Source organism: Megascapheus bottae, chromosome X, assembly GCF_031878675.1.
Source record: "Megascapheus bottae isolate mThoBot1 chromosome X, mThoBot2.hap1, whole genome shotgun sequence".
NCBI lineage: Eukaryota > Metazoa > Chordata > Mammalia > Rodentia > Geomyidae > Megascapheus > Megascapheus bottae.
The window spans coordinates 60,308,710-60,380,798 of record NC_143547.1 but is presented as its reverse complement, the minus strand read 5'-3'; the positions used below and the strand labels follow the sequence as shown (position 1 = coordinate 60,380,798).

The following is a 72,089-nucleotide window of genomic DNA, read 5'->3' as shown; positions in this document are numbered from 1 at the left end:
TGTCATTGTTTCTGGATGATTGGGTAAATGCCTAGTAGTGGAATTGCTGGGTCATAGGGTAGCTCTATGTTTAGTCTTTTGAGGAACTGCCATACTGCTTTCCATAGTGGTTGAACGAATTTGCACTCCCACCAACAGTGTAGGAGTGATCCCTCTTGGCTACATCCCCTCCAGCATCTGTTGTTATTAGATTTCTTGATCCTGGACATTCTAACTGGAGTGAGGTGGATTCTTAGAGTTGTTTTGATTTGCATTTCTTTTATGGCTAGAGATGTCGAGCATTTCTACATGTGTCTATAGGCCATTTTTTTCTTCTTCAGAGAAGACTCTCTTTAAGTCTTTGGCCCATCTTTTAATGGGATGGTTGTTTCTTTGGAGATTAGTTTTGGAGTGATTCAATTTTTTGAGTTGTTGATATATTGTAGATATGAGGCCTTTGTCTGTTGTATGGTTGGTGAAGATCTTCTCCCATTCTGTAGGCTTCCTAATTAATTTACTAGCTATGTCCTTTGCATACAAAAGCTCTGCAGTTTAATGCAGTCCCACTTATCCAGCCTTTCTCTGATTTGTTGTGATTCTTGGTCCATATCAAGAAAATTTCGACTTCTACCAAGGAGGCCTAGTGTATCTCCTATTCCTTCTTGTAAAGTTTTCAGTGTGTCGGCTTTTACCTCAAGGTCTGATCCATTTGGAGTTAATTCTAATGCAGGGTTACAAAGAAGGATCCAACTTTAGTTTCCTGCAGGTGCTTAACCAGTTCTGCCAGCACCACTTGTTGAAGAGGCTGTCTTTCTTCCATTCTATTTTTGTGGCTCCCTTTTTAAAGATTAGGTGGCCATAGGTCTGTGGTTTAATATCTGGTTCGTCAGTTCTGTTCCATTTTGTTCCAACAATTTTGCCTCAGTTAAATGTGAAGTGATTAGAAAACTTCCTTTTCCTCTTTACTAGGAATATGTGCTCTTTTACACATAGAAATATTAACAAAAACCTTAAGAATGATTTTCATTTGAGCAAGGAACTGGAGGTAAATATATGCATATGTAATAATAGTTTCCCATACCCATTTAATCAAGAACAGATACTGTCTGGTCTTAAAGAAAGTTGGTTACTGTGACTGTAAGCCAAAGCGAAGGTCACAAGTGCATCAGGAAAATAAATTGAAGAAGCTTTAGAACTGGCTATGGATAAAAATACAAATTATAAGGAAGTCACCTTTGATGCAGCTTATCTTACTATCTTCAAAATGGTTTGCTAGATTTTCCACTTGTCTTATCTTTTTCATATTAAGTACCTTCCTATTGCACAGGATATCTTCTATTGCAGAAAACGCATCAGATGAAGAAATAATTACCAAACAATACATTCCATATATCAGGTACTCTGAGTAGTCTACTTTGAATACTGCATCTCAGAAGAAGATTTTTGAAGAAGACAATAATTAGGGTGCTTTCCTGCTAGTACCTATCTGGCCATTTGTCATTAGGTTTAAGTTTAATCCTTATAATCCCGTTAGCTCTGGGATATTTTTTAAGTGGCAGAAATATGGACACGCTAAAGCCTTTACTGGTTGCTGAGCAAATCTGTCCAGCAGATATGGCCCCTATGGAAAAATAGTTACTCAAGACAAAGTGAAGTCAAGAGAGACAAGAAGGAGCATGTCAGAAAGATCCTACCATAACCAAAGCAATGTCAAATACTTTATTTACTGAGTAATTGGTATGCTTCATGACATTAATAGCCAAGCCAACTAAGACAGAGAAAATATTTTGGCCACATTACTATTTTTCATGGTCATCTGATGAGCTAAAGGTCAATATCTTGTTACTGCCCTTGGGCCTGTGCTTTATCTATATTTTGTGTGTATTAATACACATATATTCATCATATTTATACTTTCCAGACGTTTACCTGGGTTGAGACATCCCACACATACCCCAAGCAGCTTTTCTGCAGATGGTTTATATTCATACTATTTACATCCAATTCTGCTTTCCCAAGCCAGCTCCTACAGGTTCTTGTTGAGCTAGCCTCCTGAAGCATACAAATAAGTCAGTTGTATACGATTTTTTTTCTTATCTCACTAGTACCTCATAGAAGGTCACCATTTATTGGATAGGCATACAAAAAAAAGATCTGGCCACATCTGAAATGGAGGCCCTGTCAAAAAAAAGCACTGACATCCTATCTTTTCAATAGTGTGTGTGTGTGTGTGTGTGTGTGTGTGTGTGTGTGTTGTGTGTTGTGTGTGTTGTTCCCAAGACTTGAAATATAGGCCTGGATACTATCCCTGAGGATCTTTTTGTTCAAGATTAGCACTCTATTACTTGAGCCTGAGCTCAACTTGTGTTTGTTTGTTTGTTTGTTGTTTTTGTTTTTGACCGTCCTTGGGCTTGAACACAGGGCCTGAGCACTGTCCTTGGGCTTTCTCATGGCTAGAACTCTACCTCTTGAGCCACACCACTGCTTTCAGCTTTTTCTACATATGTTGTACCAAGGAATTAGCCCCGGTTTTCATGGATGCTAGTCAAGCACTCTACCACTAGGCAAAACAACAAGGGTGGTATTTATTGGTAAAAGTGTCACATTAGCTTTCCTACCTGGAGTTGCTTTGAACCATGATCCTTAGATCTCAAACTCCTGAGTATATAGAATTACAGGTGTGAGTCACCAGTTCAGCATTGTTGACTACAGTATATATTAAGAAATAGATTTTATATCATGATACATTAAATATATACACATAAAACAAATACATATTTGAACTGTAATCATGACATATACGATGTACAATTTTGATAGATCAGTCCTTCTTTTTACACATGACACATGCCCTCATATTTCTAATTTCATTCACTATATTTATAAAGTTAAAAATTTATCATGATGTTCTAATTTGATTCTCATCCTAATAACCTCAACCTATGTTTGCAAAAGAACTGACAGTACAGTAATACTAAGGTAATTCTATGCCATACTCCTTGCTTTTATTTACTGAGTCCCTGGACTTAGAGAAGGCCTGCCTTTGCCTACCAAATAAGTTGAATAGAAATTGAATGCTCCACCTTAGTATTGATGTATTTTTTGCATATTTCCTGTGAATTAGGAAAACAAAGTATAAACAGAATTGATAACAATAATGCAAGTTGTCATGGGATTACTTCATCAAAATTTCTGAGTTATTATTTGGGATGAAGGCTAATTATCATTTTGTTGGTTGTAGGAATTGAACTCAGGTCCTAGGTGCTGCACCTCAGGCTTTTGTGCTCATGGTTAGTGCTCTACCACTTTGAGCCACAGTTCTACTTTTGGTTTTCTGGTGGTTGAGTAGACTAGGGTCTTACAAACTTTCTTGCCTATGCTGGCTTTTAACTGCAATCCTCAGATCTCAGCCTCCTGAGGAGATAGGATTACAGACCTGAGCCACTAGCGTCTGATATAATAATTTATTCTGTTGTCCTGGATTCTGTCCTTGAGCATTTTTGCTCAGGGCTAGTTCTCTACCAATTTGATCCACAGTGCCACTTTTCAAAACTAATTTTTGCAGACATTCTTATAGAAGGAGAAAGCAGAAACTTCAGAACTCTTGGCTTTTAAAAAAAATCCTAAGGTATAATTCACGTAAAATAAAAATGGCTTTTTTTTAAAGATGCAAAGCTTTTAGAAATGTAAACAGCACCCTAGTGGAGATATCAACTGTTTCATTACCCACCCCAGAAAATTCCCTTTTATTCTTCTGCAGTAAACTCTTTTCAAATTCCAGACACTGAACCATATGTTTCAATTTATTATTTATTTATTTTACTTATTTATTTATATATTCATTGATTGACTGATTGATTGTAGGTTCTGAGGCTTGAATTCTGGGCCTGGGTGTTGTCCTTGAGCTCTTCAAGTCTACCACCCTACCCCTTGAGCCACAGTATTACTTTCGGTTTTCTGGTGTTTAATGGGAGATTAAGAAGCTCATGGTATTGCAGTCAGAGGACAGAGTTGTCTGAGTGGTCATGTTTAGTGCTATACTTAACCAGTTACACTGTTTATGATGTAGTGCTGCATGTAATCTGCTATGATAGGGAAATGAGTCTATCTTCATCAAAGGCTTAATCCAAAAATCATGATTGGTTAATAATAGAAAAAAAAAGAATCTCATGGACTTTGTGCTAGGGCTGCCTTTGAACCACAATCCTCAGGTCTCAGCCTCCAGAGTAGCTAGGATTACAGGTGTGAGCCTCTGGCTCCCAGCTGTTTTCAATCTTTTCGACTGGGCTTTACTAGGATTTCATAAAATTGGTACATTGTCTTTGGTTTTTCTCTTTTAACATACTTTGAAAACTCATTTATGCTGTCTGAAGTTAATTCACACAATGAGACTATATGAATAAAGGTCAATTATTTTAATACATATTAATTTCCTATTGATAAGAATTGGGTATTTGCAGTTTGTGATTATAACAAATAATACTGCTATGAGTGTTTACATCTAGCCATCTTCATGACAATGAATCATTCTGTCTTCACACTGAACACATTTTCATCCAATATATTGCTATTTAAAGTGTTTAATATGTATTTATAATGTAATTTACTTGTCTCAGAAAAAGTGACATGTGAAACTAAGCATTCTTTAAGGCTGACATTAAGTATTATTAAAGCACCTAGAAAATCTTTTTTTGGATAAATCTTTGTTTCCTTTATATTCAAATATATCCCCATGTGCTGCTATGTTTGGATATATTGGTCATTTTTTTTTCTCTAAATCAATTTTACCTCTGCAATAGGTTGTCTCCTCATCTTAATCAGCAGCTTCATGGGGCTGAACATAAAAAACATGAATACATTTTTTTGTATTTTCTTTTATATTCTTATGTCTGAATATTCAAATGGACAAATATTTTTCATTTTGTTTCAGTGCTCTTTTCATTTGGATAGAAATGTCTTTCCTTATGTAACTGGGTATTGAGCTATGGTAATCCTGTGCTAGGAGAGTCCTAGATGTGTACTAATTATGAATGAGGGTCCTCATGGAGCCCATATTTCTTTGGGTCTGGATTACTTTACTTAAAAATGAATTTTTCCAAATCTTTCCATTTGCTTACAAATGGGATGGTGTCATTCTTTCAGGTCATATCGGATGACACTAAATGAAATGAACTCTAGGATACGGAAACAAGAGCTTTATCTTGTGAGATTGTTTTTCTTAAGGTACTATGTTATTTCTCTTCTCTTTGTTGTCCTTATGGTTATTCTTATGTTGTTAATGTATTTGATTTTGTTACCTGGTATATTGTATATACATTTATTTGTTTATTTGAAATAGAGCAGGGAAGGGGGAAACAAGATAATTGGTAGGTGGTGGGGGGAAATGGAACGGGACAAAAACATAAGAAGGGGTAAAATGTGTGAGAAGTAATACACCTACTACCTGATGAATGTAACTGTAACCACTCTATACACTATCCCGACAATAAAGATATTTAAAAAATTAAAGAAATGTCTTTCCTTCTCTATGTTCTCCTGGCCCAAATGACTGTCAAAATAAGTACAATTTTGAAATTGACAAAATTGAGATAAATATGGTAATACAAACGGTAAACAAATGAAAGATAAGCCAAAACCTGACACTCATATAATCGAAAGGAACTTTAAGAAAACTAATTATTTGTGTATGTATGTCAGTCCTGGGGCTTGAGTTCAGGACCTAGGCACTGTCTTTATTCTTTTCTATTTTTTTACAGTCTAACACTTCACTACTTAAGTAACATCTCCACTTCCACCTTTTTTGGTGTTTAATTAGCGATAAGAATCTTACAGACTTTGCTGGTTTGACTGGCTTTGTACTGTGACACTCAGAACTCAGCCTCCTCAGTAGCTAGAATTTAGAGGTGTGAGCCGCCAAAAGCTGGCTAATTTTCTTCTTATGTTATGAAAGAATATTATTGTCATGATTCAGGGAACTGACATAATAACTGATTAGAAAAAAGTATGAATTCAAGCCTCAGGTTGCATTTTAATAAAAATATAAGAAAACAGCGATGCTCAGGGGCTCATGCCTATAATCCTTGCTACTCTGAAAGCTGAGAACTGAGAATCATGATTCAAAGCCAGCCTGGGAACTAAAGACCATGAGACTCTTATTTCCAATTAATCACTAGAAAAACAAAAGTGGCTCTGTGGCTCAAGGGGTGGGGTGGCCCAAGCCCAGGGGTACAGTAGTAGACTTGAGCTGAAGAGCTCAGGGGCAGCGCCCAGGGCCAGAGTCCAAGCCCCACGACAGACAATAATAATAATAATAATATTGCTAAGCTAAAGAAAAATTACAATAAAGCAATTATTTCAACAATATTTTCATGAAAAAAATGTTACGGAAGAATAAACAAAAGAATAAATATTCCAGTGGCAAGCTATATTGAAAAACTAGAAAAAAATGATTCTAATAGAGTAAAAGATGCACATACGTGCGAAATGACAAGAAAGGAACAAAGTTAAAGAAATCTCATATCTTGGGGTTATAGGAAGCATCCTAAAAACAAACTTCAGATTCAGAGAATCAGGCAATAGAACTTGGACTGAGAAAACGATTAATGGATCCCAATCTTATCAATACAAAATGTGACTTTTGAGCAAAATCCTGTAGGAGGAAAACATAATTAGAATGTATCCTTTTATTTTGTTCAATTACAGATTTGTTATTACTGCACAGAACATGTTAAATATGGAAACTAATCATGATAAAGAATATGGGAGCATGACAAAATACTTGGAACATAAAAAGTATGTATTTTTTCCTGTAGCTCCTTTCGAAATATTATTTTATATGATCAGATGTACTGAAGTTAAGTATTTCAAGTTTGTATTCCTTTCCTAAGAATATTCTCCAGTAGAACTGGTTAATTGTAGAATGGTTTAAGGAATTACTTGTTTCCTCCTTGGTTTCCCTTCATTAAGTTATCTACTTGGATGTCATTCCACACAGCTCATCCCAAGCATCCATTCTCTAAAATCATCACTCATTTTCTACACTCTCACCTTGCACTTTTCATCCATCCTTCACGGTGCCTTTCATATCTGATAGCAGATCTTGGCCTACTTTCTCAAATACATCATAAATTCCTTGAGGACACATAGCTTATTTTTATTTACATTGTATCCCCAACACCTTCTGACATCCTGTCAGTTATACCTGATATATATTTGGCACTCAACTTTTTTGTTATATCAGTGATATCCAAAGAGTGGACTCAAGTGTCCCCAGTAACAGTGGCAGCATGCCCCTGGAACTTGTTAAAATGCAAATTAGTAGGCCCTATCTAAGACCAACAATCTGTATTTTAATATGCCTTACAGAAGAATCTGATGCATGCTTAAAGTTAAAATATATAGAAAAAGTCAAGTAATTAATGAATTCAAGGTCTGATTACTTTGAATGGGCAGACATGGGATAATGATTTTCTCTTTTTTTCTTCAATTCACAGTAAATTAAGTTAGAATGTCATTCACATTCTAAAAGAGCTATGTATTAGTATGTACAGTCATGAACTGCTTAGAATATCAAAGGAGAAGAGAAAGCCTTTAGATAAAATAAGATTTGATATCTCATAGGAAAATGGAGAAGTGTTACCAATTGATTATCTTCACTTACAGTAAGTCCTTCTACTCTCCAGCTTTAGGGCTGAGACCTCAAGGTCCTGTAAAGAGTTTGATATGTTAAGGAGTGGTAATATTAAGATGATACATGAAAGTGCTAATTATATTCATTATTAAATTTTTAGTGTCTATTGTATATAAGCACTCTTCTAGGAGCTTGTGATACATAAATGAACAACCAAAAGCAAAACATGAGTAATTTCTACCTTCATGAATCTTGGTTAAAAGTGGTTTATTCCTTTCCCTTCTTTTTCCCTTCCCCTTCCCTTTCTACAATTCTTTGCATCCCTCCTTCTTCATTCAGACTTGAACTGGTAATGCCATACTCCCAAACTTCTGCAAAAGCCTATGTCCTAAAGACCCATACAGGATTACCATTCTGCTTGTAATTTTTGCTTTATAGTACTATCAGGAGTTGCTGTAAGTAATTTCTATTTTAAAATTCATTTAATCATCCCAGTAACCCTATGAGGAAGATAACCTTTTCATTCTAGAGATTGGGAAAGTTAGACCTAGAGGTGTTAATTATCCTATTTAAATTCAGACTACCTCTAGAAACCATGCTCTTAAGTAGTGTGGTAGTGTTTCATTGTGATAAGGGGCACTTTTTCCTAACAAGTTAGGAGCAGAGAAACCTTTCTGAAGCATACAAAACAAAAGCAGTTTTCTCATACAATACTGAAGGTAGAAAAGCAATTTTGTGGACTGTCACAAATAGTAACATTATCTTTTATAAAACGTTTGGAAACACGAGCTATTTTATTTTACTTTTTTTTCTCCTTTGTCATTCTTTTTTATTCTGTATTTTTGTCCTGTATGTAAGTTTATCTATTTGGGGGAGGGTAAAGGGGAGCACAGAAATGGTCGGACAAAGGGTGAACAAACGCAGCAGTGATATTCACTGTGCCAATATGTTGAAAATGAACTATACATGTTTTAGGGGAGTAGGGTCAGGAGGTAAAAACTAAGAGAAAGCAAGGGAAGAAGCGACATTGCTTTAAAAGGAACAATCATTTCCTGACTTATGTAACTGTAACCTCTCTGTACATCACCTTTTCAATAACAATTAAAAAAGGAAAACCATTAACCTCAACCTTGGATAAATTCATATTCATAATCATTTGATTTCTCATTCTTTCATTTCCATTTAATTCATTCTTTTATAACAAATTATAAATTATTCTTTGTGTGTATATATGTGTACTGTTTTCCTTTCTATTCTTTTCATGTACTTGTACTGTTCCTGGGCCTCAGTCTCAGTGCTGTCCTTGAGATTTCTGTGTTTAAGGGGAAAGAGGTAAGAAAGTGAAGTAAAAACTGGACAAACAACTCAATGTTGTGGGTGAGAAATGAAGATTCTGGGAAAATAAGCTTAAAACCAGTGAAAATTGAAAAAAAAAAAACAGGAATTAGAAAACTAAAAAAACAAAATCACTTTGGAAGTTACCATAATAAAAGCCTTGATATACCTTAACAGGTAAGCAATGATACTGCAATTACCACTCAACTTCATAAACCACTTTTCAAGTAGCTGTCCTCCCCAGGAAATAGAATCAAGATTTTTTTTTCTTTTTTTGCCGCTTTTGTTCTTTCCCTTTCATCTTTTTTGTTCCTTTATCTGTCTTTGGAAGAATAACTGGAGGCACAAAATGAAGGGACAAAGAATGAACAAATGCAAAAGTGGTACTCACTAGACACTATGTTGAAATGGACTATATAACTTGTGGGTGGAAGAGAGAGGGGAGAGGAAAACAGAGAGAAACAGAGAAAGGGTGACATTGTCAAAAAAGAAATGCATTTCTTACCTGACTTAGGTGACATGGGAAGTGGTAACAAGGTTCAAAAAGTAATGTACTCACTACCTCATGAATGTAACTGGAACTCCTCTATGCATCACCCTGATAATAAGATAAATGCATAAATAAAATTACAACCATGTATCACTTTCAAAAATAATATTTTCTGAGTAGTTATAAATCTAAGTTGAATATAGGATGATATTTACATACTATATGTTGTACAAATAGGAAAGATAATTATACCCATAATTCAAAACAAGAGTCCACAGGTAAGAGGGTGAGGGGAGGGAAATGGGGACAAAGACATGAGAAAGGGTATCAATGTATATGAAGTAATGCACCTTCTATCTAGTGAATATAATGTAACCCTTCTATAAATTACAATAAAAATATGTGAAAAAAAAGAGTCCACAGGAGTAGATTTTGATTTTTTTCATTAGCTTTATGGAAATGTTAGTAGTGGAAAAACAGCAAAATTACTAGGCAGCAGAATATCAGAAAACATTGTTATTACTTCATACAGACTAGTATATACTTGATTAAATAAAAAAGAAAGGGATTCTGCTATTTTTGTTTCCTTTTCTTATATTATACTTTTAATACCCAAGGACTGGTATTTAGTGCCATGTCTTGTAATGGGACCAGTGAAGAACACTTTTCATATTTTATGCATGAAGTATACTAGGTACTACTTGTACTTGGTTTTGTCTTGAAACTATAGTTCTATTTTAGATACAAATAAGTGATAAACTGAAATATAAAGCTCTGATTTTACCCTGCATATATGATGATAAGTATACAAGACAAACTCAGTGTCATAAAATCTACTTTTGAGGAACAGTTCACTTAGCAGATTAGGAAATATTTTGACTTACACTTTTGTACGGATAAACTTGGACTGAAATGCTAGGTATATGTATTGATTTCAGTAGAAGATTATTCATTGTTAAGCAATATAATTAAAAATTGTATTTAACTAGCAATCAGGAAAGGAAAACATTATTCATACTGAAGTGTTGGTTTGTGTACTAATTTGTATTTAGTAGATTCATTATGATGTCTTTACTTTCTGTTCCCTCAACTATCACTTAAAGGTATCACAAACATAATTTAGTCTGTGATACACATGTTAGAATTAATATTTTAAAGATATTTATCATAATATATTGCTATTTAAGGGCTTGTATTTCTATAATTGTACTTTCTTATGCTGCTTTATCCCTTAAGATATGTTATATGTACATATGTGCGGGTTTTTTTGGTTACATTCTTTTAACTTTTCTTTAGATTCCCAGTACAGAATAACTAGAAATAGACATGAAGAGATCTGCACATGGTTAAATAATTTATGTGTTAATAGGCATGTTACAATATGTTGCAGCCTTACTTATATGTAACATGATCCAATGTAACAATATAACTGTAATTTAATATCGGTAATAAAGCATCATGCATAGCTTTAATTGCAAGTTTAAATTATATGTTAGCATGCTTAAATCTGGGTATCAAAATTAGAGTAACCTTTGAAATATGTGAATTAATATATTGATTACATAGCAAAAAGATCCCTATTTAACATTAAACATGTAGTTAAATTTTTATTATATTATTTCAAAATATGCTTGCATTACAATCTATCTCTCCTTTCTAATGATAATATTGCAGGTCTTAGTTATCAGGCACAAATTTTTCTAATTTTCTCTTGCTATGACCAATTTTCTTAGTTCTTCCTAAATCCCAATTTAGATGAAGTATTTTGAAATAAAAATGAGAATTTAATATGAACACAAAAATAATTTTTCTGTACTTAGAAATGGGGATTATTATTTATTTTTATGACAACTTTACTATGTAAAAAGCACTGAGTACCATAGAAGGGAAATGTATTAGGCAGCTTATAGAATAAACCTAGAATCAGTCAAGCTGTGAACTGATAAAGTTTTAAGTGGGATTCCGAATGTGCAAAACAAGTCAGAGATGATTTGCACCTGAACAAGATAAAGCTTTCCACAGAGGAACACTGATCACCAGTAGATGGGACTCTATCTCTGTCTCTGTGTCTGTCTGTCACCCTGTTTCTGCCCTGCAGAAATGAGTGCTAATGATCTCTGATTTTTAGTTGGGTTTAACCCCTAAAAATAGATAAAAGAGAGAGAACACAATAAGTCCAGAATATTTAATCTTCTGGCATTCCCAGAGAGAAATCAGTTTATTTATCTCCTGTCCCTTAATCTGTCCTTTTGTGAGAGGTTATAAGTCTAAGTAAGACTTTTCAATAGTAGCACCAGGAGTGCTTAGCTCTCAAACTGAGATGATTGCTTTTACGAACCATCTCCATTCATTGTCAATAGGCTCATAAAAAGGTGTCACAGTCATACATGTGAGTGGATTTTAAAGATCTTAAGCTGAGGGGATATTTAATACTCAAAGTATGTAATCAATTGACATGGGTTTATTCAGTTACATTCAGTAGAGATACACTGGCTCAAGAACCTGGCAAGAGCATTAAACAATCTGCTAGATCTGCTAATTGAAATCTAGATTCAATAATGGCCTGAAGTTAATGTTGTTAAAATGCTTATATATTCTCTGCATAAATTGGGACTATTGTTCTTAAAATTTAATCACTACACCAGCATCATCAGCTTAACCCGGAGATTTATTATAATTGCAAATTCTTGCAGACTAACCCAGATCTACTTTAATTAGAAACTCTGGGATAAATAAGTCTATTCAAAGCCTTTCAACTAAGGGGCAAACTGTAAACCTCTGGAAATGAGACCACACCATAAACCCTCATCAATATTTCTTCAGTGAAGCCTGGAGCCATTAAACCCAATAACTATGCACTGGGGATTAATAGTTACTTACCTGGAATTTTGGCTGTTGCCTGGAAACATGAAAGTGTCACTTCAGTCTACTGATCAAAGTAGAAGCTTAGTGAAATCAGTGAGATAAAGTCTTAGATGATACTCACTTTAAAAGACATTCTCCTGGATTGTGAAGCCTGTAAGTGGTTATTTCTCTGGCAGTAGGGTATATAATAAGAAATATGTGAAGTGATTGTCAAGCTCAGCATAATGGCTCCTTGTCTCATGGAGTAAGAGTTTTTTTTAGAAAAACATAAAATAAGAACTCCCTTAAGAATAGTAAACCAAGTGTCCTAGAGGATGTTTCAGAGTAGTACTGCCACCAATAACTAGAAATGTAGGTAAATAATTTCCATAGCATTCCCATTAATTGCATTTCTTCTGGTAGTACAAAAACCAAATGAGTTAAACAAAATAATAATGGTTTATTAGAAATAATAAGGAGATGATGCCAGTTACAGTTGTGACTGTAAATCTGGTATCATTAGTAGAAAAAAATACAGATTCTGGAATCTAGTATATAGCTATGGACCTGCAAAAATGTTGAGTCTCTTCTTTCTTGCTTGCTTGCTTTCTCTTTTTCTTCCTTTCTTCCTTCCTTCCTTTCTTTTTTCCTTCCTTCCTTTCTTCCTTCCTTCTTTCTTTCTTTCTTTCTTTCTTTCTTTCTTTCTTTCTTTTTCTCTCTCTCTTTCCTTCCTTCCTTCCTTCCTTCCTTCCTTCCTTCCTTCTTTTCTTTCTTTCTTTCTTTCTTTCTTTCTTTCTTTCTTTCTTTTGCTCTCTCTCTTTCCTTCCTTCCTTCCTTCCTTCCTTCCTTCCTTCCTTCCTTCCTTCCTTCCTTCCTTCTTCCTTCCTTCCTTCCTTCCTTCCTTCCTTCCTTCCTTCTTTTCTTTCTTTCTCTCTCTTTCTTTCTTTTTTTCGCTCTCTCTCTTTCCTTCCTTCCTTTCTTTCTTCCTTCCTTCCTTCCTTCCTTCCTTCCTTCCTTCCTTCCTTCCTTCTTTCTTTCTCTCTCTCTCTTTCTTTCTTTCTTTCTTTTTTTGCTCTCTCTCTTTCCTTCCTTCCTTCCTTCCTTCCTTCCTTCCTTCCTTCCTTCCTTCCTTCCTTCTCTCTCTCTCTCTCTCTCTCTCTCTCTCTCTCTCTCTCTCTCTCTCTCTCTCTCTCTCTCTCTCTCTCTTTCCTTCTAATATGTGATGGCAACCATGCAGAATCACGTTTCCCGCCTACTAGCTTCCTACCTCTCCTTCATGGCACAACACCATGCTAAAGCAATACCGTCAAGATTAGCCCCTCCCCTCCATCCTTTAATATCTCTTAAGACCCTTAGGAATAAGGCTTGTCCTTTTCCTCTGAGTCCATCCCTGAGCTTCTCCTACCTAGATGTATGCAGCCCTAAACAGCAACCCCTAAAGTGCTGTTCTTAACCTTCAGCACTATCAGAAACAGTCTGTATTTGTATGAACAATCATATATTATTTACCATATTACCTCAAGACAGCAAGCTCTGTTCTCAGACAAATTTAGTCCAAGAAGTTTTTGATCATCTTATATTGGACAGATTGTTACTTTAGCCATTTAAAATGAAACTTAATTGAACATACTAAGTAGGCATTAGCAACACTGTAGATTATCTTTTATCAAATTTCACTAGCAAAATATCACTTCTTTCAAATTTCCAATTTAATCTTTTACATATATTTTTACATTTCATGAATAACTGATATTTGTCTAAAAGTACAATAAGCAAAATATTTTGCAAGAATGGTTATATATGTGGATATTAGAAGATGTCAAATATAGTGTTAAACATTTAAGTTTTCTGCATTTTTCTTGTGATAACAATGATGGATAGTTCAAAAAGTGGCATGAGTTCATGAACAAATCTCAGTGGCACTCCCATGGACAGATGAGTGCAACATAGAAATAGACTTTTTGTAAGGAATGGGTCCCTCCATGTTTTGCTAAATGGATTATGCTACTTGTTAAATAATTGGATTTCTGACATAATCTCTATAAGAGCTCACTTTAATATAGCCTACTCACTAGCTCAGAAGATATATATATATATATATACATATATATGGATAAAAATAAAAACCCTGTCCTCTTCATTAATTACTAAGTACTTTTACATTTTAACTTTCAAAATATAAGTACATTATATATATATGTATATGTATATATTTACATATATATAAATTACTTTGTAAAATGGTAAAAAATAATTCAACATAAAGCATAAAATTTGAAAAACGTGAGGGAAGGGGTGAAGATGGGAGAATTAGATCAGAATGTTAAAATGTATTCCTAAACTTGTCTACTGAATGGAAACTTCTTTAAACAACTACCTAAAGAAAATATAAACTGTATTAAAATATATATTCAATAGTGCAAAGAAACATTGGATTTTCAAAAATCCAAAAAATGTAAGGGACAGTTATATCTAGAAAAACAGGGCCATCGATAGAAGTAGTTACTGGTTAATAACCATAGTATCTTTAAATAGGTTTTAAGTTTTAGTTAATATTTATTTTTATTTTTTCATCTTACTTTTATGTGCTAGGAAATTATAGATACTATTTTGTTATACTAGGCCATTGATTTTTGTCCACTTACATAACTTCTGGACACATATATATATATATATATATATATGTATGTATGTATAGTGGAGTTTTAACTATTGTTTCTTACTGTTCCTTAAGTTTGTTGCACTGGCAAGATCTTTATCACAGGAAACAGGAAAAAAGAAAAGAAAAAGGTTCATCTGCATTGTATTAGAAGGATATTTAGATAAATTAATCCTGCAGAGACTGAGATATTGGATAAAACTATTAACACTTTAAAAGTATTCATTTAAACTAAATAAAGACTGGAATATGGGTATTAATCATGAAATGAGAGAATATTCACAATTAAGCTATTTTGTTTGGTGCTTTAAGGAAAAAGACAACAGGCTGTATCATGAGACAAGAGAAAATGATTTGTTTTGCAGAACTACGATTTTTAACTCATGGTGTAGTACTTGCTTGCAAGGGCTTTACCACTGGAACTGTGCCCCCAGACTGCAAAAATGAAATTCTAAAGTATTCATGGAGTCTGGTTGTAGGAGATTGGGCTTATAATCCTATCTACTTGTGAAATTGAGGTTGAAACTTTAGCAGTTCAAAACCAACTCAGAAAAAAATGTTTGAAAGACCTAAATTCAATCAATAAAACTATCCGTAAATAATTGAAATTGTTTATGTCCAGATAAGGTTTGATAATAACCTCTGAAAAGTGATTCTAAAAAAGTACATTGATAATTATGTAAATGTATTATTTTTTGTCAGTCTGATGAATAAAATGAAAACTGAAAATATAAAACAACAATTCTGTCATGAAATTTGGGAGCCAATAATACAAATACTTTTTTTTTGCCAGTCCTGGGCTTGAGCTCAGGTTCTGAGCACTGTCCTTGGACTTTCTCAAAGCTAGAGCTCTACCATTTGAGCCTCAGCACCACTTCAGGCTTTTTCCTATGTATATGGTACTGAGGAATCGAACCTGGGTCTTCATGCATGTTAGGCAAGCACTCTACCACTAGGCCAAACTCTTGGCCCTACAAATACTTTTTTAGTGTAATACTTGATTAGAAATTATAGCTCTGAGATTGGGAGTTGACTTTGAGCAACACAGCGAGTCTACATCATGTAACTTCCTATAATGCTGCCAAAAGAAAATGCATGGAGCAAAGATGCAAATCCCTTCAGTTGTAATATGAAGCAAAAGCTTTTAGCTATGGCTTCTATAATTGTATTAGTGAAAGTTCTTTCTTATGAAAGAATTGCATGGGTACACTCCTCAAGTCATAAAATAAAAGTTTCCCCAAGTTGTCAGCATTGTTGTATAAAATTCTTTAATTCAATTCCCCAGAGCCTAACACTGCCAAGGGAAGTCGTGTGAATATTGTGAACACAAATCTGATAGTCTGTTGGCTTGTCACACAGCAGGATATACAAACTAAATGCAGAAGCTATAAAACTACTTCTTTTTCTATTTGTGTGACTTTGTAAGTTAATTTTTCACTGACTTTTTGATGGAGATTTGTTTTAAATGATAAAACAGTGCACATATTTGATCTTTTAATACAGCCTCTTTAAGTAATATAATTTGCTTTAATAGTTAATAGATTGCACTTATCCAAGAGTTATGAATGTTTTTGTTCTCATAATATGAGTAATAATTTCTCACTTTATAAAGTAATTCTACATACTACTTATCAGAACAATGTCAAGATAAAACTAGTTTCTTCTCTCACATGGGCAAATATATGATAACTATAACTAGCAATAAGAGCATTTATAATAACAACACTAATAATGATAATCATTTGATTTTCATGGTTTTTCTTGGAAACGATATCTCAAAACATCAGATAGAATTCTTGATTAAACCATTCAAATCTGTAGATTATTGCAAGGAAAATTATCATATCCATGATTTCCTTTAAACTAGTTCTCTACTTGTTAAATTCCTGAATACAAGTCATACACATGCTGTGCTAATGTTATTAAGTGCCATCATAAAAGTTGATCTAAATTTCTCTGTAGGAATCCTTATTTGGACAGTTTTACATCTGGGGAGCATAATTTCTCAATAACTTTTTGTATAATCAGGAATTTTTAAAGTAGCATAACTCAAAACTATGCCTAAATATGTAAGCATGGAGCACTGTTTCTCTTGGTTCAGTAAGAAATAGATTTTTTTTGCCAGTCCTGGGCTTGAGCTCAGGGCCTGAGCACTGTCCTTAGACTTTCTCAAGGCTAGAGCTCTACCACTTGAGCCTCAACACCACTTTTGGCTTTTTTCTATGTATGTGGTACCAAGGAATCAAACCCGGATCTTTGTGCATGCTAGGCAAACACTCTACCACTAGGCCAAACTCCCAGCTCAGAAATAGATTTTTATTTCACTTTTATTTGAAAATTTTAAAGAACACTGCAAAACAGATGGATCTTGGACATATTAGGCTAAGTGAAAATGTTATGAGAACAAATATATGATTTATATGAAATGTCTAGACCAGGAAAAACTATAGAAACAAGACTTGCATCAGTAGACAATCGGGGCTGGAAAAGCTATAGAAATTAGAGAAGAGAGGAAATAGACAATTATGTTTCTGAGGTGATTTAAATTAATATTTATGATTGTTATATTTGTATATATTTTAAATATACTGAAATCATTGGCCTCTATGAAGAGGGTAGACAGCGTATATGTGATAGTATGACTTTTTCTCAGTGTGACAATATATCTGACATAAACAATTTAAGGGAAAATAATTTATTTAAATTCACAGTTTCAGAGATGCCAGTCCATAGTTCTTGGCTCTACTGATTCTAGGCCTATGCTAACGAAAATCATCATGGTGATAGAAACACTGTCAAGACTACTCACCTCAAGATAGGAGAGAAGTATGGAGTGACCAATGGAAGATAAACCCCTGAGGACATGCCCCCAGTGGCCTACTTCTTTCACCTTGATCCACCTCCAAATTTTCATTCTCTCCCAATAATATCATCATATTATGAACCTATCATATAATGAATCTAATCCATTAATTAGGTGTGAACCTTCAGGATCCAATCCTTGTACCAAAGCCTATCAGCAAGCAACCAAAGCCAAAGTACATTTTCCAATATGGCAGTTTCCTATTAAGCCCTGGGCATATATGAATTACAATTCATATTATTGTCAGAAGTTTGGGGCCGGGGTTTTGGCCTACTGGTAGAGTGCTTGCCTAGCATGCATAAAGACCCATGTTGGATTCCTCAGTACCACATATACAATAGAAAAATCCAGAAATGCTGCTGTGGCTCAAGTGGTAGAGCTCTAGCCTTGAGAAAGCCCAAGATAGTACTCAGGCCTTGAGTTCAAGGTCCAGGACTGGCAAAAAAAGACAGAAATTTGTATATAATATCTACTATATCACATTCACTCTGTGTCTTTATCCCAGAGCATTATCAACTATTTCATTTAAATAAAAATAAGAAGTAACCCATTTCATATCAAACAAACCATTCTGCTCAAATATTATAGCTAAGAGATGAATGAGCCTCTAACTTAAGGAAGAGAAAAATACGATGTGAAGGAGATGATGATATCACAATGCTAATGGTAACAATGACAGTGGTTATAACAGGAAAAGTAGAAAAGGGAAAATCACATCACTGAGCATCTGCTAATAAGTGCCAGAAATGCACACAGTACATGAGTTAAATGCTTTAAGTGTTATTTTGTCTTCTTGGTCTAACATCCCTAAAGATATATAACTTTTCTTCTTTTTGTATATGAGGACATTGGGTCACATATAGGTGAAACTATCAAAAAATGGTAGAGTAAGAATTTCAATTAGTAAAGATTAAAAGCCTTTTCCTAACAACTGTAGCCTGAAAGCACACAAATTATATATTGCAAACTATTTTATACACCATTAAAAAAATCAAGAAAAAGGTAGACCCGTTTTAGTAAAGAAAAAATACTTGTTTGCATACCAAGAATGAATGAAAATAATCAATTAAAGTCTGAAACATGTAGGTATTTATTACCAGCTAACTTCAATTTTCACAAGGGCTGAATTAGGCACAGTGTCTTAAATTGAGTTATTTTATCAAAATATAGCCAAACAGGAAAAGACTACAGTTGTACATTTCACATGTACAACTTCCTGAAAATAAACTTAACCAAGTTACCATTTGATATATAACCATAGCCCTGAAGTTTAGTTATCTGATCTCCCAAATAAACTTTCATCTTCAACTTGAATATTTTGAATTTTTTTGTGTGTCTTGTGGCTTGAACTCCACCTGGATGCTGTCCCTGAGCTCTTCAGCTCAAGGTTACCGCCCTACCCCTGGGCCTGGGCGATGTCTTTGAGCTCTGCAGCTCCAGGCTACTGCCCTACCCTTGAGGAAAGCCCCACTTCCTGTTTTCTCGAGGTTAATTGGAGATAAGTCTCAGGTTCTTTTGTGCCCCGGCTGGCTTTCAACCTTAATCCTCAGATCTTCAGCCTCCTAAGTAGCTAGGATTACAGGTGTGATCCACCAATCTGGGCTGAATTCTTTTTGTGCTTGAAATTACACATGTAATGAAGATTATATTGAAATTTTCCATCTCGCTTCTTTATTGATTTTCAGTATTACTTCGCATAGTCAAATATAGCTGCATGAAATGATTAAAATTATTCTTCTTACTAGTCGCAAAATACAAATTACTAAGAATAACTTCAATTCTTTTTACCTAGGGGAAGAATTATATGGATTCAAACTGGAGATTACATCTTTAGTGTTCACTTAAATATTACTACTTTTACATTATAGTACTGTACATAATTTCTATATTTACATCTAAACATCTTCCTCATTAAAATGTTTTTGAGTGTTTTAAAATTTCCATCCAATTTCTTTGCTAGCCTATTGTGATTTGAAGTAATGAAATATGTTACTAAACTACCTTCTTCAATCATTATGTGAAAAAATGCACGTAAAATTAACATTTTCTTCTACTGTGACAAAAACTGATCTTCTCTCGGTCAATCTGCAGACTTCAAGAAGATGTAACATAAGATAGATTAATTAATTTTGTAAATATTGAAAGAGATTATCTAGTATTCTATGAAAATGCAGATGAAGTTAGGTGGCACTCCAGTAATAAAAATATCTCAAAGTCTCAGTGGCTTAAAACATGACAATTTATTTTGCACTTTCGATATAAAGTCCACTGAATGTCCATCCACTTTCTGTGACAAGATTCTTCTAAATGCTGACTTGAAGTACAGAGTTAGAGGTACACTCAGGACTTTAATGGATCCAAGATGGAAACAACCTTTCACTTCTTTCATTCTGTCTTCTAAGTGTAGTCAAATGATATCACCTAACTACAAAGTTTTGAGGATGCAACTAGGAATACAGAAATATATGACAAGCTGTATAGGTTTATTTTGCCATATTCTACAAATAATACAACTTTTTAAAGCATTTTAATGAACAATAATATTTTAAAACTCTATATGGATACAAAATATACTTTAAATGTAGTAGTTTGAACAGCATGTACATATGCACATATATATGTAGTGAGATTCTTTTTTAAAGAAACAGTTACATTTATGAAGCTCCAAGGAGATCTAACATGGCATTACTACATTGCACCCTCCCCAAACCTTACTGAACAATTTCAGTATTCTCACTGCAAAAACTTGAGGAGACATCAGGCTATTTTTCTCTACTAAATGTTTTCAATATTTATAATTTTACTGGAGATTCAAGGAAATTGAGATGAAATCCACTGTTATAGAGTCATTAGCCATTGAACTTCAGATCAAGTCAAAATAACTTGTACTATGATTTTACAATTAGCATATTCTTTGCAATAGTATTTTGTTAAGACATATACGTTATGTTACTCAAATATGTTAATTATAGAATCAAAATAATTTTAACCCATTTTAACATTAATGGTGAACATGAATCAACAATAGCCACAAGGCACCAAATCTTAGAAAAATATGGATACAAGATGATAAATAATTGCATTCTCACATAAAACTAACTCTTATTTTGATTCTTATGCTTGAGACAACAAACTTTTAACAATACGTTCTACTATTTTGGCAGTTGTTTATATAACAAGATACATAAAATACTAGAGGTCTGGAACTCAATTTCTTCACAGTAAACCAGCTTCAATATGAAGGCATTAAAAATTTTAAAAACCTTCCCTTTACATGCTAAATATTTTGACAAGTGTGCAATTAAAGACAATAATGAAATTAATATAGCAAGATTTAAAGGCAACCAATATGAATTTATATCATAAGCATAAATCATATTAAAAGGAATACTAGTTATAAAGAATATGCTCGATAATTAAAGTAATGATATTAAAAGGTGCACACCATTCAGAATCTTTATGAATGAATGAATACTAAAAATCATTTAAAATGATTCTCCCTTAAAGGCTATCATTTAATTTAAACTATATAATGTTCTAATGCTAAGTATTCTCCATTTTGTAGTAGTGAATAATTTTCAAGAAACAGTCATCAATATTGAGAGCTTGTGTTAAAAACTGCTCTTTTTTTGTTCATTTGAAGCAACTTACACTGTCCTAAAATTTCTTTAAGAAAAAAATTGCTACTGCATTGGCAAAAATAGAATGTATAAGGATCAAAGGCACACAATTTAGCTATCCAGAGTCACAAATACTCACTGCCATCTCCCTGATGCGAGCCCTTTCCCCATGTAAACAAAAACTTACTGAAGGCAAAGCTAAAATAAATTAATCTATAGAAGTAAATATTTTGGAACATCAGTGTTGAGTTCCTGCTTTAAAAATGTCAACTATGTTATCAGGATATTTCTGCTTATACTCTAAATATGTCTATAAATTAAATACATTGAAATTTAGCTGCATTTTGATCAAAATTATTATATAAAATACTTGTGTTTTACTCAAAACTTTTAAACTACTAGTATGACAAATAGAATTCTAGTTCCTCGAGGAAGGTCTATTGGAAGAAAAGACAAACAAATCGGTAGGTAAAAGAATTCATACATTCAAGATACAAGCAAAAATACGTTCCTTTTGGCACAGTATCAGACTGGCAACTAGAAACAATTACTAACACAGGAAAACTCATGCATTTTGGTAAATAGGCCCTAGTTTTCACAGTTGAAGTTTATTTTAGACTTTGTTTTTCATATATAGAAAACTTCCTTATTTTTTCTCCTTTAGGTTATCCCTAGTTTTAACCAGACTTCTTTTTCTTCTTTTTACTATGCGACTTATGCTTCTTCTTCTTCCTCTTCTTCTTCTTCTTCTTCTTCTTTTTTGCTTTTTCCATTGCCTTTTCTTCCTCTTCATGTCTTCTCTTCTTTTTAGTTTTCATCTCTTCATAATCTGAGTCTGTTGAAGACTCCACTGATGTAATATCATCCTCAGGGTAAGCTTTCTTTCTTTTTTTGCTGAAGCTTCTCATATTCTTTTCCTCATCAGTTTCATCCTTGGACTTCCTTTTCTTCTTTAGATAATGCTTCCTTTCTGAGTCTGAGTCATAAGTAGAAGCTTCTAATGATTTGTACAATTGGCTCTTCTTTTTTTTCCTCTTTTTTATGTGTTTCTTTAGTTCCTCCTCAGAATCTGAGGAGCTGCTTGATGTATCAGAACTGGAAGAAGTTGAAGGTGATGATTGAGATGTCTTCCTTTTCTTTTTCTTTTGTTCTTTCTTAGGTGTGCTATCATTTCCTTTTAATATTTTTTCTCTACTCTTTTCAAGCTCTTTCCTCCAAGTTTCATTCATTTTTTCTTCAAATTCTGCTAATGCCTTAGAGCCTTTCCTTTTGTTTTCTAACTGCTTCTTCACTTCTTCCCAAGTTGGCCTTGGTCTGTTCAAATAGTCTTGAATTGTTGGGCCCGAAGATTGAGTTGTGCCCCTCAATCTGGCCATGGCTATAGGGTTCATGTAGGCCACCCGGTTATCCCTCTTCCCCATGATGCCTGATAGTTCTCAGAACAAATTCCTACTTGCAGATGAGAACCGAAATGAGACCTGTTGGAACACCAGGCAAGAGTCCATTCTATGAGAGAAGCAGACAGAAAGATTACACAATACTTTCATTGTACAATGCTTTTATTGTACAATGCTTATAAAGTATAGTATAAATTTCCAAAATCTTACAACTTGGAAGAAAGTATGTACATGGATTGATACCTATTCTTCCTTAAATCTTGTCTTACATGGTATACACAGAATAATCTATACAAAACAGTATTTCTATACATGTGGAACATAGAGCACAATCTAATTACTCTTTTTGATATAAATTTTGGAAGTATCCCTGAAAAATCCTTGTCTCACATGCAAAATCTTACAAAATTGTTCCTTTTAAACTTTTGTGATAGTTTTTATATTCAGTCCCCTATTTACATTATATTGTTTTCAATTTGCTTCAGGCATTGATGATTTTCACTTGTACTACTAATTATTAGTAGTTATTAAGTATTTATTAACAACAAGTTTAGTACTTCCAAGCAATTATCACGCTGAGTCACTAGAGTAAAAGTTAGGATGTTAATTCTAATTGGCCCTATTTCACAGATGGGGAAACTAAGGTCTAGAGAACTTGAGAATAACTTACATGAAGTAAGAAGGTTAATAAATGGTAGGACTTGAACTTAAAGCAACTGCATCCCAAACTCCGCACACATATCATTATTCTATACTGCTTACTTATGTTAAAATTTTAATTACCAGCCTGCGTTTTTGTACTGATACAGAAACTTGAATCCAGAGTTTGGAGTTCTTGTTTAGAACTGGCTCTATATTACTTGAGTCATCCCTCTAATCTGCCATTTTTGCTGGTTTATTGGAGATGGGTATTGGAGAGGATATTTTTCCCAGGCTGACTTTGAACACTGATCATCATTTTCTCAGCTTCAAGCAGCTAAGATTACAAGCATGAGCTACTATTGGTCCCTAATAGCCCTATTTTCCACCAATAATATTTTCCATCCAGGCCTACACTACAACCAGATAGCAATTTTGTCATATTCATCTTGGTATTTAGAATTTTATAATAGTATTTGCTTAGTGATTCTTAACAATGATTCTTTTTTATCATTAATTATGTGCCAGACAGAATATGTCATAAAAAGTTATAGTCTAAGCTTTTGTTTATTTCGATATGCTCTCTTCTTTTTTTGGTAAGATTTGCTAAGGGTTTGTCAATTTTCTTAATTCTTTCAAAGAACCAACTCCTTGTTTTGTTGATTCTTTCTATAGTTTTTTGGATTCCAAATCATTTAATTCTGCTTTGACTTTAATAATTTGCTTTCTTCTACTGGGATTAGGGTTGGTTTGTTGCTCTTTTTCCAGGAGCTTAAGGTGAGACATCCCTCATTTGTCATAATCAGTAGAAACGTTGGGCTCTACTAGCAGAGATCTGAATAGAGCAAAACCTTGATACACAAGGCCATATAGTATGAAGCTAATTGAAAGGACCTCCAGGATATTGAAACAAAAGCCATTTAACGAATGACTGTTGTCCTTAATGTACTATGTTATCTCTCATCTCCTTTGCTGTCCCTTGGGTATCTCATATTGTTACAGTATCTCACTTTGTTATCTGATATATTGAATTTATTTGTATTTGGTTATTTGAAATTTGATAGGGAAGGGGGGAAAACCAAGACGGGGGGTAGGGTGGGGAGGGGAGGGTAATGGGTTCCAAGACATGTGAAAGGGTATCAATGTATGTGAATTAATGCACCTTCTATCTTGCAAATATCATATAACCCTTTTATTAATTACAATAAAAATATATAGAAAAGAAAAAAGTTATAGTCTAATAAAGATAATTGTCATTGCACAAATATCAAACAAATGAAGATGCAATTGTGTTTGGAGACAGGAAATAAAAATACATGATATGAATAAAGGTGCAATGAGATACCTAATTCAGCGAAGTTAAGTCTAAGATATTCATATATAATTTTAAGACCTGATAGATAAGCTGGAAGTAGGCAGAAAAAGCAGCTAATCAGGATGTAGCAATAAAAGGACTAGAATGGAATGAATATTCTAAGCAGATGGAATATTTTATAAGGTCTTAGGTTGCAAAAGGAAAAGCCAAAAGGAGATTATATACTGAAGTAAATTATTTATTGTCAATTTATCATTCTTAAAAGTGCTGATGCCAGTGGTCCATGGACAAGATCAAATAAAATCAACTGGAATATAATCTTATTAAAAACATACTATAAGCAAGGTGCCAGTAGGCTCAGAGCTGTAATCCAATCTACTGTGGAGGCTGAGATCTGAGAAACATGGCTGAACACCAGCCCAGATAAGAAAATCCATGAGACTTTTATCTCCAGTTAACCACCAGGCAACAGGAAGTGATGCTATAGCTCAAAGCAGTATGTGCTAGCCTTGAGCAAAAAAAGGCTTAAGGACAATACTCAAACCCTTAGTTGAAGCCCCACAACAGACCAAGAAAATAATATTAACAAAAAACAAAAACAAAATATACTTTAATGCTTCACGGTGTAGTTTCTTAAGTTGAAAATCTTTCCCAGGATAATTAGCAGTCTTTCTAACACTTACTTTAAACACAAAGCTCTTCTGCAAAAGTTCTGAACCATTGGATGAGGATGTTATTAACAAAATACTATGTTTTTTCTTCACACTGGCTTCTGCTACAGAAAGAAATGCCTTTTGGGAAGGCTACTTGTAGGATTTATGATAGCAGTGTATCTACTACGCTATGAACTTATATAAACCAATTATATATATAAAACAGTATCTTTACCACAACATATTTTGCCATGTCATACTCTCAGAAGAAATAAGAAACAAAGGGGGCATGTGGAGAAATTCAAACATACTTCATAATTTCCTAACAATATTAACTCTAGCAAGAATGTAACATTTATCTTATTTTCTATACAATAAAACTCCAGCATGAACATGGATCAAAGACGTCAAGGTAAAGGCCAACACACTGAAAACTTTACAAGAAGGAATAGGAAATACACTAGGCCTCCTTGGCACAGGTCGAAACGTTCTTAATAAGGACCAAGAATCACAACAAATCAGAGAAAGGCTGGATAAGTGGGACTGCATTAAACTGCAGAGCTTTCGTATGGCAAAGGACATAGCTAGTAAATTAATTAGGAAGCCTACAGAATGGGAGAAGATCTTCACCAACCATACAACAGACAAAGGCCTCATATCTAAAATATATCAACAGCTCAAAACTTGAATCACTCCAAAACTAATCTCCAAAGAAACAACCATCCCATTAAAAAATGGGCCAAAGACTTAAAGAGAGTCTTCTCTGAAGAAGAAATAACAATGGCTCATAGACACATGTAGAAATGCTCGACATCTCTAGCCATAAAAGAAATGCAAAGGAAAACAACTCTAAGATTCCACCTCACTCCATTTAGAATGGCCAGGATCAAGAAAACTAATAACAACAGGTGCTGGAGGGGATGTGGCCAGGAGGGATCACTACTACACTGTTGGTGGGAGTGCAAACTCATTCAACCACTATTGAAAGCAGTATGGAAGTTCCTCAGAAGATTGAACATTGAGCTCCCCTACAACCCAGCAATTCCACTACTAGGCATTTACGCAATTGTCCAGAAGCAGGGACATACTAAATCCACTAGCACAGCGATGTTCATTGCAGCACTATTTACCATAGTAAAGACATGGAACCAACCTAGATGTCCCTCAGTTCATGAGTGGATCAACAAGATGTGGTATTTATAAACAATGCAATTCTATGCTGCTGTCAGAAAGAATGGCATTGCCCCATTTGTTAAGAAATGGAAAGACTTAGAAAAAATCTTATTAAGTGAAGTAATCCAGACTCAAAGGAACATAGGCTCAATGGTTTCCCTCATTTGTCATAATCAGTAGAAACCTTGGATCTCCTAGTAGAGATTTGCAGTAGAGCAAAACCTAGATACATAAGGCCATATAGTATGACGCTAAATGAAAGGACCTGTAGGATATAGAAACAAAAGCCATATAATGAGTGATTGTTGTCCTTAATGTACTATGTTATCTCTCATCTCTTTTGCTGTCCCTTGGTTATCTCATATTATAAGAGTATCTCACTTTGTTATCTGATATATTGCATATATTTGTATTTGGTTATTTGAAATTTGATAGGGAAGGGGGGAAAACAAGATGAGGGGTGGGGGTAGGGGGTGGAAATGGGGACCAAGACATGAGAAAGGGTATCAATGTGCGTGAATTAATGCACCTTCTATCTGGCACATATAATGTAACCCTTCTATTAATTATAATACAAATAGGTGAATTACTTCACATCAATTGATACCCTTTCTCATGTCATGGTCCCCATTTCCCTCCCCCCCACCCATCACTCATGTTGTTTTCCTCCCTTCCCTAGCCAATTTCAAATAACCAATCAATACATCAGATAACAAGGTAAAATATTGTAACAATATGAGATAACCAAGGGACAGCAAAAGAGATGAGAGATAACATAGTACATTAAGGACTACAATCACTCATTATATGGCTTTTGTTTCTATATCCTGGAGGTCCTTTCATTTAGCATCATACTGTATGGCCTTATGCATCTAGGTTTTGTTCTATTATAAACCTTTGCTGTGAAAGCCCAAGGTTTCTACTGATTATGATGAATCAGGGAAACCATTGAGCCTATGTTCCTTTGAGTCTGGCTTACTTTACTTAATATGACTGTTTCTATGTCTTTCCATTTCCTTACAAATGAGGCGATGTCGTTCTTTCTGATGGCAGTATAGAATTCCATTGTGCATAAATACCACATCTTGTTGATCCACTCATCAACTGAGGGACATCTGCATTGGTTCCATATCTTTGTTATGGCAAATAGTGCTGCAATGATCATCGTTGTGCTAGTGGATTTAGTATGTCCTTGTTTATGGACAATTGGGTAAATGCCAAATAGTGGAATGGCTGAGGTATAGGGGAGTTCTATGTTTAGTCTTTTGAGGAACTGCCATACTGCTTTCCATAGTGGTTGAATGAGTTTGCACTCCCAACAACAGTGTAGTAGTGATCCCTCCTGGCCACATCCTCTCCAGCATCTCTTATTATTAGTTTTCTTGATCCCGGCCATTCTGACTCGAGTGAGGTGGACTCTTAGAGTTGTTTTGATTTGCATTTCTTTTATGACCAGAGATATTGAGCATTTCTTCATGTGTCTATAGGCCATTCTTATTTCTTCTTCAGGGAGGTCTCTGTAAGACTTTGGCCCATTTTTTAATAGGATGGTTGTTTCTTTGGAGATTAGTTTTAGAGTGATTCAATTTTTTAAGCTGTTGATATATTTTAGATATGAGGACTTTGTCCATTGTATGGTTAATGTACACCTTCTCCCACAGTGTAGGCTTACGAGTTAATCTCCTAGCTGTGTTCTTTGCCATACAGAAGCTCTGCAGTTTAATGCAGTCGCACTTATCCAGACTTTATCTGATTTGTTGTGATTCTTGGTCCATATTAAGAAAGTTCTGCTTCAGCCCTTATTTTACATTTCTATATCACTTAAATATATTAAAAATTAACAAAAATGACATGACAATATGTTAAGCTATGCATATAGCAAATGTGTTTCTACATTTTGATGGGCAACATAGACTGATCAATATATATGCATTTCAAATTACAATACTTTAAAAAGGAATAAAAATGTGGTTGTGGGTCCTATGGGGACCCACAAGGATTTTCTTTAATTATATTGTTCGCATGTGATAAGTTTCTTTATATACTTTAATCAAAATAAAACTTCATGACAGATAAAATATGTAAGCAAATATGAATATTATAAAAACAAATAAATTATAAATTTAAATATAATTTTTCCCATTTTTTCTTTGGAAAATACAGTGTTTAAATAAGACAGTATCTAGTTAATAGCCAATGAGTTTATTTTTGTCATATTCAAAGAAAGTAATCTGTATTTTAAACATTTATCAATCTTACTTTTTTTTCACTTTAAGTAGAACTTTTAGAACCAGGAGTGGTGGCTCATGCCTGTAATCCTAGCTATACAGGACTGAGAGATCTGAGGATCGCACTTCCAAGCCAACCCAGGCAGTAAAGTCAGTACGTCTTTTATCTGGCCAATATAATACAACTCTTCTATTAATTACAATAACAATATATTAAAAAAGAAAAATTAAAGCAAAAAAAGGAAAAAGAGAATAGAAATATTTACCCATTCTCATCTAGTCCTTTTTACTGCATACAAATGAAAAATGATATCACCTAAATGATCTTTCATGCTTTCATGTAAGCATTTTCCTCCCATAAGGACTCTAGCATTCTCTCAACATTTTAGTAGTAAGAGGCTAATCCATAGTAGCTAAAGTCATGATATCATACTGTAAACTGGAATGTTATATCTGTTAGCCTAGGAAGTATGAAACACTGAGTTCAAATCCTAGTATTACCAAAAAATATAAAGATAGATAGATAGATAGATGGATAGACAGATAATTAAAATCAAGTCATACATTTGGAGAAAAAAGCTGACAAAAAGGTTGGATCTATAATATCTGAAAGTCTCTTTGTAACTTACTGTATGACTGAATATTATCATCATACTCACTAAATGTTGGTCATTGCTGATAGGTAATGTTCTTTTGTGTATCTTTAGTTTATTTTCATTTTTTATTATTTTTATTTGCCAAAATGTATTAAAAATTAAATATTGCTATTCCCTATTGCATTAAATGCAAATTCGTAACATTGTTTTTCAAAATATTTTCAAAGCTTTTTGTCTCCAGTACCATTTAATTTTGCTCCAATTTTTACATTTTATGTTGGAAAAGGGAATAAATCTATTTGTATCTCAAAAATATCTGGTTAAATCCTGTTTTATCAGTGACCTATAAAATTTAATATCAGTATCTCTATATTTATATAATTGTTCCTTGGATTCTTCCTATTTTCTTCATATTATTTCCTTTAGTTAATTGGAAACAAATCCTAAGGCAACTTTCGAGTGTGTAGGATTTTTCTTCTTTTCTTTGTTGTAATTAGTAAAAGGGTTACATGATATTAGCCAGATAAAAGGTGCATTAATTCACATACATTGATACCCTTTCACATGTCTTGGTACCCGTTTCCCTCCTCCCCCCACACCCCGCACCCGTCTTGGTTTTCCCCCTTCCCTATCAAATTTCAAATATCCAAATACAAATAAATTCAATATATCAGATAACAAAGTGAGATACTATAACAATATGAGATAACCAAGGGACAGCAAAGGAGATGAGAGAACATAGTACATTAAGGACAACAATCATTCATTATATGGCTTTTGTTTCAATATCCTGGAGGTCCTTTCAATTAGCTTCACATTATATGGCCTTATGTATCAACATTTTGCTCTATTGCAGATCTCTGCTAGGAGAGCCCAAGGTTTCTACTGATTATGACGAATGAGGGAAACCACTGAGCCTAAGTTCCCTTGAGTCTGGCTTACTTCACTTAATATGATTTTTTTCTAAGTCTTTCCATTTCCTAACAAATGGGGCGATGTCATTCTTTCTGACAGCAGCATAGAATTCCATTGTGTACAAATACCACAACTTGTTGATCCACTCATCAACTGAGGGACATCTAGGTTGGTTCCATATCTTTGCTATGGTGAATAGTGCTCCAAAGAACATTGTTGTGGTAGTGGATTTAGTATGTCCTTGTTTCTGGATGGTTGGGTAAATGCCAAGTAGTGGAATTGCTGGGTCACAGGGGAGTTCTATGTTTAGCCTTTTGAGGAACTGCCACACTGCTTTCCATAGTGGTTGAACGAGTTTGCACTCCCACCAACAGTGTAGTAGTGATCCCTCCTGGCCACATCCCCTCCAGCATCTGTTATTATTCGTTTTCCTGATCCCGGCCATTCTAACTGGAGTGAGGTGGAATCTTAGAGTTGTTTAGATTTGCATTTCTTTTCTGACCAGAGATGTTGAGCATTTCTTCATGTGTCTAAAGGCTATTTTTGTTTCTTCTTCAGAGAAGACTCTCTTTAAGTCTTTGGCCCATTTTTTAATGGGATAGTTGTTACTTTGGAGGTTAGTTTTGGAATGATTCAATTTTCTGAGTTGTTGATATATTTTAGATATGAGGCCTTTGTCCGTTGTTTGGTTGGTGAAGATTTTCTCACACTCTGTAGGCTTCCTAATTAATTTACTAGCTATGTCCTTTGCCATACAAAAGCTCTGCAGTTTAATGCAGTCCCACTTATCCAGCCTTTCTCTGATTTGTTGCGATTCTTGGTCCTTATTAAGAAAGTTTCGACCTGTGCCAAGGAGGCCTAGTTTATCTCCTATTCCTTACTGTAAAGTTTTCAGTGTGTCAGCTTTTACCTCCAGGTCTTTGATCCATTTGGAGTTAATTCTAGTGCAAGGTGACAAAGAAGGATCTAACTTTAGTTTTCTGCAGGTGCTTAACCAGTTCTGCCAGCACAACTTGTTGAAGAGGCTATCTTTCTTCCATTCTATTTTTTTGGCTCCCTTGTCAAAGATTAGGTGGCCATAGGTCTATGGTTTAATATCTGGGTCCTCAGTTCTATTCCATTGGTCTTCAGGCCTGTTCCTGTGCCAGTACCAAGCTGTTTTGAGAATTATAGCTCTGTAATAGAGTCTAAAGTTTGGAATTGAAATTCCTCCTGTGCTGTTCTTTCTGCTAAAAAGTGTTTTTGCTATACGGGGTCTTTTATTATTCCATATGAAATTTTGGATTTCCTCTTCTATTTTTTTAAAGAATGACATTGGGATATTGATGGGTATTGCGTTGAATTTGTAGATAGCTCTTGGCAAGATTGTCATTTTCACAATGTTGATTCTTCCAATCCAGGAGCATGGGAAGTTTTTCCATTTCCTTAGTTCTGCTTTAATTTCCTTTTTTAGGGTTTTAAAGTTTTCATTAAAAAGGTCCTTTACATTCTTAGGTAAGCTAATTCCTAGGTACTTTATTTTCTTCGAGGCTATTGTGAAAGGAGTTTCTTTTCTGATTATTGCCTTGTTCCTCTCACTGTTGGCGTAAAAGAAGGCAGTTGATTTTTGAGGGTTAAGTTTATACCCTGCTACTCTTCCAAAGTTTTGAATCAGCTCAAGGAGCTTGGGAGTAGAGTCTGTAAGATTCTTTAAATACAGAATCATATCATTTGCAAAGAGGGATAATTTTATTTCCTCTTTCCCTACTCGAATCCCCTTTATGCTTGCTTCTTGCCTTATTGCACTGGCTAGGAATTCTAGTACTATGTTAAAGAGTAGTGGAGAGAGTGGGCATCCTTGTCTCGTTCCTGATTTTAGAGGGAATGGCTTTAGATTTTCACCATTAAGTGTAATACTTGCAGTGGGTTTCTCATACACAGCCTTTGCTACATTGAGGAATGTTCCATGGATTCCTAGTTTCTCCATAGCTTTTAACATAAAGGGTTGTTGGATCTTGTCAAATGCCTTTTCTGTGTCTATTGAGACAATCATGATTTTTGTCCTTGCTCCTGTTGATGTGTTGAATTATATTAATTGATTTGCGTATGTTGAACCAGCTTTGCCTCCACGTGATGAGTCCAGTTTGATCATAGTGTATAATTTTTTTGATGAGTTGTTGTAGACGGTTGGCCCGTATTTTGTTGAGAAGTTTTGCATCGATGTTCATTAAAGATATAGGTCTATAGCTCTCTTTCTTTGATGAATCTCTGTCTGGTTTGTGGATGAGGGTTACACTGGCTTCATAGAATGAGTTTGGTAAAGAACCTTCATTTTCAATTTCGTTGAAGAGCTTGAGGAGTATTGGTGTGAGCTCTGCTTTGAAGACCTTATAGAATTCAGCTGTGAATCCATCTGGCCCTGGGCTTTTCTTAGGTGGAAGTTCTCTAATAGCCATTTCTATTTCAGAGCTTGAAATAGGCCTGTTGAGTTGGCTTAATTCTTCTTGTTTTATCAGTGACCTATAAATTTTTAATATCAGTATCTCTATATTTATATAATTGTTCCTTGGATTCTTCCTATTTTCTTCATATTATTTCCTTTAGTTAATTGGAAACAAATCCTAAGGCAACTTTCAAGTGTGTAGGATTTTTCTTCTTCTTTTTTTAAAATATATTTTTATTGTAATTAATAGAAGGGTTATAGTAAATTCACCAGATAGAATATGCATTACTTCACAAACATTGCTACCTTTTCTCATGATTTTGTCCCCATTTCCCCACCTTCTCCCCTCAGCTTGTTTTCCCCCTTCCCTATCCAATTTCAAATAAACAAATTAACATATATACAACATATTGGAAACAAGTTAAGATACTGTAACAATATGAGATAACCAAGGGACAGAAAAAGAGATGAGAAATAACATAGTACATGAAGAACAACAATCACTCATTTATGCCTCTTCTTTCCATATCCTGGAGCTCCTTTCATTTAGCCTCATCCTACGTGGCCTTGTGGACCAAGTTTTGTTGTACTGCAAACCCCTGTTAGAAGTGTGTGGGATTTTCTGTGTATTCAAAGTAATGATTACATTGCTGAGTGCAGAGTAATGTGTCATTAAAGAACTGATAATTTAAATTAATTATTCACATTCATATATTCAATATCTGAAGATCATGCACACTCATTGCATTCTTAAAACTGAGATAAATGTTGTCAAGGGGATAAGGAGCAAATAGTATGTGATCTTTCATATCACGGGGCTTAGTATATACACAGAAAGTGGTTAAACCATACATGACTATATTCAAAACAGTAACAAGAAGCAATATATGATCAAGAGAAAAGGAAAAGGAAAATTCAGTGATTAAAATATCAGAAAAATGGAGAACTACATTGAGTCTTAAAAGTGATATTAAATGCATTTTTGTTAGGTAGCTATGTTTACTGAGAAGAGCATACATAAGAATTGAAAGATTAGCCAGGTGCGTTGTCTCATGCCTGTAATCCTAGCTACTCAGGAGGATAAGATGTGAGGATCAAGGTTCAAAGCCAGCCCAGGCACAAAAATCCTTGAGACTCTTATCTCCAATTAATCACTAGAAAACAGGAAGTGGGGTTTGACTCAAGAGTAAGGCAGTAGCCTTTAGATGAAGAGCTCAGGGACAGTCCCAGGCCCAGGGATAGGGCAGTGGCCTTGACCTGAATAGTTCAGGGACAGTGCCTAGGCCAGTTTCAAGCCCCATGACCCACAAGAAAAGAATTCAAAAATTATGTACAGGGTTTTGGAGAAAGTGAAATTCAAAAAAAAACCTGAGACACTGAAGAGAATAGGTAGAAATTCCTTATGAAGAAGTAGTCAAAATAACCAATTGCTGAACATTAATGTGAATGGTGTTCCATAGACACAGTGTATATCTGTTGTATTCTAAACCACTAAACATTCATTTTCTGTTTCTTAACACTCATTTTCTATTTAAAATAGTCCGGTAGGAATATCAGCAGAGATGCTAATTTTCTTTTCTTTCTTTTTTTTTTGCCAGTCCTGGGCTTGAGCTCAGGGCCTTGAGCAATGTCCTTGGACTTTCTCAAGGCTAGAGCTCTACCACTTGAGCCTCAGCACCACTATCGGCTTTTTTCTATGTATGTGGTACCAAGGAATCGAACCCAGGTCTTCATGCATTCTATGCAAGCACTTTAACCACTAGGCCAAACTCCCGGCCCAGTGCTAATTTTCTTGTAGCAAGTAGCAAATAATTAGGTTGAAAATATATAAAGCTCCAGCATATCTGATTTGACATTGTGATTAGATTGTTCAAGCTATATTCTATTTTCTAGAGATATGAAGCAATCCCGATGCTTTTCCAATGAATTACATATTGTGTAAATTAATCATAATTTGTTTCTGTGTCTTACAAACAACTAAGAAGAAGTAATCAATACAGTTAATTGTTCTTTACAATATTATGTTGAAGAGGATACTGTGGATATGTTACAATAATTTCCAACGGCACACAGATATAAGATGGAAATTATAGGTATTTCTAACATTGGAAACTGAGTTCTAGAAAATTACTCACTAGATGTTTTGTGACTTGGCCGAGATTTAAACTCTTTAATTTCAAGCAAGAATCCTTTTCCGTATAATTGCTGAATGACTGTCATTCGCTGAATTGTCACTATAGATTTTCAAGAACGATAAACAGGGAATAATGAAAATGGCATTTTAGAAAGGTAAATTTTTACAGCATTATGTACGTAGAAGGGAAGGAAGAGAGTCTCAGTTATAAAGATAAGTGAAGATATGTTAAATAGTCTAGATGGAAATGACGAATATCTGAATAGTAAAATGACAGTTGGAAATATACAGAAAGGAACAGTAACTGAAATACTCACTCATCATAGCTCTCTTCCTGCAATATTGGTCCAATTAATAACTTTTTATACTACTTTGTAAGAACTTTTGTTTCAGTAAGCATGAGCCTTACTGAATTAAATAGAATCTCCTAGTAAGCATATCATATCTTATATGCAAGCAAACATCATTTGCAGATAAATTAAGTGCACATAATTTGGAAAAAAGTGTGATTTTTCTAGTGATTTTATGATCAAATATAATTGTCTTCAGATCATTACAAAATCTCAGGAAAAGGGGACTTCACAAACTCTTGATAGGCCTTAGTAGGACTGGGCTTTAATTTCTCCAAAAAGGTAAAGATAAACTTTTCAGAAGAATGCTTCTCTCAGTAATGATGTTCATTTACCAAGAAACAAAAATCCTACCAAGAAAAGTGATCTTCTATATGCAGAGTAGTAAATCATCTCAATAGGAATCATCTCAATAAAGTAAAATGAAATAAACAACTCAAATGAAAGTAATTTTACTTTACTTTGACTATGTATGTAATGGACATGCTGGTGTTCATCTATTATCTCAGCTACACAGGAAAGGTAAATTCAAGGATCACAGTCTGGGTAAAGCAGGAGAAAGGTGAGACATTCAAGCAATTAAAAAAAAAGGACTGTAAGCATCACTCAAATGTTAGAGCACCTGCCTAGAAAGCACAAGATCCTCACTACTGTAAAACTAACTAAATAAATAAATAAATACTTCATAGTAGTAAATACAAAGTAACCGGTCTTCATTTCTTCTAATTACATAAAGTTTGCTGCATATGTTGTTAGATATTATACTACCTATATGGAAACAAGAACACTTAATTTGTATAAATAACGTTATATAGATGGAAGCACATTTCAACATGTCTTCTCAAATGATATTCTACTCTATTATGCACGTACTTTGATAATATATATATATAAGTACATATGTTATTTATGCTCTAAGTTAGGAAAATATGTCCTCCACTTCTAGTTTTATACATGTTGTCAAGTAATTAAATCTTCAGAAGCTTCTTTCTGAGTAAAAGAATTGTTTTGAAAGGGTATGGTTGTCCATATCTGTAATCTTAGTTATGTAGAAGTGGAGAAGGTAGGAGGGTAGTGAACTATGTCCAAACCAGAAAATACATGAGATTCCATCTGAAAAATATCTTAAAGAAAAACTATTTTAAAATGTTTATGCTGTAGAGTACTTGCTTAGCAAGTACAAAGCTCAGTTTCCAAAATCCAAGTGCCATCAAAATAAAGTATTTATTAAACAATAATGAAACTGGTGAAAAGGTAGGTGCAAGTGACTCACACCTATAATCCTAATTGATATCAGTAAGACTGCAAATCCAGGAAGAAAAGCTCATAAGAATCCTTCACAAATAGTAGCTTGATGCATTGATGAGCATCTGTTATCCCAAGCTAAGTGAAAGACAAATGACTGGGAGTGTGACGGTTCCAAAGGAATCCAAAGAGAGGAGTACCTAAGACTCTCCGTGTTCGGAAGTTGAGTGCTGTGTTATTGAGCTGTGATTTTCACATAGTTGATACAATTGAGGTCAATGATCTGAGCAATAGGACAAGAGACAATATGAAGTGAGCATTTAAATTTTTATCACAACATATAGTATTCTAAATTTATTTATTTATAACATTATAAATTTATTTATTTCAGAATGTTCAAAGTAAAAAATCATAGCTATAAATATTATGAAGAAAAGCTATAATGTAACTGATTTAGGGTTGTTATATTTTATAATATAGATAGTTTGAAAGAGTTCTATATTTTTATTTTATAATTGAATAAAAGTGTAAATGAGAGGACAGACAAAGATTAATGGAAGGAGTATGTAACATGCATGTATAGAAATACCATATATATAATTTGTTATTCAGAGGTTCTGCAATTTAATGAAATCCATTTCTCTATCATTTATGTGATTTATTGTTTCTAGTTCTTTATTAAGAAAGTTTCTACCTGTGCCAAGGAGCCATAGTGTTTCTAATACTCCAGTAATATTTTCAGGGCATGTTTATGGCCACAAACAAGGCCATATTAAACTTACCAACACAATCAAGTTAATTGCAGCATCGTTTACCATACCTAAGATTTGGAACCAACCCAGATGCCCCTCAGTAAGTGACTGCATCAAGAAAATGTGGTGTATCTATTATATATTATAATATTATATATATTATGTATTATATATAATGGAGTTCAATGCTTTCATCAGAAAAAAATGGCATTACCCCACGAAGCAATCCAGCTCAAAGAAATATAGGTTGTATGTTTTTTCTCATTTGTAATAATTAGAATATTTCTATTACATTCTTACAAAAGACCAAAATGGCCCAATCACAAGGTTCATATGACCATACATAATGACGTGTATAAAGATAATTTTAAACAATAGGTTTCTAAAACATACTGTTTTGCAATTATTTCATTTTTGTTTCTTTTTGTTTGTGTTTTTGTTTGCTGTACCCTTTGTCTTGTGTATAAGTTTATATGATCTATGGAAAGAAAGGGAATCACAGAAACAGCAGGAACAAGAATGAACTAATGCAATAGTGACACTCATTAGACTTTAAGTTGTAAACGAACTTTAGAACATGAGGTGAAACGGAGTGTGGAGGGGATATCAGGATAAACTTAGGGGGGTGGGTAACAGTGTCCAAAGAAATCTCATCATCGTATGTATCTGTAAACCCCTGTAAATCACTTTCAAAATAAGTTTAAAAAAAGAGAGTTGAATTCAGAAGATTTGTCAATTTCTTAAAGGCTAATTAAAAACCTCTTTCTGCATATGTCCTATGTGATTACTTTTTGTAAACTTTAATTATACTCAAATGTGTATTGTGCTTGTATGAATACCATGTAATAGCAGAGGGCAGCCATTGTTTAGAGTTTTTCCCTGTGAATGATCACTATATGATAATAAAGCAGCAATATATATATATATATAGTAGGTTAATATATAAAAGAATATATTAAATTTCTTGATTATGGCCATTCTAACTGGAGTGAGGTGGAATTTCAAAGTTGTTTTGATTTTCATTTCTTTATGACCAGAGATGTTGAGCATTTCTTCATGTGTCTATAGGCCATTCTTATTTCTTCTTCAGAGAAGACTCTCTAAGTCTTTGGCCCGTCTTATAGTGGGATGGATGTTTCTTTGGAGATTACTTTTGAAGTGATTCAATTTTTTGAGCTGTTGATATATTTTAGATATGAGGCCTTTGTCCATTGTAGATCTTTGTCCAGTGAAGATGTTCTCCACTCTTTAGGCTTTCTAGTTAATTTCCTAGCTATGTCCTTTGCCATACAGAAGCTCTGCAGTTTAATGCAGTCCCACTTATCCAGTCTTTCTCTGAATTGTTGTATTTCTTGGTCCTTATTAAGAAAGTTTCGACCTGTGCCAATGAGACCTAGAGTATCTCCAAATCCTTCTTGTAAAGTTTTCAGTGTATGGGCTTTTACTTCGAGGTGTTTGATCCATTTGGAGTTAATCCAAGTGCAGGGTGACTAAGAAAGATACAACTTTAGCTTTCTGCAAGTGCTTAACAAGTTCTGCCAGCAACATTTGTTGAAAAGTCTGTCTTTTTTCCATTCAATTTTTTTGGCTCCCTTATCAAAGTTTAGGTGACCATAGGTCTGTGGGTTAATGTCTGGGTCTTCAGTTCTATTCCATTGGTCTTCAGGCCTGTTCTTGTGCCAGTAGCAAGCTCATTACAGTTAGAATGGCCAGGATCAAGAAAACTATGTTCATCTCTGCACTATTCACAATAGCCAGGCGATGGAAACAATCCAGATGCCCTACTGCAAATGAATGGATACAGGAAATGTGGTATATATACACAATAGAATTCTACATAGACAAAATAAAATAATGGCATTCACAGGGAAGTGGATGAATCTAGAGCGAATCATGTTGAGTGAGACAAGTCAAGTCCTAAGGATCAAGAGGCGCATGGTATCCTTAATATGTGGCTAATAAATTCAAAGAGAACAAGAGCAAGTATCAAGAACTGCATACCCAAAGCTATGGACATGGTAATGGAAATATAAACCTAACTATATAGACATAAAAACCTATGACTCTCTAGACATAATGTTTTATTTCATAAATTAATGTTTCCATGACATACAAACCCTTAGCCTAATTGTGATTAAGTTCTAAATACTAAGTCCCAGTGATTGTAAATAGAGATTCCCTCCTTGAACACTTGTATGTTAAACTTGTCGTTTAAAATATGATGTAAAAATCAACGTTAATAAATTCTTTAAAAAAATAGTTGGAAAGAAAAAAAGAAAACTAATAACAACAGATGCTGGAGGTGATGTGGCCAGGAGGGATCACTACTACACTGTTGGTGGGAGTGCGAACTCGTTCAATCACTATGGAAAGCAGTATGGCAGTTCCTCAAAAGACTAAACATAGAGCTACCCTATGACCCAGCAATTCCACTATTTGGCATTTACCCAATTGTCCATAAACAAGGACATACTAAATCCAGTAGCACTAGTTCATTGCAGCACTAGTTACCATAGCAAAGATATGGAGCCAACCCAGATGCCCCTCAGTTGATGAGTGGATCAACAAGATGTGGTATTTGTACATAACGGAATTCTACGCGGTTGTCAAAAAGAATGACATTGCCCCATTTGTTAGGAAATGGAAAGACTTAGAAAAAAATCATATTAAGTGAAGTAATCCAGACTCAAAGGAACTTAGGCTCAATGGTTTCCCTCATTTGTCATAATCAGTAGAAACCTTGGGCTCTCCTAGAAGAGATTTGCAATAGAGCAAAACCTTGATACAAAAGGCCATTACTATATGGCCTTTTGATGCTAAATGAAAGGATCTCCAGGATATAGAAACAAAAGCCGTATAATGAGTGATTGTTGCCCTTAATGTACTATGCTATCTCTCATCTCTTTTGCTGTCCCTTTGTTATCTCATATTGTTACAATATTTCACCTTGTTATCTGATATATTTTATATATTTTTAATTGGTTATTTGAAATAGGAGAGGGAAGTGCGGAAATCAAGATATGCGGAGGGAGAAGGGAAGGGAAATGGGGACCAAGACATGAAAAAGGATATCAACATTTGTGAAGTAATGCACCTTATATCTGGTGAATATAATGTAACCCTTCTATTAATTACAATAAAACTATGAAAAAAGAAAACATTAAGAAAATAATTGGAATATAAAGTAGGCAAAGACAAAAATGGACATGTCTCAAAGAAAAGATTCAACTAGTTATCAGATATATAAAAAAGTGATAAATTTTAAACCATAAAGACAAAGCAAATTGAAAGCCATTATATATTATGTCACACTTGTAAAATGACTATCATGAAAAAAGGTGAATATTGGTTGGTAAGCAAATAAGACAATGTACCTCTTGTATACTGTTGCTGGGAATGTAAACAATTACAGATACGTCTGTAATTAGTATTTTGAATAAATAAAAATACTCCCATCTTCATTACATCATTATTCATGATAGGCAATGCATGGAAATCAATTTAAGTGTCCACAAACGCATGAGTAAATGAAGAATATTATATATATATATATGTAGTTGAATAGTATTCAGCTTAAAAATAAAGAAAATGTCACATGAGCTAACTTGGATGAGATAAGGTGAAGTAAGGCAAGAACAGGAAGACAGCTGATTTCACCTTTATGTGGAGTATAAGAGAAGCTCAGAAATAGCTAATTGGTGGACACTAGTGGATGAAGCACAAAAATAGAGGAGAAATTATTTCAGTTGGACAAGAAGAATAAAATTTAGTGGCTACACTTAATAACAATATGTTGCTACTAATATGTTCTATATTAAAAACTGCCAGAAGGATACATGTGCTCACCCTAAAATAAAATAAGGGAATGTATAGGATGCAAAACAACAAGAAAACTTTTTGATATGTGCATATATATGTATGTTAGTGTACATATATGTACTTGTCCATACATATATAGGCATATAGATGTGTCCGTGCAAGTATCCAATAAAGATATAAATTATATATGTGTATAGCTAAATAGGTATATATGCACATATATTTATAAATATATGAAATTATATGTATAATACATGCATATGCATATTTTTGTTTATGTGTATATAGGGAAATTAGTATATGCTTAGACATGTATAGGTAAATACAAGGTAATATGCTGTAAATATACACCATTATTCAAAAATTTAAATGTTCATCAAATATTCAATTAACTAAACTGATTTTGCTTATGTTTTATTGTTTTAATCGTAACTGCCCTTTTAATTTAATGGAGTTGAAGATATATGTCTAGAAAGATAATTTACAAACTTTTTTCGTGTATGCATGAGAGTACTAGGTCTTGAACTCAGGGTCTGAGGATTGTCACTGAGTTTTTTTTTCTAGTGTTCTACCATTTCAACCACAGTTCCCCTTTCCTTAATTAATTAGATATAAGAATTTCATGGACTTTCCCACTATGGCTGATTTTGAACCATGATCTTCAATTTTCATCCTCCTGAGTAGCTAGGATTACAGGTGTTGGTCATCTGAGCCTGGCCCGTAAAACAATTTTAATATATATATACATATGTATATAAGCATATATATGTCTATTTGTATGGTTCTGATCAAAGAAATGCATATCATTTTGAATATCACAGTGTAGAATTATAAACGCGATAGGTTGTTGCTAGTCCTTATTCAACCACAATTTACTTTCAGTTTAATAATACATTGTGTCTCCATTCCAGCAAAAATATTTCTAATAGATTCTAGACAAAGAAATTATTTGTGCTGCTAAATACTATTAATTATGGGCAGGAGTTTAGCCTAGTGCTAGAGTGCTTGACTAGCATGCATGAAGATACAGGGTTCAGTTCTTTTGTACCACTTATATAGAAAAAGCTGGAAGTGGTGCAGTGGCTCAGGTGGTAGAATGGTAGCCTTGAGAAAGCCCAAGGATAGTTCTCAGGCCCTGAGTTCAAACACTAGTACTGGCAAAAAAATATATTAAATACTATTCCTGAAGCTTTGATGTAGGGAGTTATAATATAAAATGGAACTTTTTTGTTCTTGTTTTGATTTGTTTTCTAGGGTTTTAGTTGCTGTCATTCTCCTGCCTCTCATACAATTGGGAGTAGACGTGAAAGATAAATGATCAAGATTGAGTTGCTGTAACAATTAGTATGTGTCTAGAATTCCCCTAGCAGAGGAGCACAATCACTCAAAAGTAACCTACATATGACCATATAAGATTAGCCTAAGCAAAGTGAACTCCAGGATTTATTCTGTGCTTGTTGTTTTTAACATACTATGTGAAGCTATTCTTTACTTGTTTGGCTTTTTTCTTTTCTTTTCCCCCCTTATGGTTTATTCCCTGTTGTTGTTATATTTGACTTTGGTGCCTAGTGTACTGTATATACATCCATTTGGTTGTTTGAATCAGGGAAAGGAAGGGGAAAATTTAGTTGATGTGACAAAAAACAAAGGGTGAACCAGTGTAACATCGATATTCACGGGACAATGTGCTGAAAACAAACTTTACAACTTGGGAGGAGGTGGGGGAGGAAGAGGGGGAGAAAAAAATGGGAAGAGGTAACAATGTTCAACAAGTAATATACCCACTATCTCACAAACGTAATGTTAACTCCTCTATACGTAACCCTCACAATTAAAAAAAAAGATTCAGTTACTATGACTATCCTAAATATGTTGGAAATGTGTTATTCCATTTGGTTCTTATGTTCTTCCAAATGCAGCAAATAAATGTATGCCTACCAATTAGCTCAGTAAAATCTGTAGAGGGTAAAACAGAATGAGTCAAAACATAGATCTACACATATTCATACAAATATATATATATATATATATGAACCATACAAGAACTTTCTCCATGTCACATGCAAAGCTATATGAAATTCAAGTTTAAAGCTTAAAAGTATGAAATTTCTAGAAAATAATCTTTATAGCTTTGATAGAACAAGGATTTTTTTATAGATAATACAAAGTTCACAATGCATAGAAAGAAAAGAAAATATTATGAACTTTATACAACTGTAAACTTCTGAATTTTGAAAATAATGAAAGGTAATATTAAGGAAATATAAAGAAAATCCAGACAGGAATGAAATATTTGCAGAAGATATGTTTGATAAAAGAATTATATCTGTGGTGTATGGAAAACTCTTAAATTTTAATAGGAAGATAAATATTCTTAAATGGCTAGTCTTCTCTGAAGAACATATAAAGATACTTGCATGGTAAATTATCAACACACAAAAATGATGATCAACCTAATTACTCATTAAAGAAATGCACATCAAAGCCTCAATGAGTTACTTGTGCAAGCATCTTCACTGCTTGTAAATTGAATAATCACATTGTGAAGCACTTAATTTCTTAGGCATTTAGCAATTCTATTTGTAGGTATTTTGTTCTAAAAAATAGAACATATGCCCATACAAAGACTTCTATACAAAGATGATAGCAACTTATTTTCACACTAACCTAAATCTCTGAAGGATGATCACTCAGCAACTAATAGGAATGAGAACTTCTTGATATACACAAGAACATAAATTAATCATAAAGAAGGCAGGAAAAAGTGAGTCATACTCCATGAGTACATTTACATAAAATTGTAGAACATGCTCCTTAATCTGTAAGAAAAAGAACTGGTGGGTGAGTACCAGGGTCCAAGGGTGGTATTTAAAATGACATAAGGAAACTTTGATATGATAAATATTTTGATTATCTACATTGTGATGATGCTTTTATAGATAGAAATTTTTATCAAAATTAATATCTTACATTATAGGTAGTTACGTATGTTATACTTTAACAAAAATATTTTCACATGAATTAATTGGTTTAGTTTAATAAAGTATGGATGTTTTGTGCCAAAATAATTTAAAAACAAATGAACTTTAATTCTTAGCTTCTTATGTATCTACAAAAGGAGATAATATTGCCATATTTTTTATTTGTATGTGTGTTTGTGTGTTAGGATAGGTAATGGAAGGGAATGTGCATGTATATGTATTAGGGAAGAGAGAAACAAATGTCAAAAAGTAATGCTTGCCTTGAGTATACTAATGGACTCTGTTAATCAACATCTCATGTAAAAGCCAACTCATTTAACCCATCTAAAATACAAACTAATGAAACAAAGTTGTGCAAGAGATTGCTGTATAAACCATATGACAAATAACCATAAAATCTATTCATATACACTTTAAAACATATGCTATAAATTATTAAAATTATCTTTTAAGAAGGGCTGGGATGTAGCTCAGTGGCAAAGCGCTTGCCTAGCGTGTGCAGTGTCCTGGGTTCAGTTCCCAGTACCAAAAAGAAAAGACAAAAAAATATATTTTAAGGAGAAATCAAATGAAATAATAAAAAATAGAAGCATAAGTCAGATTCTAATGGCTCCTGTCAGTAATCTGATCAATTCAGGGGGCTGAGATCTGTAGATCATGATTTGTAGCCCAGGGCAGAAAAGTCCATGCGACTACTCTAGTAATTTACCAGAAAAGCCAAAAGTAGACCTGTGGCTCAATTCATAGTGTGTTATCCCTGAGTAAAAGAAATTCAGGGACAGTGCCCAGGCCCCGAGTTCGAGCCCTAGGACTGGCACAAAAATAATCATATCATAAGAACCAATGTCAGTATATAGACAACAAAATCAGAATATTGTGAGTATCATACTCTCAGAGTCAGTCTCTCAACCACTGTCATAGTTCAAGCTGGGGAAAAAAATCTTCCCATTTGAAATTTAGTTTTGTATGAAATTTTTCTATGTTTATTGTCCATACATTCTCAATCGCAATGTGTGATTAAAAACTAATTTGTGAATGTGAATCTCTTCAGGGCACACTCTGGAATCCAAGAATCTGGAATCTGGGAAGTGATATTGCTGGCAGAGATGCTCACTACAAGTTTCCTTAATTTTTTTCTAATTTTTTAGTAACCTTCAAATTGATGTAGTTTCGGAAGGAGTCTACTTAATGGAAAAGTAAATTCTAATATTGCCACTGTCAAATCGTATAATTATGTAAGTTGCTTGAAAATGATGAAAATACTGTGCAGGCATGGCTGATATCATGATTAAATGTTCTAAAAATAAATAAATCCCCCCCAAAAAAACTGATTTGTGAAAAGAATTTTTTAAATCCAAACAGATGAATGAAAACTGCAAATGAATCAAAGTAGAAGATCTTTCTTTCTCTGTGTGTCTCTGTTTCTATTCCCACCCATTCCATTTCCTTCCTCTCTCTTTTTCTCCTCTTTTGTCTATTATGGCTGTATCGAAGACTGGGCTCTCAGATGCATTATCACTTGAGCCTCCGACACTTTTTTTCACTGATGGAGCTTCAGGTAGTATCTCCTTTTATGCCATGGTTAGGCTAGGCCGTATTCTTCCTATTTCCCCGCCCAAATCACTGGGTGTGACAGGTGCATACCATTTTTCAATATGCAGCCTCATGAACTTTTATGTCTATGTGAGTCCCCCGCCAAAAAAATCCCACAATTTCTGCCTCCCAAGCATTACATGCTTGAAGCACTGCACCAGACCTTGAACAGTACCTTGAAGAGTATTTTCTCTTCGAGGAATTCTAACTGCCTTAAAACCATACTCATTTTATCTTTTGGAAAAAAAGATTAATTTTTTCTTAACTCATCTGGCTACAAATTATAAATAGACAATTTTCAAATGGAAAACAAGCATAAAATGCAATCCTTCTGCTAATGTAAGAAATATTAAAACATAATATTAGGAAATTATTTGATAGATATTACATTGAAATATAAATAATTATATTGTTCATTCTTCATTATACTTTTCCCTTTCCCCTTCCCTTTTTCTCTATGTGCTCCTAAACAGTCCCACAGTTAAAATCAGGTTATATTGTGTCTCTGTGTATCTATGTTGTGTAGTATTTAAGGTCTAGATTCTGAAAATTAACTCAAACAATATTATTAGCTTTATGAGCTTGGCTTACTTCATATCTCCACTTCTATCCAGTCTTCTGTAAGTAACATAATCCATTTTTGTAGTTGAATTATATTTGTAGAAAATTACAATGTTTTCTGTAAATAAAATAATCCATTTTGGGGGTTGAATTATATTTGTAGAAAATTACAATGTTTTATATTATATATGATTATATGTATATATATAATATATAATGTTTTCTACAATTCAATGGTTGTTAGATACCAAGTTAATTCCAGAGTTTGGCTATTAGGTACAGAGATGAAATAAATATGACTATGCATGTTTTTCTTTTATGTTTATGTAGATTCTATGAGATATATGCCCAAGAATAGTATGGCCAGGTCATAACATAAATTAATTTTCCATTTTTTAAGAAACCTTTACACCAACTTCCATAGTGGCTTCACCAATTTAGATTCTCATCAACAGTATATCAGGGTTCCTTTCCTCACATCCTTGCTGTCCATTCACTCTCCCGTAGCCCTTTTCCTACTTCATTAAAAGTTTCAGCAAATTTTCTTGTTCTATGTACATACACGTATATAAACATTTCAAACATATTTACTCTAATTTACTTTCTCCATTAGCCTACTCATCTCTTGCTGTTGTTCATTCCCTTATCACATCACAGTCTGTTGTACTTTTCTGTTATTCACTTTCTCCCTATATTTTCAATGTACATTAATTGCACAAATTGATTTCACTATGATATATCATATGTGAACATTTTACAGTTCAGCCAGTACCCCTCCATTGATACCCTTACCCATCCCCCCACTGCTTTCTCTGAGTTTCTTTATGTCCTCTTAATGTATAGACACAATGGATTTCAATGTAATTCTGGATACCTTCCATACAAGTAAGGAAATATCACGATGAGATTTTACTTGCACTAATATACATGGTTGTAAAAAATCTTTAAAAATGATAAAAAGTGATTAGTGTTTCTTGGATTACTTTAAATTACTCCCTTATATTATATACATATATTGTTTGAGTATATATATACATATATATATGTATATATACACACACATATATATATATGTTTTTTTCAGTCTCAGGGCCTGTATATTAATCCTAGAATATTCTATTCAAGGTTGCCATTATACAATTTGAGCCACATCTCGTTTTCTAGCTTTTTAATGGCTAATTGGAGAGAAGACTCTCATGGACTTTGCTGCCTGGGCTAACTTCAAACCTTGATGTTTAAATCTCAACCTCCTAAGTAGTTAGGATTACAGATGCGAGCTACCTGCAATCATTTTCTTTTAAAGAAATAAAAGATCCTTTTAATATTGCTTTGTTATTGAGGTTAATTTGAGCCCCATGGGGAATTTGATGTCAGCCTCATCTACATAGCAAGATCTTGACTTACAAAAAATACAGAAAAAAGAAAGAGAAACAAAGGCAAACAAATCCCCTCAAGAAGAAGAAAAAAGGAAACAAAAAACTGCTTTATTAGCTATTTGCAGAAAACTATAGGCGATAGATCAGATGAAATCCTCAACTCAGTTACGATGATAAAAAGAGGCATTTCAATATATATATAAAAGTTATCACATAGATAGTTTTCAAAGACTTAGCTGGCTAATAAAATACATTTTTAGAAGTCTAACATTAAGAATATAGTTCTTGCCTAGCATATACAAGGATCTGGATCCCATATCTACTACCACAAAACAAACAAATCTAGATACCTAATTCATTGATAATTCAAAAATAGTAATTTCTAGTAATACAAAGATGAACCTGAAAATGTAATAAAATACTATAAATTACTATAAAATATAAAAACATTTGTTTAAAATGTCTGTCATTTTATCTGGAACCAAAAAGTTGTATGATAATATTTATAGCCCCATTACATTGATTTTATTTAGGATACACTTCTATTAAAATTATGCAATGAATGGATTCGCATCTAGCAAGTTTGTATTTATTTTTTTAAAACCATTAATTTTTTCCCAGTCCTGGGCCTTGAACTCAGGGCCTTCAGATTTCTCAAGGCTAGTGCTCTAACATTTGAGTCACACCACCACTTCGGGCTTTTTCTGTGTATGTGGTACCAAGGAACTGAACCCAGGTTTTCATGAATGCTGGGCAAGAACTCTACCACTAGGCCACACTCCTGGTCCCTAGCAAGTTTTATTTACCATTTTTTTTGCTTCCATTACCAATGTGCCTGGCACATGAGAGGAGAAGTATATATTAATTTATTGAATGAATAAATGATTATTGGTGTTTTGAAATTGGTGCTAAAGTTTATGGAGATGGTAAAATAATACAGAGATCACATGAATCCAGCACTCTCATTCACAGGAATATATGCTGTACCCATTTTCTCAAGTACATGATCTATTTTCAAGGGAAAACTTTACTTAGAACAAGGAAAGTGTATGCATGCAAGGAGAGAGTTACTGTGGAATATGATTACATAAGTTTAAGTAAATATTTTCAAAGAATATGTATCTGCTTAAACATGATAATTTTCCATTAAAATAGTAATAATGAATTTAAATCATCTATTTTAACATGTTATATATAACAATACATTATCACATATATTATATATACTTATATGTAAAAGTGTTTTCTAAGTAAGCAAGTATGTATATATATAATATATATGTGTATATATATTATATCTATAATATATATATATATACATATACACACAAGGAACTTTCTGGTAGGAAATGCACCAAACTGCAAACAATGTTTTCTTATCATTTACTTGTTAACTTTGTATATTTTATCACTAAATATTCTATATTGAAACTTATCTTCATAGTTTTCATATATATTGACAATTGCAGATAATCAATAAAAGTAAATTCACTTAAAATTAGTAAATCACGTCCTAACTTTTAAAAGTATTTGGTTAAATAGCAAAGCAGACATTCTAAAATCAAAGCAGTACAGTGTTAATATTAAAACATTTTAAACTATTAATATATCATATTTTATATTTTGATATGCTATTTATATTTAATGACTAGTTTTAGCCATTGAATGTGGTTAGGATATTTTTTCAAAATTAGAAAACCAAATCTCCTCTGTGGATTTTCTACTTATATCTATAAAAATATGAAGATAACCAATTGAACCTCTAAAAGGCTATATAGTCTGTGAATTTATATTCAAATAAAATGGGCAATTCTTGTGATTCAGAAAAATGTTCTAAATATGTTCCTTACCTTTCAATGAAAAGTAAACACTGGTCTTTTGGATTGTACCAAGGGAGTTGGTCTGTAGCAGAAAAGAATCCTGTAAATAAAAATAACAAATACCTGTTTTAAAAGTTCCTTTTGCAAAAGTGTTTTTTTACATATTTCTGGATTTGTAAATCATTCTTTAATATGGATAAAAATTATATTAGAAGGAAATTATTGGCAGATGACATCATATATGCTAACAGTTTCATTAGCACAAATTCCCCCTCCCATCCTGCTGTTCGTGGAATTGAAACCTGCTGTACAAAAGTCTAAAACATACCGTCTGCTTTTTAATAATACTATCTAACATTTGAATAGCCTTTTATTTTGGCTAAAAGCTATTACAAGCATTAAGAAGGACTACGTGGCAATTTACCAGCATGGTTGGAGTACATTATATGCTAGCTGAAAACGAGAAATATAATTTAAAAAATGGTGTAACGGACTCACGGCAACATGGGTTCGCAAACCAGGCTTGCCAAACATCACAGACAGCACTTATTAAAAGGGCTACGTGGAATGCAACATGCCTGCTGTCTAGCCCCTCCTCCTCTGTCAATAAAATATTCCCCCTTTTTTTCCAGTTTAAAAACACATGCTCATAGAATATTTAAAGAAAATCGCTTTTTTAAAATCATCCATAGTTACACTATACAGTGACGACATTTGCAACATTTTCATCCATTTTTTTCATAACATTTTTGTCAAGAGGCCCGTGAGCAATCAAACGGGAATTCAGAAAAGGTACATATGAAACGGAGGACTTTCCTCATCTTCCCCTTTTAGGAACTATCGCTGGCATTTTTACCTCGAGTCTACTTTTTTTTTCTTTGAATTATAAAACTGTATAGAATGATGAAGGGGGTGGGTGAACCATCTTCCAGGGGTGTGTGCCTCAGACACTACAGAGCATCTGGGAAGGTGGGAGGAGTCGAGCACTTTGTGTTTAGCCATTTGTTGGGTGCAGGCTTTGTCAATCAAAGATTGCTCAGCAAATGAGGAACGAACTAAAGGCACACTGGGAACGAAATTACCGGGAGTTCTGACTGCAAGGGGAGGGGGACTCGCGATCTAAAGCGAGAAGAGATCTCGGGGTCTCATACTGCGCCATTCCACTGCGGAACATCTCGGTCTGCGTCACCTGCAGCCGGCAGAGGCCTTGCTGCCGCGGCTGTGGTCCAGGCCTTCAGCGCTGCTGTCACCTTCAGCGCCGCAGCCACCTTCAGCGCCATTGCTGCAGCCCCAATCCACCCTTGGCTGCCGCTGCCGCCGCTGCTGTCTCCTCACCGCCTCTGCACCCCGGGCCTCCGCTGCCACCATCTAAGCATCCGTGAGTCATTTTCGGCCCATCTCCGGGCGCGCGGTCTCTGCGGTTGTCACCGCCTTAGGAGGTTTGTGGGTTTGCAGCATGGCAGACCCTGATTTTAAAATGGTCACGGAACCTGCAGGCCAGGGGGTTGCTGAAGAAGAGATGGCTAGCTCTACTAGTGATTCTGGGGAAGAATCTGACAGCAGTAGCATTAGCAGCAGCACTAGCTGCAGCAGCACCACTAGCAGCAGCAGCAGTAGCAGCAGCCACAGCCGCCTGTACAGTAAGAGGAGGGTACCTGAGCCTTCCAGCGGAGCACGCCGGGCTCCTTCAGTTGTAATTGTCGCTGATAGAATGCCGCAAGCTGTCAGAAATCGGGTGCAGGCTCTCAGAAATATCCAAGATGAATGTGACAAGGTAGACACCCTGTTTTTAAAGGCAATTCATGATCTTGAAAGGAAGTATGCTGAACTCAATAAGCCTCTGTATGATAGGCGATTTCAAATAATCAACGCAGAATATGAGCCTACAGAGAAAGAATGTGAATGGAATTCAGAGGATGAGGAGTTTAGTAGTGATGAGGAGATGCAGGATGACACCCCTAGTGAAATGCCTCCCTTGGAGGGGGAGGAGGAAGAAGACACCCCCAAAGATAGTGCTGAGGTGAAGAATGAAGAAAAAGAGGCTCCTAAAGAAATTCCTGATTCACAGGCTGAAAAAAAAGATGTTCCTAAAGATATTGCTGAGGCAAAGGGTGATGAAAAGGAATTTCCTAAAGAAATTGCTGAGGTAAAACCTGAAGAAAAGGAACTTGCTGAAGAAATTCTAGACTTAGTAGCTGATGATAAGGAAGTTCCTAAAGACACTAGAGAGGAAAATGCTGAAGAGAAAGCTCATTCCTCTGATTGTATGGAAGTAGCTCCAGAAAAACAAGAAGAAAAGGAGGAGGAAGAAGGAGGAGAGGAGGAGGAAGAGGAGGAAGAGGAGGAGGAGGAAGAGGAGGAGAAGGAAGAAGAAGAGGAAGAGGAAGAGGAAGAAGAAGAAGAAGAAGAAGAAGAAGAAGAAGAAGAAGAAAATGAGGTGGAAAAGAAGGATGAGAAGGAAAAAGAGGAGGAGGAGGAAGAGAAGGAGGAGGTAGTGGTCCCTGAAGAAGCCCCCCAGTCTAAGGCAGAAAATAAAGAACAGCCTAAAGCAACTGAGTCTAAGACCAGGGCTACAAGGAGACCAGCTTATAAAAGTGTTCCTGACACAAGGCCTAAAGAAAGAGTGAATCTTAAAAGAGCTCGAGAGGTAAAACCTAAAAAGGAAGAGCCCAAAGGCATTCCTAATTATTGGCTGACTGTTTTAAAAAATGTTGAGAAACTTGGGCCTATGATCCAGAAGTATGACGAGCCCATTTTGAAGTTCTTGGCAGATGTTAGCCTGAAGTTCTCCAGACCTGGCCAGCCTATTAGTTACACCTTTGAATTTCATTTTCTACCCAATCCCTACTTCAGAAACGAGCTTCTAATAAAGACATATATAATAAAGTCAAAACCAGATCACAATGATCCTTTCTTCTCTTGGGGATGGGAAATTGAAGATTGCAAAGGTTGCAAAATTGATTGGAGAAAAGGTAAAGATGTGACTGTAACAACCACCCACAGTCGCACAACTGCTACTGGAGAAATTGAATTCCTGCCAAGAGTGGTTCCTAATGCATCGTTCTTCAATTTCTTTAGTCCTCCTGAGATTCCTCAGATTGGAAAGCTGGAACCACGTGAAGATGCTATCCTAGATGAGGACTTTGAAATTGGTCAAATTTTGCATGATAATGTCATCTTAAAGTCAATCTATTATTTTACAGGAGAAGTCAAGTGCTCCTACTATCGAGATGGCAGAGATTATGGAAACAGAAAATATCGGAAATAAAAGAGGCCAGCTGAAAGGTTTTTCAAAAAATCTTACCAAATTGAAGCAAGCAGAAGTGAAGAAAGTTGATATAGACTTAGTGGATAAAATCCTGCCCTATTATTTGAACATTATCAGTCCTTATAGTCTAGTGTTGTGTTTTCTTGCTGGCCCAGTTTTTTGAAAAGTTCTAAAAAGTGTATGTCTTAAAGTATCAGTTTAGTCTAACTAGCTTGTTCTGCTGTGATATTCTTTAAAATGTTAGTATTGTTAATTATGTGTAGCATGTTTTTTGGTGCTAAAAAGTAATTTTTGTGAAGTCTTTTGGTCCTGTTCCTATTAAATTGTAGCTGTATAAACTGTTAGAAAAGTAATTGCTTGAAAAAAATACAAAGTTCCTTGTTTCTTTTTTTCCAGCCCAGAAGACTAATGGTTTAAGTCTGCTTGCACTAGCTGTGCCTTCATTAATTTGCTATAGAAGTGTAGTGCTATATTAACTAGGACAGTGCATTGTGAGTTTTGACTGCTTCAAAAATTGCATTTGTTTCAGAATATCTGTAAAGACCATGTTTGATTTCTGTGAATTTGTTTATATGACATTGTGATCTGTAAATTTTATCATCGTGAAGCTGATACATTGATATTTGCCTCTGAGGTGTTAAGATGATAGCATTTTAAAAAATGTTGACTATAGTGTATTGTATAATTGAAAACTAAAGAAACCACCTTTCTTGTAATATGTTTTACTTTCCCGTTCACTGACAGTGATCATATCATTTGATACTTCTTCATGTTCTTTTTCTGCAACTTAAATGTCAAATAAAGCGTGTCATGCTATAAACATCTAGCATGTTCTCTCAAGTATGAAAAATATAGTGCTTATCAGTAAAAAGTAATGAATACTAAGGAAAAGTAAAATTTTAAGAAATATCACTATTATTAACATTTTTTATATTTCTCAGGTGTTCTTTTGGAAGATACTGAAGAAGAATGGGACAAGAGTGGGAGGACAAGTGAGGAGGAAGAAAATGGAAGTTTAGGAGGGAGGGGAAGAGGATTAAAAGAAGAAAATGAGAAGAGTGTGAATGCATGCAAAGGGAAACCCAGTGGAGGATGGTGGGGATTAAAAGCAATGGAAGGGACAAGGATCCTGAGGATGGGAAGGATAAATCAGTAGGAGGATCTCACCTGCAAAAGCTCTTTTTTATAGCATGTTTTTACAGGCTCAGGCTCACCCTTTACTTTTGCTTGGGAGAAGGTCCACTACCATGACTTTTGTTTTTCTTATACATGACACCATACTATTACCCATGCAGTACTTTGCACCTGGTTCCCAGGTACTTAGGCCCTGAAATGTGGGTTTGAGACTAGGAAGAAAAAGATACTCTTAAACTCAAAGATTATTAGAAAGTATAATGGGGAAGTTGGCACTAAACATGAAAGTATAAGTAACTCACATCACATTTTCCATTTCCAGATTCACAATTTTCCCTCCAACACATTATGGGTGAAAATTCTGTCAGGAATTAAACAGGATTTGACCATTTCTGGTCTCTGGGCTTGAAATGATTCTCCCCTAGTCCAATATATATATATATATATATATATATATATATATATATATATATATATATATATATATTCTCTTACTTACAGTAGGTTGCTCTCCCATATATGTGGAATTAAAATTTTTTATGAACTCTGAGCTATATCTAACTAGTCATGTGCTTGGATCTTCAGGTGGTTTGGCTTTGAACATCAGGAAGCAAATTTATGTGTGTTAACAGTCCCACTCAATGTACTTTTGGGGTACCAGTTTCATTTCTGAGATTTTTGCAACTATGAAGCATTTATACAGCAGTTTTACTTATATGCCAAAGTCATAATGAATAAAATATGATACAGTGTAGCTGTTTCCTAAATTAGATATATACAGTACTAGCAGACTTCACAAGTAGAAGAAGCTGCAAATATGCATGGTTTATAACAACTTTATTGCCTCTGAGAACACTTATGAAATTTTATTACCTTCCCCCTTTGCATTTTCCATAATGCAGAAAATAAACACTCAGAATCACACCATACTAAGTAAAGTATGCGTTGCTTTAACACATAAGAGCTTTTTCTCTGTCTTTGGCTCAAATCAGAAATCAAAATTCAAGATTTGTAGTATAATAGAAACAACTTGGAAAGATAGTTTCTCACTATTTTTAGCGTTTAAAGTTTGGCTGAGGCAGGGGAGAAGGACCAGGTGCCCCAAACAGGTTCATAATTAGAGTCCCTAAAATACAAGCAATATGTGTAAGATGCTTCAACTTCCTCAGCAGGCTGGAGAAGGTGGGGTATAGCCCAAGGAATCATTGGACTGGCATATTCATTGGGCCGCATGTTTGTCTATCACATCTGGTCAGCTAATGAATATTGTAATAAAGAAAAGGCAGCTGGGAAGGAAACAAACATGCTGGGGGCAAAGGGCTGGGGCCATATGTAACCAGGTCTTTTCCTTGCCTCCCTTGTGGTGTATTGTATCCATTTGCTGAGACTCAAAACTGAGGCCAGCTGTCCTCTTCTCAGTTCCAAGCCTAACTGAGAGAAGTCTGGTCATCACCACTTTCTTTGCAATGAGATAAAGTTTCCATTCTTGTCCCTTGGTGGGCTCTTAGTATCAAGAGTGTTCGCTCCAAACATTTCCTTTTACTTGGCAGACTGATGTAACAAGGGACTTCAGTAAATAGCAGGAACAGCAGCAGTAGCAGCAAGCGACAGCAGCAGGTAAAGAAATAAATGAAAGAAATTTGGGCTGAGTGAGGAAGGTATTTTCCCAAAAGATGCTAATGCCACACTGCAGAAAGTGTGCTAAACCTTGAGGGGTCAAACTGACCATATATACCTATTTGCCCTGAAAAGCTACAGAGACACAGAGAAAGGGTGAATTCTGTCAGAAACTGTGTGTAGGCTCCAAACAAAATCTGTATATCCTTAATTGTAGTTTTGAGCCCACTGACATTTTTCCATTCATTCATTTATTCAATCACTCTTTTGTTTGTTGGTTTTGGCCAGTCCTGGAACTTGAACTCTGGGCTTAGGCATTGTCCTGGAACACTTTCGCACAAGGCTAGCACTCTGTCACTTGAGCCACAGAAACACTTCTGGCTTTTTCTCTGTATGTGGTACCTGAGGAATCAAACCAGGGCTGCGTAAATGCCCGGTAAGCACTCTACCAGTAGCCCATACTTTGTACCCTTTCTTTTCTTTTGAATCATTCCGGGTGCTTGAACTCAGGGCTTGGACACTGTCCCTGAGCCCAGATCCTTGGCCATCATGAGAAGCAAAGATTACATGTATGAGCTACAGGCACCAGGCTCTACTGACACTTACATGAAAATTTATGAGGGCATGTGCCTCCCAGTAGCATGCCTTAAAATGGATGAGGTTTTCAGTATTGACAATCCACATTTTAGGACCATTATGAGAGTCAAAATGGGTAAAAACTGCAAAAGACAAAGAAAAGTTATTTAGAGGCCAGGAGTTTGGCCTAGTAATAAAGTGCTTTCCTAGCATGCACGAAGACCTCGGTTCGATTCCTCGGTACCACATACATAGAAAAAGATGGAAGTACTGAGGCCCAGAGTTCGAACCTCAGGACTGATTAAAAAAAAAGGTATTTAGAAAGAAAATACCTGAGGTACTGAGTATAAGATGATTTTTTTAAATTATGTATTTATGTTGAAGTTAAATAAAATATTTCATGGCTAAACCACTAATGATTATTGAAGCGAGGTTCAAATAACGAACAATGCCTTTCTATTTGAACATTCAAAAACGAAGACTTCCAAAGAGTGGTGGTAGAACAAGGGGAAGTAAAAAAATAATCCTACTAAAAGTCAAGATACTCATATATTAAATGAGACCTTTAAACCCAGTGGAAAAGATTTTCAAAGCCTTTATTTCCTCTACTTTTAGTTTTCCATAAGTTTGAGATGTTCTAGTGGTAGTGCTTGCAAGTGGAACTCATGCAAAAAGTCATTTATTTATAAAGTAACAGCTGGAAGTTAATGCACATAATTTTCTAATTCTGCGATACCAATTGATAAGAAGCTCCAAGCAACTCTATGATGAGAAAAAAACTGTCAGGTTTCTTGACATCCTGGTGCAGCCACTTTATTTTATTTATTTTTGCTTTTGCATTATTTTACTTGGCATATATAGAAGGATACCATGTTTTATTTCAAGAGATAGTTATATACTGTGTAGATAAGATCAGAGTAATTAGCATATCCATCATCTTTCTTGACCTTTGAAATTTTCATTAATAAGGACTTAGCTATCAAAGTTATTTAATCACCTGTTAATTTTCAACAGTTTTAGTATTATTTGCATTATATGAGAGAGGAAATGTGAGTTTCCCATATCTGGAAAATATTTTGAACATTTCAGCTTAGAGAACAAGTAGTATTACATGGTGAAATATAATATGTAACCTGAAATATAAATTAAACCGAATTATATATTGCTTAAAAGTTTACATTTTGTGGGGTTTTATAGAGTACATTTTGAATTCTTGATGACACAAAATTCAGTCTATATCATACCTTAAATTACATGTCAGAGGAAGTACTGACAGACTAACAGAAGATTCTACGACATTACTAGTATTTGATCTAGTTTTAAGTGATTTTCAAATAGATTTTGTGTAGCTATGAGACAAATATTGAAGAGAGCTCAAACTATTAATTACCATGTTGTAAAAATTACTATATTAGCAAATAAACAGAGTTCATATAATAAAGATTGCTGTATAGTTTTAAGAAATAAAACCTTGATTTAATCACATTCAAAATGATCTAGTTTAATTGAATAAAAATTGATGATCTGGAGAGTTTTCTATTTATTACAGGAAATCATTTCAGTAATTCAGTGCTTCCAGAGTTACCTTTCTAAAAAAGCAAACAACTTTTTTCTCATAGTTGGATTCTACTTTATTTTTACCCAACATTTTTCATTTGTAACTTAATCAACTACTAACTTTTGTAATTTGCTTCTGTGTGTTTATGCCTTTTGACACCATGGCTAACAGACATGTTGAAAAGTTGAATAATAAACACTTCTATTATGAAGTTGAGAGCGTAGAGACTTACAGAAGAATGGAAGAATTCATGCTTGACCTTTGGAAATAGAAGCTATGGAGGATGGATAACTCAAGTAGTATCTCTTTTAAATATATTCAAGAAAAACTTTAAAGGGAAAGGAAGCTTCTGAGTCTTTATAATCTGTTGTTTGGCAGGTAGAAGAATATCATATATTTCTCCATGAAGGCTTTAGAGAAATGACATTATATGGGAGTCTGGTGGCATTGTAGCAGAGTCTGGGCATATTATAAAGGATGGTTTAAATCATGCTTTTAAAAAGGAGAGTAGAAGAAAGAATATGAAAAAGAAAAAAGAAAATATAAAAATGAAACATTTAAGTATTGAAATGCACAGTATGTATTTTTACAAGAAATATACACACAAGAAATTCTCCAAATGGACTTTACTCATTTTCTATAGATTTTTTCTGTGTATATATTTTTCCAGATTTCCCAGAACATTGTACTGAAGCTTACATTTACTTGAGAGAAAATATACTTGAGCAACCAACAAAAGTGTGTTTTGACCTCAGGTCAGAAATAGGTAGGGTTTAAGTAACTTTGCATTAGCCATGCCTTCATTATTTTGTTTTAATATATGACTTGTTTATTATGTAATAATATATTACAAAATTTTATTACATGGATAAGGTATACTTGCCAATTTTCAGGAACACATTAGTGTAAATTCTCATATACTGCTTATGGTTTTGCATTTTGCATGATAGAGATTTATATGTATGTGTATTTATTATTATTTTAATGGTGATATACAGAGGGTTACAGTTACATAAATCATGAACATTGTCACCTCTTTGCTTGCTCTCTCTCCCAGTTTTCCTTCCTGATGCCCTCCTTTCCCTTACAAATTGTATAGTTAATTTTTACTATAGTGTGTAGTGAGTATCTGCTGCATTTGTTCGCCCTTTAACATTCCATTTATGGGACTCTCTTTACAGAAAAAAGTAATCATATTGACTTACATTCAACAGTGTTGTTAGTAAAATTGTATGTGCTTTCTATTCCTTAGTTATATCAACTAAGCTGATTAAACATGTTTTATTTGCATTATCACATTTTATTATAGATCATTTGCACAATAAAATATCTTTACTGTAGAAATATGAAAGATATGCTGAGTAGAAAAATACTTTAAAATTAGTACATTCAAAGACACCTGCATTGTAGGAAAAAGTAAATATCTGTTTTATTAACATGGTAACTGCCATTCTATGCTTTTATTTTACATTTATTGTATTTGGGGACTCTATATCAATGTAGGCTAATTATTCCTTTTTTGCATGGAATTGATATATCATTATCTTTTTTTATAGCATTGATACAATAGGCATCTTTTTCTCTAACTGTAATTGTTAACACTTCCTTTGAAATAAGAAAAAATATACATCTTACATTTTTCTTTTCATTTTGTACATATTTTTTTATTTTTCCCTGCCAGGCTTAATTTTAATATAGTCCATTTAGTTGTTTTTCATGATTTGAAATTTTCCTATGTGGATTACAAAGATCTTACCATACCCAAATAACTTTTGTTTGTATAAGTGATTTTCATATGTTAAAATATTTCTATAAGCTCTTTAAGTACTTACAGTTTTTATTTAATTAGTTGATATTCCTGGAATAATTTTCATATGAAAGCCACAAGAGGTGATGTGAAAACCACCATTTTTATTGTTAACAGGACTTTGCATTTTTTACTTCAGTGCCATTATTGGATAGGTGGTATAATTAATTCTTTCTTTTATTACCCAATTACCCTTACTTTGATACTAAATTAAGATCTATTTGGGTGCTTTTTGTACTAGCAGAACTAATTTAAAGCTTAACTTTCTCACACATTTCTTAGTATCTGTTATTAAGAATTACTGATAAAATTAATTTCTGAAAGACTTTTGGAAATATTTACTTATTCTTCCTCAATATTCTACAGTATAAGGTATTTTATTGAGCTCCTCTGTCTCTTCCTATCAAAGTTTCTTCATACTTTGATTGTGGTTTCTTTGAATTTATAATTAAATTTACAAATAATCAATCTTCTTATCCAAGAGTAAGGTATATTTTTACATTTAAATCAACACCATTGTGTATGTATGTATTCCAGCACTGAGGCTTGTACTGTGACCCTGAGCACTCTCCATTACCTTCCTTTCCTCAAAGCTTATGCTCCACCATTTGAGCCACAGCTACAGTTTTGGCTATTTTTTGATCATTAATTGGAGGTAAGACTCTCATGGGCTTTGCTGCTTCATCTTCAAACTACCACCCTCAGATCTCAGCCTCCTGAAAAGCAAGCTTTAAAGTTGTGTCTCACTGGTGCCAGACTTAAATCAGGTTGTTTATATTCTTCAGTAGGACATCTAAGTTTGTCCTAATATCTTGTGAATATCTTTGATATTACTGTGCCTCTGTCTTTTCTGCTTTTTTTGATATTTTTAAATTTTAATTTTATTGTCAGGGTAATGTATAGAGGGCTTACAGTTACTTTTGTCAGGTAGTAGGTATGTCTTTTCTTCTTATCTGCCTTTAGTTTACATTGTTATTTCTTTCAATTGTCAAAATCAGCTACGTTTAGGTCATTGTGTCTTTTTTCCCCAGTTATGGATATGGTAACTGGAATGGCAGGAAATGAGCTTTAGCATCTGAAAAGCTTCAATTCAGATTTTATTTACATCATTCTCTATAAATTTTGCTGAAAATGATATCTTCCTTCAATTTATGTAGTATTCTCTCCATCTTGAGTGATTATCATCACAAGTATTGGAGTGAGGTGTAGGTCATCAGGATTCAGTGAAATCCTTTGAGTCAGGGAATATTTTTTGTACATGTAATCCTGTAGTTAATTTGTGCTATAATAAAATAAAACCTATTTGTTTCTTGTCTCTTTCCTCATCTCATAGGAAAGCAATGTCTGGAGGCTCTCAGAAATGAAGATGATAGTCTGGTATACTTTCTCTTATAATTTCCCTAAGTGGTCATTTCTTGTTGCATTCAGTCTGCCATAGTTCTAAATCAAATGATCAGGGCCTGCGCTGTTAAGGGAAACTACATCATACCTGAGATATGAGTATTGACTCTGAGTACCATATTGCTTTGCCAAAATTTCATTATAAGTGAAATAATCTTTCCAGTGTGTGGCTTGGTGTTATGACTTATTATTTTTTTGCAAGTCCTGGTGCTTGAACTCAGAGCCTCAGCACTGTCCTTGGGCTTTCTCAAGGTTACAGCTCTAACACTTGAGCCACAGCACCATTTCTGTCTTTTTTGCTATGTATGTGGAACCCAGGAATTGAACCTGGGTCTTCGTGCATGCTAGGCAAGCGCTCTACCACTAGGCTAACCTCATGGCCCATGGCTTATTCTTTGACTTATTGAAAATCATTTATTCCTTTATTATTTATTTAGATGAATCTGAAATGTTTCCAGGAATAAAAACCACAGGAAAACAGAGGAAAATCTCTAAATCTACTGGCTTTAGAAAACATTTATTTTTTGAAGTGCAGTTATTAATAGTTTCTCATTGTGTAATGTTCCAGAAATACCAGTTTGGTTAATGCTTCCTTTGTCCAATTATTTAAATCTGCTCAGCTCTTGCTGTAATTAAAATACTCATAATTACTATTTTCACTTAATTTTCTGTTTGAGACAATAACAAAAACAAGTATTGTGCATTCTACACCCATCTGCTCCTAATGGTAACATGCTATATAACTATAATACAATCCTAAATCCAGGAAATTAACAAACACAAAACCTACAAAGATCAGTCAATACTACATTTTACTTGTGCATCTTGTTTGTGTATTTGTGAGTGTGTATGGGTATTTCTAAGCAATCTTATTGTATACACACACATCTGTGTATCTCCTCCTTCAATTAAGATTAAGAACTATTGCATGACCCCAAATAGATTTCATCCTATGAATCTTCCCCATTAGTTTGTGACACAGCAAGCATTCTATTAGCTTGCTATTGATACTATGAGAAGTTTAGACTTCAGAAAGACTGTGATTTCTTTTGTCTACTGACAGTCCTACTACTTCCTTTCTACATGATTAATTTCCAATAGATTTTTCACAGATTAGTGGTTAATTCAGTGGAATATATTTCTTGATAATAAAAGGAATAATCTATTGATCTGAGTAACTTTGTTAAGGATTATAGCTTAGTGAGATCATTGTGTATGTATAGCCCCCTAGTTCATTCCCATAAGAATCAGAAGTATAGCAAAATGTTTGATAAATGTGTTTGCATTAATCCATTACCAGTGAAGATTTCTTTTGGCCTCCCAACTTGAAATTTTTATTATTCTTTGTATTTCTGCAGTTGGAAGCAATAGAAAAGGAAAGGAAATATGAAGGAAAGGCATATTCCATGAATATTCAGTCTTTCAGGAGCACTCGAAGAGAAATTACAAGTATACATGTAAGGAGAAAAGCAAAAATGAAAAGTCTAGTAGCCTTTGAGCTGACTCCCACTTTTGCATTCATCAGCTCTGTGACCTAATACAAGATACTAAACTTCCTGAATCATCATTTTTCTTGTCTATACAATGGAACTGTTACTTGACTACTTAATGGAATTACATATATAAAGTTTAAATGAGATATTAGCCAAACACACAAAGACTTTGAAATGTAATAAGGCATTTAATAATTGTTTTTCTTACTATAATCATCAAGATATGAAAATTTTATTTGTAGACATAGATACAATGTCACTGAAGTTATTTAAAATAATATTAATTCACTTCTTGCTGTCTTACTTCAAGAAACAAATACTGTGTTTTTGATAAATTTTATGTAAATAATTTTTACTTTTTCCTATATTTTCTCTCCCTAAATTTCTTAACTGATAATCTGGTTTAAAAAACTTAACTTTTTGTTTCTTCCCTACATATTAAATACACCAAGGACATTTTGAATTTTTATCCACTTCTCCAGTGGGCTACTAATCTATGTAACCCGTTACCTGAACAAAACTCTACAATATATACCTTATTCATGTTTTGAGCACAACAGGACATTTTCCATAGCCTTGGACTCTATGACTTTCATTCCTATGTTTATTTTTTACTGTTAACACCAATGAAACGGTAAGAAAAAAAATAGGAACTATTTCCAAGGTGCAATGATTTCTCCTTGTTAAGGGGCACAGAGATGGGTCAGTGATTGACATGAGTTTAAAAAAATGAGCCATTGATCAATAAGTTCATTTTGGAGTTAAAGAAAACACAAGAAATGAATGACATGTAAGGTGGTATGTATATAAAACATTTTACAACACCCTTTGAAAAATGAAGTTTGACACAAGTAGAAGCCCTTCTTTTACTGTGTCCCTTAAACTATCACTTCTATTTCAACTTCAGGTAAAATATCCCAATGTTAGATCTGCTGAAAGCAGAATTGACAGACCTTATCTTGTGTTAAGTGAAAACAGACCCTTTACTTCAGTTAAAAAAATACATATATATATATATATATAAAGATTCTAAGAATAATTTGCATTTCTTAAAATTATATAAGTCTACTTCAGGTTTTAGTAAAACTCTTCAGTCTTGAATTGAAATAGAAGAAAGAGTGCACCAGAACAAAGAACAAATGTGATATGCATTTAAGAGTTGAAAGAGATTTGTCACAGCATAATATCTGTATCAGTAAGTTGACAATAAATTGTTTAAAATCTTTTGTGAAAAATCTACAGGTGTATTTAGGCAGAAAGTCTAGAGAAAGAATGTTGTTATCTTAGTGTATAGAAGATGAAGCTTTGGGAAAATGAATCTCGACTTTTTGTAATTTATAGTAAGGAAACAATCTCAAAGTAGTATATAGAAAAGCATCAGAAAATTTCTCTAGCTTAGGAAAATCTCTGGCTGATTTCCTAAACAACAATTCTATGAATAAGTTAGGTGTTTTCATATGTTTTGTTTAGGTTTGTTTACATTGTGCTTTTACGTATTCCCACAAGTATAATATTATGTATTAAAGTACAAGTTTGAAGAAACCTTAAAGCCATAGTTTGACTTTTATTTTAATGTTTTTGTTTTGTTTTTACTAATTTTTGTTTGATTCATTTATTAATTATATGTATTAATGATGCTCAATATATCTCAATACATGCATATAACCCACATTGACCAGGTACAATCATTTTTCCTGCCCCTGCAGAATTTCAAAACACAGAAGCCTAATTTTGCTTTTAGTTCCCTTCTTCCCTCCCTCCTTCCCTCCCTCCCTCCCTCCCTCCCTCCCTCTCTCCTTCCTTCCTTTCTTCCTTCCTTCCTTCCTTCCTTCCTTCCTTCCTTCCTTCCTTCCTTCCTCTCTCCCTTCCTTGTCTCTCTGTCTCTCTGTCTCTCTCTCTGTCTCTCTCTCTGTCTCTCTCTCTCTCTCTCTCTCTCTCTCTCTCTCTCTCTCTCTCTCTCTCTCTCTCTCTCTCTCTCTCTCTCTCTCTCTCTCTCTCTCTCTCTCTTCCTCTCATCTAACTTGTAGCCTGTACCAAATTTGGAATAGCTCAGAATATTTTTCTCTTACCAATATGGCAATGAGATTCTCCTATTCACTTGTTTCTTTACAAACTTAAGTAACAAAATTCCTATCATTGTTCAATACTATGGATACAGTGGACTATCACATTCTTCAGGTGGAAAGGTAATATAGTAATCTGTTTGTGGACTTGTATTGCTTGATACTTACCAACATTTAAAAAATGCCCACACATGGCACTGGGAGTTTGGCCTAGTGGTAGAGTGCTTGACCTGGGTTCAATTCCTTGGTACCACATACATAGAAAAAAAGCTGGAAGTGGTGCTGAGGCTCAAGTGATAGAGCTCTAGCCTTGAGAAAGTCCAAGGACAGTGCTCAGGCCCTGAGCTGAAGCCCAGGACTGGCAAAAAAACATGCCCACACTTCTTGAAGATCTAACAAATCTTTAGGGAATTTGTGCTAAGGAAATAATGATAAGTGAAAGTAATTGCAATACTGTTCATTGAAACAATTTAAATGTCCAACAATGTCAGTTTCTAAGTAATAATCCATTTGTAAGTTCAATAACATGAACATATTTAAAATAATAATGTAAAATTATGTTGACTTCATCAGATAAATAAAACATTATTTAATGAAAAATCATAAAATATGTAAATGAATGCAAGTATGTATAATTTAAATAGCCCACAAAAATGTTGATGTTGCATGAAAAAATGGCAATTATATTCCTCATCCTTGAATATATTGCTTTAGAAGATGCATAAGCTGTAAAGGGGCAGCTCAGAGTTGAAGCAGAAGTTTGATCTTTCTATACTGCCTGGTGGATTTGAAACATACTAATCTTGTTTTTACTTGTTAACATGGATGGATGGCGAAAACATGTCCACACTGAAGCCATTTTTCCTGGGAAGTTGTATGACTGTGACTGTAATTATAACTATGAGAAGGCTCAGATGTAGAGCTTTTTAAATTAGACCTAAAAAATCCTGATGTCCAATCAAGTATAAAAATAACGACTTCTAAAGTATCTAGGATGAACAGAGGAATACTGACTAATATAATCTATCATCATGGGCCATACTCTTATAGAAGTCACTGTGATGTTGATGTTTGTTTCCTATATGTAATAGAGATTTGTGTAACTTATAGTAGTGACTTTAAAATATTTAAAATATTTTAAAATATTGTGTATAATGTTGAGAAGTTACTTCTATAGATTAAAAGCAACCTAATGGGAGAACCATGGGCATGCCAGAATTAAAGCATGTATACGTAGATTTGAGAGACAACATTGTGGAACTACAAAATCAAAAAGGCAGAATTGTGTAGGTGCTGAAGAAGTGCATAAATGAGCTAGGAATGCACGCAGAGTGGTTTGGAAATGATTTATTAAGAGCATATACATCCTGGGCACTGGTGGCTTACAGGAGGCTGAGATCTGAGGACCATGGTCCAAAGTCAGCCTGTGCAGGAAAATCCATGAACCTCTTGTCTCCAGTTAATCACCAAAAAGCTGGAAGTGGTCGAGCACCAGCCTTGAGTTGAGGAGCTCACGGAGAGTGCACAGGCCCTATGCATGACCCCTTACCCTTCCCCCCTAAAAAAGCATATATATACAGATTGGCTGGGAATCTTTAGAGAAAACGTGCATTACAATCCTGTGAATATAATGTAACACTTCTATTAATTCCAATAAAAATAAAACTTGCATTACACCAATGCTGACACAGCATGTTAAAAACTGCCCACTTCCTTATTTAATAAAAGATAAATCCAGGTCGCTTCATCTAAATTCTACTCCAAAATCACACAGAAGCTCTTTAGTGGGAGAACTTTTGGTCATGAGGCTTTCATGTTCAATTGTTTTTGTGCCAGTAATGGGGCTTGAACTCATGGTCTTTGTGCTATCTCTTACTTTTTCACTTAAAGCTTGTACTCTGCCACCTGGCCCTCAGCTGCATTTCTGCAATTTTTCTGGTTAACTGGAGCTAAGTCTCTGAGACTTTTCTATCTGGATTTGCTTTGAAATGCAATTCTCAGATCTCCTCCGTAGTATATACGATTAGAGGCAAGAGCCCCAGCAGCAGGTACAATTTCCATTATTCGATAGTACCTATTGGTATAGACTCGTTTCATAACATCTGTAACTTTCAAAGGTTACCCAAAGAAAATGCTGTCAGCCTTCTTCCATGTAGTGTAAATAATCTGAGCAACTAACGTAGACCCAATTTAGTTCATTCTCCAAGATTTTCTGAAAAGCAATATATGCCTGCATATGCCTGTACATCACTTTTTGATTTAAACTTTTCTGCTAATCAGATTGTGCTTTGCCACAACCAGTTCCATGTTGTTGTCATTGCATCATATGCAAAAGTAGTTCTACAAATCCAGTTTATATCTGACTCTTATGCTTAAAAATTTAATCAATGATTTGAGCACAACAGAAGGAAATCACTAGACAGAAAATAATAGAAAAGTTAAAATTATCACTGACACATTGTCTAGTCTTCCATACAGAGTTTCCTGTCCAATAACATTCATGTTTTATATGCCACTACATTTCCCATACTAGGAGTCCTTTGGTCATCTTTGTAAGTGGTGAAGGTTCCCTTCCTTAGTTCCTAGAGCTTAAAGAAAAATATGTACCTTCCATTTGCCAAGCCAAAGTCTTTGTTTCCTCAGTAGGAATGCTAAAATAGGTCCAAATGTATTCCATTCTTACTACCGCAAATACAGCCACCATGTTCAAGACAAAACAAGGATAGTAACCGATTTCTTTGTCTGATTTCTTCAGTACATATGAAGTACATTAATTTATCTTTTATGAGAAAAGAGAGTTTTTATTTACAGAGTATAAGCTATCTTTTTGGCTATCTCTCTTCCCTGGATCTGTTTCAGCTTTACTCTCCTTTCTCAAACAACTTTGTTTCTCTTCATCCTTCTCCCTTCTCTCTTCCACCTTTTTTTTTGCCAGTCCTGGGCTTGAGCTCAGGGCCTGAGCACTCTCCTTGGACTTTCTCAAGGATAGAGCTCTACCACTTGAGCCTCAGCACCACTTCTGGCTTTTTTCAATGTATGTGGTACCGGGGAATCGAACCCGGGTCTTTGTGCATGCTAGGCAAGCACTCAAACACTAGGCCAAACTCCCGGCCCCTCCCTTCCCTTTTGTAGACTGCTTTGCTTTCTCCTTCCAGTAGAAAATTTTGGCTTGCATATTACTTTTCTATAACAGTTTAAAATATAGTAAGCGTGCTGTAATTTGCAAAGATTAATTGGCATGGGGAAGAGTGGTTTTACTTCTAAATTGGATGAGATAATAAGTTTATCAGTCAAACTAATATGGTTCTAAAAATACCAGCAGAGGAAATAACTATCCAACAGAGATCATTATGTCTCATAAAGATATAAACTAAAGGAATATGCCTTGTATAAAATGCAATGTGGGGGTGGGGGGAGGAGAAAATGGGGACCAAGACATGAGAAAGGGTATCAGTGTATGTGAAGTAATGCACTTTCAATCTGGCGAATGTAATGTAACCCTTCTATTAATTACAATAAAAATTCGATGGAAAAAACAAAGAGTCTCAGGGTCTTTAGTGACTGGGCTGGCTTTGTACCGCAATCCAGAGATCCCAACCTCCTAAGTATATAGGATTACAGGTGTGAGCCACTGGGCCCAGATTTTAGTGACATTTCTTGTACTCACAGAGTTCTGCAGCCAGCATCCAAACAACATTTTCATCAACCACAAAGAAATTTTGTGTACTTCAGGTACATATCAAGTTGCTTTCTGTCTCTATATATTTGCTTTTTGTGAACATTTCATCTTAATAAAATCATAAAAAGTATGGCCTTTCTGACTGATTTCATTTATTTACCATGCCTCTAAGATTTATTTTTATGCTATGTATTAATATTCCACTCTTTTGAAGGGACACATAATATGTCCTTGTATTTACACATGTATTTTCTTTGTCCACTCATCAATTGGGCTGTTACCACATTTTTTGTACAGGTACTGGAGCTTGAACTCAGGGCCACCAAATTTTGCTTGTTTTTTTGCTCAAATCTGGAACTTGACTACTATAGCTACAACTCCACTTGAAACTTTTAAACAATTTTATTTTATTTTATTATAAAGGGGTTATAGTTACATAAGTAAGGTAATGAGTACATTTCCTGTGGAACAGTGTCACCTACTTCTTCATTTTCTTGCAATTTAATGCTCTCCTGACTCCCTTCTTCCCCAAGTGCATGTCTTATAACTATATCTGCTGCATTGCTTCCCCTTTTGTCCTTTTTCTCATCATTTTATTATTTCCCTTCCTTTCCCCAAATCAGATAAATGTATATACAAGACACAGGATATCTAAATAAAAATGACAATAGGGGATAAACCAAAGGGAAATGTGTTCATAATTTTGACAAATATTTAAATTTTGTAAGTCTTAGTTTATCTGTAAAATGTACATGAACTAATATTTTCTACAAGGGTGAGTGTGTTTCTATACATTTCACAGAATATAGTTATTTGCTCTGTGTTTATTAGTTAAATGAAAGTGACCCTGGTATTATTCAACAAATGTCAGTCAAAATTTTTCCTCAGCTGAATGATGGTATAACATTTTTTTCTTTTTTTTTGCCAGTCCTGGCTTGAGCTCAGGGCCTGAGCACTGTCCTTGGGTTTTCTCAAGGCTAGAGTCCTACTACGTTAGCCACAAGATCACTTCCAGTTTTTTCTATGTATGGGGTACCGAAGAATCGAACCTGGGTCTTTGTGCATGCTAGGCAAGCACTTTACCACCAGGCCAAACTCCCGGCCCTAGTATTATTTATTTTGCATCGTTATTTAACTTTTCATGTATATGTGGTTTATTTTCTGCCTCTCTAATTTTTCATCTCATTAAGAACAAAAATTGAATTTCTGTTATGCATTATAGTTCCTAATTTTATGCTTAACGACTAATATGTATGGAATAAAATTCTTACAACTGTGAGCATTCAATTAACTGCTTGGGGCATTATTTTTTTGTGCATGTTTAATTAATTTTTTTTTAAAAAAAGGCAAATTGAAGCTGGGCTCTAATGTCTCACTCCATGATTTCAACAACTTGGGAGGCTGAGAATGTTAAAAGGTCATTATAAAAGATCAGACCAGGCAGAAATATTCATGGAAACCTTCCATTTTTCAATAGTAGAACTTGAACTCAGAGTTTTGGTGTTATCTCTGAACTGTTTTGCTTGAGGTCACTATTCTGCTACTTTGAGCCACAGCAACACTTCTGGTTTCTTGGTGCTTAATTAGAGATAAGAGTTGCATGGACTTTCCTGCTGAGACTGGTTTTGAACTATTATCCTCATCTCTTAACGTCCTGAGTAACCGGGATTACTGAGCCACTGGCGCTGAGGTCAGATTGGTATCTAGGTACAATTACACTTGCCTATCTTTATGTGTATGAGAGGATCATAGTGTCTGAGCAGATACTATAGATACATTATGTTATTTACTATTATCAGTACATTTGTGCAAGATTTCTTATTCTAACAAGAACTAGTGTAAAGGTGAAGGAAAAAAATAGCTATGGGGCAGGGAGATTGGCCTAGTGGTAGAGTGCTTGCCTAGCATGCACAAAGACCCAGGTTCGATTCCTCAGTATCACATATGTAGAAAAAGCCAGAAATGGTGCTGAGGCTCAAGTGGTAGAGGCTCTAGCCTTGAGAAAACCCAAGGACAGTGCTCAGGCCCTGAGCTCAAGCCCAGGACTGGCAAAAAAAGTATCCAGACTCAGAAAGAAAATACTGCATGCTTTCTCTCCTGTGAGTAGCCAATAGTTTTTTTAGTCTAAAACACTTCATAGTATTTTACTAATTTATTTATATAAAGATTCACATACCTCATTTTAAGTATAGTTTAGGTTCCTTGTAGTTTTTTTTAAGATTTATTTATTTTTTTGCCAGTCTTGGGCTTGAGCTCAGGGCCTGAGCTCTGTTCTTGGACTTTCTCAAGGCTAGAGCTCCACCATTTGAGCATTAGCACCACTTGCGGGTTTTTTCGATGTATGTGGTACCAAGGAATCGAACCCAGGTCTTCGTGCATGCTAGGCAAGCACTCTACCACTAGGCCAAACTCTGGGCTTAAGATTTATTTTTTAATTTATTTTTAATTCCTCCCCCTCCTCCATCTCCTCCTCCTCCTCCTCCTCCTCCTCCTCCTCCTCCTCCTCCTCCTTCTTCTTCTTCATTGTAATTAATAGAAGGGTTATATTATATTCGCCAGATAGATGGTGTATTTCTTCACAAACATTGATACACATTCTCATGTTTGTCCCCATTTTCCTCCCCCTCCCTTCATCTTGTTTTCCATCTTCCCTATCCTATCCCTATTTCAAATAAATAAATCATCATATACAATGTACCAGATAACAAGATAAGATGCTGTAACAATATTTTTTAAAGCAAAAATAAAAGAAAAACTGCTTTGGTGAATCACTGAGAGTAGTTCAGGAAAAAGGAGAGAGGAATGGAATTGATATGTTCAAAGTATGTTAAACATGTTATGCATATAAGAAAATAACACAAAAATTGTATAACATAGCCAGGCTCTGTGGCTCACCCTTGTAATTTTAGCTACTCCAGAGGCTGAGAACTGAGGATCACAGTTCAAAGCCAGCCCTGACACTAAAGACGGTGAGACTCTTATCTCCAGTTAACCACTACAATATCAAAATTGGGGCTGTGGCTCAAGGTTAGGGCTGTAGCCTTGAACTGAAGAGCTCAGGGACAGCACCCTTGCCCAGAGTTGAAGATCCATGCCCCCCACACACAAAAAAATGTATAACAGGTGAGTTTTGCCTAGTGGTAGAGTGCTTGCCTAGCATGCATGAAGCTTTGGGTTTGATTCCTTGGTATCACATACACAGAAAAAGCCAGAAGTGGTTCTGTGGCTCAAGTTGCATAGCATTTACCTTGAACAAAAAGTGTCTAAGACAGTGTCCAGAGCCTGAGTTCAAGCCCCAGAACTGGAAAAAATATAAAACAGAAAAGAGGGAGTAGCCAGGCACCGTGTATCACGTCTGCAATCCTAGCTACTCAGGAGACATAGATCTGAGGATCAAGGTTCCAAGCCAGCCAGGGCACAAAAGGACCTGAGACTCTTATCTCCAGTTAATCACTAGAAAATGGGAAATGGGGCTTGGCTCAAGGGTAAACCAGTAGCTATAAACTGAAGAGCTCAGTGACACCAAAGAAACCCAGGGGTAGTGCAGTATCCTTGAGATGAAGTTCTATGGGACAGTGTGCAGACCGAGATCAAGCCCCATGATGCACAGGAAAGAAAGAACGAAAGAAAGAAAAAAAGAAAGAAAGAAAAGAAGGAAGGAAGGAAGGAAGGAAAGAAAGAAAAAAGAAAGAAAGAAAGAAAGAAAGAAAGAAAGAAAGAAAGAAAGAAAAAGAAAGAAAGAAAGTGTGAAAGTATGGGTAGGGCGAGATAAATGGGGAAAAAGCATGAGAAGGGGATCAATGTGTGAGAAACAATGCACCTGCCACCTGGTGAATGTAACTGTAATCCCTGACAATAAAAAAATAAAATATAAATAAATAAATAAATGGGGAAAAAGTAGAATAGAGACGGTTAATATGATCAACGATATCATATATATACATATGTTTACGGAAAAATTAAAATGAAATCCTTTACACATGTAATACACATGAACTAAAAATGAACTTTGGAATAAAAGTTTAATATTAAACTCCAATATATAAGATTATTTCACTGGTAATTTCAGGATTTTTTTCTTCTTTAGAAAGATTTTATTAACAC

At 34.5% G+C, this 72,089-nt stretch overlaps 2 protein-coding genes across 2 annotated transcripts; one reads left to right on the top strand and one right to left on the bottom strand.

Moving 5' to 3' along the window:
- Window positions 1-21,765: 21,765 nt before the first annotated feature.
- LOC150041162 (protein FAM133A-like) lies at window positions 21,766-50,316 on the bottom strand. Its single transcript, XM_090326074.1, has 3 exons — window positions 50,246-50,316; window positions 49,420-49,489; window positions 21,766-22,926 (listed from the first exon to the last, which is right to left on the bottom strand). The coding sequence occupies exon 3, from the start codon at window positions 22,839-22,841 to the stop codon at window positions 22,098-22,100; it is 744 nt and encodes a 247-aa protein (XP_090182200.1). The 5' UTR covers window positions 22,842-22,926; window positions 49,420-49,489; window positions 50,246-50,316; the 3' UTR covers window positions 21,766-22,097.
- Window positions 50,317-50,464: 148 nt separating this feature from the next.
- On the top strand, window positions 50,465-53,477 carry Nap1l3 (nucleosome assembly protein 1 like 3). Its single transcript, XM_090326274.1, has one exon. It carries the CDS (start codon window positions 50,846-50,848, stop codon window positions 52,655-52,657), a length of 1,812 nt encoding a protein of 603 aa, XP_090182400.1. The 5' UTR covers window positions 50,465-50,845; the 3' UTR covers window positions 52,658-53,477.
- Window positions 53,478-72,089: the final 18,612 nt, after the last annotated feature.

Coding starts and splice junctions, on each gene's coding strand:
- LOC150041162 (XM_090326074.1), bottom strand. CDS start 22,841: ATGGGGAAGAGGGATAACCGGGTGGCCTACATGAACCCTATAGCCATG.
- Nap1l3 (XM_090326274.1), top strand. CDS start 50,846: ATGGCAGACCCTGATTTTAAAATGGTCACGGAACCTGCAGGCCAGGGG.